Source organism: Indicator indicator, chromosome Z (assembly GCF_027791375.1).
Source record: "Indicator indicator isolate 239-I01 chromosome Z, UM_Iind_1.1, whole genome shotgun sequence".
NCBI lineage: Eukaryota > Metazoa > Chordata > Aves > Piciformes > Indicatoridae > Indicator > Indicator indicator.
This window is the reverse complement of record NC_072053.1, coordinates 69,027,776-69,099,864: the sequence shown is the minus strand read 5'-3', so window position 1 is coordinate 69,099,864 and position 72,089 is coordinate 69,027,776.

The following is a 72,089-nucleotide window of genomic DNA, read 5'->3' as shown; positions in this document are numbered from 1 at the left end:
CCCACCCACTATTACCCCAGACCATACAAACCACCCCCAACCCCCATACCCCAAAGAAAAAAAAGAAGATAAATACAAAATAAAAAAAAAAAAAAAAAAAAAACTTAAAAAAAATAAAAAAAAAAAAAAAAAAAGAAAAAAACAACATAAAAAAAAATAAAAAAAAAAAAAAATCAAAAATCAAAAAAGAAAAAAAAAAAATAAAATAAAAAATAGAAATACACAATACACCCATACCAACAAAAAAACACCCCTCCCCGCCCCCCAAATATAAATAATAAAACCTCCCCCCCCCCGCCTCCCTCCACCCACCCCTAACTAAAAAACAAAAAAAAAACTTACCTATTGTTTGTAATTTTCCCCCTTTCTTTGAGAAAATGAAATTAAAACCCAATAAAAAGAATTTATGTAGTAATAATAATATTATTCCTTTCTTAAACCCTGTAGTTATCCCATGTATTATCCCTTTTTTCCCCCTTTTTTCTTTTATTAAAAAAACATAAAGCAAAAAGAAAACCATTCTTTTTTTATTTTTGCCTTTTTTTTCCATTTTTTTTTATTTAGCCACCAACACCTACCATATAAAAAGTACCTATTATATGTTTATCCCCTTCCCTTTACAAAAAAGAACCCCAAAGAAAAAAACAAAAAAAAAAAAAAAACCCTGCCCCTAATTATTTTTTTAATGTATTTTGAAACAAAATTGTTTTTTTTGTTTTTGGTTTTTTTTTTTTTTTTTTTTTTATTTTTCACAAAAAAGAAGGAAAAAAAAGGACACCCCCCTTTTCTTTTTGTTTTCTCATTTTTTGTTGCCTTTTTTCCCAAAAAACCAAAACGACAGATAACCCCTATGTTCGTTTTTTTTTTTCTTATTTTTTTTCGGGGGGGGGGGCGTAAAAAAAAAAAAACCCCTTTTTTTTTGTTTGTTTTTTTCCCCCAAAAAAAACACCTTCCCTTAGTTTTTTTTTATTTATTCCATTTTTTTTTTATATTTGCCCCCCCCCCTTTATTCCCCCCTTCTTTTCTACAATAAACCCTTTTTTTTTTTTTCTTTCCCCTTTTATATTTTGGTTTTGGTTGAGTAGAAACCAACCCTACCCAAGCCCATCCCAACCCAACAACCCTACGTCCCACCAAACCTTCCCTGTCCCAAAACCTATCCCTTCCCTACCCTTCCCTACCCGCTACCCTTCCCTTCCCTTACCCTTCCCTTCCCTATCATCCTTGCCCCATCCTTCCCTTTCCCCAACCCTTCCCTTCCCATTACCCTTCCCTTCCCTCCCTTCCCTTCCCTTCCTTTTCCCTTCCCTTCCCATCCCTTCCCTCCCTTCCCTTCCCTTCCCCCAAACCTTCCCTTCCCAAACTTCCCTTGCCCCTTCCCAAACCAACCCCTTCCCTTTCCCTTCCCAAACCTTCCCTTATCCCTTCCCAAACCTTCCCTTTCCCTTCCCAAACCTTCCTTCCCTTCCCAAACCTTCCCTTCCCAAACCTTATCCCGCCCTTCCCTTCCCAAAAAAAACCCAAAGAAAACCCCAAAAAACAAAAAAAAACAAAAAAAAAAAAAACAATAAAAACAAAACACCAAAAATACACCCCCCGCCAAACCATACCCAAAAAAAAAAATAAACCTCGACCCATACCCCAACCAACCCTACCCTTAAAACAACATAAAATACATCTTTACCCAACCCTACATAAGTCGCCCTTTATTCCCTCTCTAGAAAAATAAATTTCGTATCCCTACCCATACTCCTATCTTTGCCCAATCCCCCCTCCCCTGCCCCCTTCCCACAACCTACATCCCCCAAAAAAAAAACCTTTCTTCAATTTATTTATAACCTAACAAGAAACCCAAAATAACCCCCCCCCCCCCCCCCTTATATATTTCCCTTCCCACAACCTTCCCAAACCTTTTCCCTTCCCCTTACCCCTATACCCATAATTTCAAATCCTTATAACCCATTTCCCCTTTTTCTCACCCAAAACCCCCCAATACGCACCCACCCTAGACCCCCCCAACCTTACCCTATCCCACACACCACACCTTCCCTATACCCATCCCTACCCACAAAAATAAAAACCCCCTAACAAACCTTCCCACACCCCATCCCCTCCCCTCTCCCCCAATTCCCAACCTTCCCACACCAACACCAACCCCCCCCCCACAAACAAAAACCCAATTAAAAAACAACCAAAAAAGCACCTTCCCTTCCCAAACCTCACAACAAAAACGCAAAACCCAAACACCACCTACCCTCGAATTCGATCTCATCCCCTTCCCGAAACACCCACATCCCAACCAAACTGCCCGCATAAAAAAACAAAAAAAAAAACAAAACCACCCCCAACAAAAACAACAAAGACCCTACCCAACACCTTATACCCTATTCTCCCAACTCCCCAAACAACACCTTCCCTTCCATCCGTTTCTTTTTTCAACCCCTTATCCTCTCCACTTTTTCCCTTCCCTTCCCTTCCCCTTCCCAAAACCTACCCTTCCCTAAATTCCCATTTCCCTTCCCTTTTCATTCCCCTTTCCCATTTTGCCCTTCCCATCCCTTCCCTTCCACCCTTCCCATCGTCCTCCATCTACTTTACCCATCCCAACCAAAAGACACCAAAAAAAACTCACAACAAAACCACCCCCACCTACCCCAAGCCTTAACCTCAAAACACCTCCCCGCCGCCTCCCAAAAACCCCCACTCGAACCCGTACCCTACCTCTCTAACCTGTACTTACCATTACCACTACCCCCCCCAGCGCACCCCAACCACCAAACCTTCTTCCTTATCCACGTCTAGCCCTAACCATTCCTATTTGTTGATGTTACATACCTCCAGCTTCTTACCTACCTCTCAACCTACCATTATTTCACCTTCTCCTCCCTCCTTTAATATTATCTTTGCTCTACCTCTTCCTACTACCTTATCCTTAAAACCAACCCTACCATGTAATCTTCTCTACCAAAACCTGATTTGCCCTCAACCTACCTTAGTGCCATCTTTCTTTCCACTTCCAATTTATAACCTACCTATATACCGTGCATACCACCCACCAATTCACCCTTTTTACCTTCTTACTTCTCATCCTTGAGTTTCTCCCTTCACTGGACTACTCCCCATCTTTTCCTTTTCCCTGATTTTATACCCCTTTTTATTTATATTCCTTATTGATAATCTCAAAACCCAATTCCCCCTCCATACACCTTTCAACCCCCTATCCCCTTTTACACTTATTTTATTTCCTTTTCCCTTCTGCTTTACTTTTTTTTATCTCCCTCCCTAATACTTTTTCCCTTATTTTCTTTTCCCCTTTTTTCCCTTCCCTCTGCCTCCCCCCAACCGCGCTTCTCCCCCCATTAGTCCTCCCTTCCTCCCTATCCCTACCGGCCCCTCCCTGAAACACACCCACCCCCCCACCCAATGTAGCTTCCCATCCCAGTTTCCTCCCTCTCCCTATTTATTTCCCCTTCCCTCCCTCGTCCCGGTAATCGGACAGTCGAAGAAGATTGTTACCCTTCCCGCCCTCCCATTCTACGATCCCCCCCTTCTCTCTTCCTCCGCCCTCCTCCCCCCATCCCATCCCTTTGCCCTTTACTTTCCCTGTTTCCCTTCCCCTATTCCCTTCCTTCCCTTCCTCTTTCTTCCCCCCTACCCCTTCCTTTTTTTTCTTTCCCTTCCCTTCCTGCGTTCCCTCTCCTTATTTCCTTCTCTTTTCTCTTTCCCCCCTTCCTTCTCCTACCTCCCCCTTTCCCTTCCTTCCTAGCCCCCCCTTGTCTTCCCTTTCCTTATCCTCCTCTTCCTTCTCCTTCCTTTTTCCCCCCCTTTCCTTCCTTTCCCCCTTTTCTTTCCCCCCTCCTTTCCTTCCCTACTTTCTGGTCCCTTCCCCCTTCCCTTCCCTCCCCCTTTCTCCTATTTCTTATTTCTTTCCCCTTTTCTTTTTCTTTCCCCTTTTCCTTTCCTTTCTTTTCCTTTCCTTTTCTTCCCTCTTTTCCTCTTTCTTTCTTTTTTTTCTTTCCTTTTTTTTCCCTTTCTTTTTCTTTCCTTTTCTTTCCTTTCCTTTTTTCTTTCCTTTCCTTTTTTTCTTTTTCTTTTCCTTTCCTTTCTCCTTTTTTCTTTTTCCTTTTCTTTTCCTTTTCCCTTTTTTTTTTTTCTTCTTCCTTTTTCCTTTCCTTTTCCTTTCTTTTCTTTCCCTTTCTTTCTTTCTTTTTTTTCTTTTTCTTTTCCTTTTTTCCTCTTTCTTTCTTTTCCCTTTTCCTTTTTTTCTTTCCCTTTTTTTTCTTCTTCTTTCCTTTCTTCCTTTTTTTTCTTTTCCTCCCTTCTTTCTTTTTCTTTTCTCTTTCCTTTTCCCTTTCTTTTCTTCTTTTTTTCTTTTCCTTTCTTCCTTTTTTTTCCCTTTTTTTCCCTTTCTTTCCCTTTCTTTTTCCCTTTTTCTTTTTTTTCTTCCTTTTTCTTCTCCCTTTCCCTCTTTCCCTTCCCCTTTTTCCTTTCTCCTTTCTTCTTCCCTCTTCCTTTCTCTTTCTCCTCTCCTTCTTTCCCCCTTTCTTTTCCTTTCCCCCTTCTTCTCTTATTTCCTCTTTTTCCTTTTCTTTTTCCCTTTCTCCTCTTTCCCTTCTTTCCCCCCTCCCCTTTCCTCTCCCTTCCCCTTCTTCCTATTCTTTTCCACCTTCTTCCCTTTTCCTTTCTCCTTCCTTTTTTTCCCTTTCCCTTTCTTCCTTTCTTTCTCTCCCCCTCTTCTTCCCCTTTCTTTTCCTCTTCCTCCCCCCTTCTTTCCTTTCTTTCTTCTTTTTCTTTTTTGCTTTCTCTTTCTTTTCCTTTCCTTCCCTCTTTTCCCTCTTTCCCCTTTTCCTTTCTTCCCTTTTCCTCTTCTTTCCCTTTTCCTTTCTTTTCCCCCTTCCTTTCCCTTCTCCTTTCCTTTTTCCTTTTCTTTCTTTTTCTTTTTCTTTTCCTCCCTTTCCCTCTCCCTTTTCTTTTTCCCTTTCCCTTTCTTTTTCTCTTCTCCTTCCCTTTCCTTTCCCTCTTTCTTTCTTCTTTTCCTTTCTCCTCCTTTCTCTTTTCCGCCCTCCCCCCTTCTCTTTTTCCTTCTTCCTCCCTTTCTTTCCTCTTTTTTCCTTCTTCCTTTCTTCCCCTTTCTTTTCTTTTTTTCTCTTTCTTTTCCCCCTTCTTTTCTTTTTCTTCCCCCTTCCTCTTTTCCCTTTTTCTTTTTTTTTCTCCTCTTTCCCTTTTCCTTCCTTTTCTCTTCTCCTTTTCCTTTTTCTTTCTTTCTTTCCTCTTCCTTCTTTTCTTTCTCTCCTTCCTTTCCTTTCTTCCCCTTTCCTCCCTTTTCCTTTCTTTTCCTTCCCTTCTTTCCTCTTCTTTTTCTCCCTTTTCCTTTCCCTTCTTCTTTCCTTTCCTTTTCCTTTCCTTTCCTTTTCTTTTCCTTTCCTTTCCTTTCCTTTCTTTCTTTCCCCTTTCCTTCTTTCCTTTTCCTTCTCCTTTTCCTTCCTTCCTTCCTTTCTTCTTCCCCTTCCTCTTTCCCTTTCCCTTCCTTTTCCTCCTTCCTTTCCTTTCCTCTTTCCTTTCCCTTTCCTTTCCTTCCCTTTCTTTTCTTCCTCTCCTTTCCCCTTTCCCCTTTCCTCTTCCTTTCTTCCTTCTTCTTTCCCTTGTCTCTTTCCTTTTCCTTCCCTTTTCCTTTCCTTTTTCTCCTTCCCTTTCCCTTTCCCTTCCTTCCTTTCCCTTCCTTTTCCTTCCCTTCCCTTTCCTTTCCTCTCTCCTTTCCCTCTTTCCCTTTCCTTCCCTTCCCTTCCCTTCCTTTCTTCCCTTTCCTTTTCCCTTTCCTTTCCCTTCCCTTTCCTTTCCTTTCCCCCTTTTCCTTCCCTTTCCCCTTCCCTTCCCCTTCCTTTTCCTCCTTTCCTTTCCCCTTCCCTTTCCTTTCCCCTTTCCCTCCCTTCCCTTCCCTTCCCTTCCCTTCCCTTCCCTTCCCTTCCCTTCCCTTCCCTTCCCTTCCCTTCCCTTCCCTTCCCTTCCCTTCCCTTCCCTTCCCTTCCCTTCCCTTCCCTTCCCTTCCCTTCCCTTCCCTTCCCTTCCCTTCCCCCTTCCCTTCCCTTCCCTTCCCACCTTCCCTTCCCTTCCCTTCCCTTCCCAACCTTCCCTTCCCTTCCCTTCCCTTCCCTTCCCTTCCCTTCCCTTCCCTTCCCTTCCCTTCCCTTCCCTTCCCTTCCCTTCCCTTCCCTTCCCTTCCCTTCCCTTCCCTTCCCTTCCCTTCCCTTCCCTTCCCTTCCCTTCCCTTCCCACCTTCCCTTCCCTTCCCTTCCCTTCCCTTCCCTTCCCTTCCCTTCCCTTCCCTTCCCTTCCCTTCCCTTCCCTTCCCTTCCCTTCCCAAACCTTCCCTTCCCTTCCCTTCCCAACCTTCCCTTCCCAAACCTTCCCTTCCTTCCCTTCCCATACCTTCCCTTCCCTTCCCTTCCCTTCCCTTCCCTTCCCTTCCCTTCCCTTCCCTTCCCTTCCCTTCCCTTCCCTTCCCTTCCCTTCCCCTTCCCTTCCCTTCCCTTCCCTTCCCTTCCCAACCTTCCCTTCCCTTCCCTTCCCTTCCCTTCCCTTCCCTTCCCTTCCCTTCCCTTCCCTTCCCTTCCCTTCCCTTCCCTTCCCTTCCCTTCCCTTCCCTTCCCTTCCCTTCCCTTCCCTTCCCTTCCCTTCCCTTCCCTTCCCTTCCCTTCCCTTCCCTTCCCTTCCCAACCTTCCCTTCCCTTCCCTTCCCTTCCCTTCCCTTCCCTTCCCTTCCCTTCCCTTCCCTTCCCTTCCCTTCCCTTCCCTTCCCAAACCTTCCCTTCCCTTCCCTTCCCAACCTTCCCTTCCCAACCTTCCCTTCCCTTCCCTTCCCTTCCCAACCTTCCCTTCCCTTCCCTTCCCAACCTTCCCTTCCCTTCCCTTCCCTTCCCTTCCCTTCCCTTCCCTTCCCTTCCCTTCCCTTCCCTTCCCTTCCCTTCCCTTCCCTTCCCTTCCCTTCCCTTCCCCCTTCCCTTCCCTTCCCTTCCCTTCCCTTCCCTTCCCTTCCCTTCCCTTCCCTTCCCTTCCCTTCCCTTCCCTTCCCTTCCCTCCCCTTCCCTTCCCTTCCCTTCCCTTCCCTTCCCTTCCCTTCCCTTCCCTTCCCCTTCCCTTCCCTTCCCTTCCCTTCCCTTCCCCTTCCCTTCCCTTCCCTTCCCTTCCCTTCCCTTCCCTTCCCTTCCCTTCCCTTCCCTTCCCCTTCCCTTCCCTTCCCTTCCCTTCCCTTCCCTTCCCTTCCCAACCTTCCCTTCCCTTCCCAACCTTCCCTTCCCTTCCCTTCCCTTCCCTTCCCTTCCCTTCCCTTCCCTTCCCTTCCCTTCCCTTCCCTTCCCAACCTTCCCTTCCCTTCCCTTCCCTTCCCCCTTCCCTTCCCTTCCCTTCCCTTCCCTTCCCTTCCCTTCCCTTCCCTTCCCTTCCCTTCCCTTCCCTTCCCTTCCCTTCCCTTCCCTTCCCTTCCCTTCCCTTCCCTTCCCTTCCCAACCTTCCCTTCCCTTCCCTTCCCTTCCCTTCCCTTCCCTTCCCTTCCCTTCCCTTCCCTTCCCTTCCCTTCCCCTTCCCTCCCTTCCCTTCCCTTCCCTTCCCTTCCCTTCCCTTCCCTTCCCTTCCCTTCCCTTCCCTTCCCTTCCCTTCCCTTCCCTTCCCTTCCCTTCCCTTCCCTTCCCTTCCCTTCCCTTCCCTTCCCTTCCCTTCCCTTCCCTTCCCTTCCCTTCCCTTCCCTTCCCTTCCCTTCCCCTTCCCTTCCCTTCCCAACCTTCCCTTCCCTTCCCTTCCCTTCCCTTCCCTTCCCTTCCCTTCCCTTCCCTTCCCTTCCCTTCCCTTCCCTTCCCTTCCCTTCCCTTCCCTTCCCTTCCCTTCCCTTCCACCTTCCCTTCCTTCCCTTCCCTTCCCTTCCCTTCCCTTCCCTTCCCTTCCCTTCCCTTCCCTTCCCTTCCCTTCCCTTCCCTTCCCTTCCCTTCCCTTCCCTTCCCTTCCCTTCCCTTCCCTTCCCTTCCCTTCCCTTCCCAACCTTCCCTTCCCCCTTCCCTTCCCTTCCCCCTTCCCTTCCCTTCCCTTCCCAACCTTCCCTTCCCTTCCCAACCTTCCCTTCCCTTCCCATCCTTCCCTTCCCTTCCCTTCCCATACCTTCCCTTCCCTTCCCTTCCCTTCCCACCTTCCCTTCCCTTCCCAACCTTCCCTTCCCTTCCCCTTCCCTTCCCAACCTTCCCCTTCCCAACCTTCCCTTCCCAAACCTTCCCCCTTCCCAACCTTCCCTTCCCAACCTTCCCTTCCCTTCCCAACCTTCCCTTCCCTTCCCAACCTTCCCTTCCCTTCCCTTCCCTTCCCAAACTTCCCTTCCCTTCCCAAACTTCCCTTCCCTTCCCTTCCCAACCTTCCCTTCCCTTCCCTTCCCTTCCCTTCCCTTCCCTTCCCTTCCCTTCCCTTCCCTTCCCTTCCCTTCCCTTCCCTTCCCTTCCCTTCCCTTCCCTTCCCTTCCCTTCCCTTCCCTTCCCTTCCCAACCTTCCCTTCCCTTCCCAACCTTCCCTTCCCTTCCCTTCCCTTCCCTTCCCTTCCCAACCTTCCCTTCCCTTCCCTTCCCTTCCCTTCCCTTCCCTTCCCTTCCCTTCCCTTCCCTTCCCTTCCCTTCCCTTCCCTTCCCCCTTCCCTTCCCTTCCCCCTTCCCTTCCCTTCCCTTCCCTTCCCTTCCCTTCCCTTCCCTTCCCTTCCCAACCTTCCCTTCCCTTCCCAACCTTCCCTTCCCAAACCTTCCCTTCCCTTCCCTTCCCTTCCCTTCCCTTCCCTTCCCCTTCCCTTCCCTTCCCTTCCCTTCCCTTCCCTTCCCTTCCCTTCCCTTCCCTTCCCTTCCCTTCCCTTCCCTTCCCTTCCCTTCCCTTCCCTTCCCTTCCCTTCCCTTCCCCTTCCCTTCCCTTCCCTTCCCTTCCCTTCCCTTCCCTTCCTTCCCTTCCCTTCCCTTCCCTTCCCTTCCCTTCCCTTCCCTTCCCTTCCCTTCCCTTCCCTTCCCTTCCCTTCCCTTCCCTTCCCTTCCCTCCCAAACCTTCCCTTCCCTTCCCTTCCCTTCCCTTCCCAAACCTTCCCTTCCCAACCTTCCCTTCCCAACCTTCCCTTCCCTTCCCAACCTTCCCTTCCCTTCCCTTCCCTTCCCTTCCCTTCCCTTCCCTTCCCTTCCCTTCCCTTCCCTTCCCTTCCCTTCCCTTCCCTTCCCTTCCCTTCCCTTCCCTTCCCTTCCCTTCCCTTCCCTTCCCTTCCCTTCCCTTCCCTTCCCAACCTTCCCAACCTTCCCTTCCCAACCTTCCCAACCTTCCCTTCCCAAACCTTCCCTTCCCAAACCTTCCCTTCCCTTCCCTTCCCTTCCCTTCCCTTCCCTTCCCTTCCCTTCCCTTCCCTTCCCTTCCCTTCCCTTCCCTTCCCTTCCCTTCCCTTCCCTTCCCTTCCCTTCCCTTCCCTTCCCTTCCCTTCCCTTCCCTTCCCTTCCCTTCCCTTCCCTTCCCTTCCCTTCCCTTCCCTTCCCTTCCCTTCCCTTCCCTTCCAAACCTTCCCTTCCTTCCCTTCCCTTCCCTTCCCTTCCCTTCCTTCCCTTCCCTTCCCTTCCCTTCCCTTCCCTTCCCTTCCCTTCCCTTCCCAAACCTTCCCTTCCCAAACCTTCCCTTCCCAACCTTCCCTTCCCTTCCCAACCTTCCCTTCCCTTCCCTTCCCAACCTTCCCTTCCCTTCCCAACCTTCCCTTCCCTTCCCAACCTTCCTTCCCTTCCCTTCCCTACCTTCCCTTCCCAACCTTCCCTTCCCAAACCTTCCCTTCCCTTCCCAAACCTTCCCTTCCCTTCCCAACCTTCCCTTCCCAACCTTCCCCCTTCCCAAGCCTTCCCTTCCCAACCTTCCCCCTTCCCAACCTTCCCTTCCCAAACCTTCCCTTCCCTTCCCTTCCCTTCCCTTCCCTTCCCTTCCCAAACCTTCCCTTCCCTTCCCTTCCCTTCCCTTCCCTTCCCTTCCCTTCCCTTCCCTTCCCTTCCCTTCCCTTCCCTTCCCTTCCCTTCCCTTCCCTTCCCTTCCCTTCCCAAACCTTCCCTTCCCAAACCTTCCCAACCTTCCCAACCCAACCTTCCCAACCTTCCCAAACCTTCCCTTCCCTTCCCAAACCTTACCTTCCCTTCCCTTCCCTTCCCTTCCCTTCCCTTCCCTTCCCTTCCCTTCCCTTCCCTTCCCTTCCCTTCCCTTCCCTTCCCTTCCCTTCCCTTCCCTTCCCTTCCCTTCCCTTCCCTTCCCTTCCCTTCCCTTCCCTTCCCTTCCCTTCCCTTCCCTTCCCTTCCCTTCCCTTCCCTACCTTCCCTTCCCTTCCCTTCCCTTCCCAAACCTTCCCTTCCCTTCCCTTCCCTTCCCTTCCCAAACCTTCCCTTCCCTTCCCAAACCTTCCCTTCCCTTCCCTTCCCTTCCCAACCTTCCCTTCCCTTCCCTTCCCAAACCTTCCCTTCCCTTCCCTTCCCTTCCCTTCCCTTCCCTTCCCTTCCCTTCCCTTCCCTTCCCTTCCCTTCCCTTCCCTTCCCTTCCCTTCCCTTCCCTTCCCCTTCCCTTCCCTTCCCTTCCCTTCCCTTCCCTTCCCTTCCCAAACCTTCCCTTCCCTTCCCTTCCCAAACCTTCCCTTCCCTTCCCTTCCCTTCCCTTCCCTTCCCTTCCCTTCCCTTCCCTTCCCTTCCCTTCCCTTCCCTTCCCCTTCCCTTCCCTTCCCTTCCCTTCCCTTCCCTTCCCTTCCCTTCCCTTCCCTTCCCTTCCCTTCCCTTCCCTTCCCTTCCCTTCCCTTCCCTTCCCTTCCCTTCCCTTCCCTTCCCTTCCCTTCCCAAACCTTCCCTTCCCAACCTTCCCAAACCTTCCCTTCCCAAACCTTCCCAAACCTTCCCAAACCTTCCCTTCCCAAACCTTCCCTTCCCAAACCTTCCCTCCCTTCCCTTCCAAACCTTCCCTTCCCAACCTTCCCTTCCCAAACCTTCCCAACCTTCCCAAACCTTCCCAACCTTCCCTTCCCAAACCTTCCCTTCCCAAACCTTCCCAAACCTTCCCTTCCTAAACCTTCCCTTCCCAAGCCTTCCCTTCCCAAACCTTCCCAAACCTTCCCAAACCTTCCCTTCCCAAACCTTCCCAAACCTTCCCTTCCTTTCCCTTCTCTTCCCAAACCTTCCCTTCCTTTCCCTTCCCTTCCCTTCCCAAACCTTCCCAAACGTTCCCAAACCTTCCCTTCCCAACCCTTCCCTTTGCAAACCTTTCCTTTGCAAACCTTCCCTTTCCAAACCTTCCCAAGCCTTCCCTTCCCAAACCTTCCCTTCCCAAACCTTCCGTTTCCAAACCTCCCTTGCCTTTCCTTCCCATTTTTTTAAATGAGGTTGGATTTTTTTTCTCATGAGATCACTTGTCATTTTTAATTTTTATTTCCTCCAAAAAAATTTCAAGCTTAACACGATGAGGCTGTTCTGTACTATGAACTAAAGCACAGTAAGTTAGCAACATCTTGGAGATGCACTTCAAAAGCTCACTCCAAATCAAAACTAAAAGCTTGTGTAGACACCTCTAATGTTTCCCCAGTGGAATATTGAAACAATCTTCTCTGATATGCAAGGTCATGTTCGAGAACATTGCTGAATTGATATTAGTCTTCTATCTTTACAGTCTTCCTTCATAGTTCATATTACCTTTTAAAAAATGGTATTTACCTTTTCGGACTTTATCCATAGTATAAAAGCTATCACTACTTTTTTCTTCCACTCTGAGTTCTTACATCATCTTAAAATTTTCTTAAACAATGGATCTGTCGAGCTACTCTTTCAGCTTCTGCCTCTGGGCAAAACCCAGTTATTATGGGAAATGTGTTTGGAGATAGTTGTGCTCTTTCAGGTCTTTTCTGCTTTATCCCAAGAAATTTCCCTGAAACAAGTAATACATACTGAGAAAAAGTCTTGAGGAGCAGCTGAGGATAACAGGGCTGTTAAGTCCAAAGAAAAGGAGACTGAGGGTGAACCTTATCACTCTACAACTACCCGAAGGGAGGTTGTTGTGAAGTGGGTGTTGGTCTCTTCTCCCATGTAGCTAGAGATAGAACAAGGGAGAAACCTCAAACACCCAATATGCAGACCAAACCCATTTCATAGAGAGGTCTGCTGCCTCCCTGGTGCTCAGGTAAGGGACATTGTAGGTAAAATTCCTTATCTTGTGAGTCCTTCAGACTATGACCCACTTCTGGTCTTTCAGGTGGGTAGTGGCAGTGCAACAATGAGAGGCTCACAATCAATTAAAAGAGACTTCAGAACCTTAGGGCAACTGCTAAAGGGATCAGGAGCTCAAGCTGTGTCCTCCTCTATCCCTCTAACATCAGTGATGGGCAAGGGAACATTTAGGAAGAGCCAAGAGGTCAATTCATGGCTCTGGGGTTGGTGTCATTGACAGGGGTTTGGATTCTACAATCACAGCTTGGTTTACAAGGCACCAGAGCTGCAAACAACTAATGGGATGCACTTGTCCCAGAGGGGGAAAAGGATCCTGGGGCAGGAATTGGCAGGGCTCACTGACAGGGCTTTAAACTAGATTTGAAGGGGGAAGGGGTTAGTAGTCTCCTGCTGGCTGGTGACAAACAGTGGGACAGCTCACCAGAGGCAGAGGGATGGAGAGCTAGTGAGGGCTCTCAACTTGCTGCCCTGAGGCAAGCCACGAATGATGCACCAGGACACTCTGTGGAAATCAAGGGGAGCTGGCACAAGAGGAGGACAGGGCCAGCCCAGCTGAAGTGCCTCCATGCAAATGCATGCAGCTTGGGCAACAAACAGGATGAATTAAGGGCCACTGTGCTGCTGGGATGTCAAGACCTAGTGGCTGTTACTGAAACTTGGTGGGATGATTCCCATGACTGGAATGTAGGGATAGATGGGTACAAGCTCTTTAGGAAGGATAGGCAGGGAAGGAGAGGAGGAGGTGTTGCCCTCTATGTCAGTGACCAGCTGGAATCAGTGGAGCTCCACCTGGGGAAGGATGAAGAGCTGGTTGAGAGTGTATGGGTTAAAATTAAAGGCAAGACAGGGGAAGGAGATGTTACAGGTCTGCTACAGGCCACCTGACCAGCAGAGCCAAGCAGATGAGGCTCTCCACAGGCAAATAGAAGTGACTTCCAGGTCACAAGCCCTGATCCTTGTGAAGGATTTCAACCACCCTGACATCTGCTGGAGGGACAACACAGCAAGGTACCAGTAATCCAGGATGTTCCTGGATTGCATAGATGACAAGTTCCTCCTCCAAATTGGTAGAGGAACCAACAAGAAAAGGTGCTATGCTGGACCTTGTTCTCACTGACAGGGAAGGGCTGGTAACCAATGTGAGGCTCAGAGACAGCCTTGGCTGCAGTGACCATGAAGCAGTTCAATTCAAGATCCTCAGGGCAACCAGGAGGACATACTCTAAGCTTACAACCCTGGACTTTAAGCAGGCAGAATTTGATCACTTCAGGGATCTGCTAGCCAAAGTGTCATGGGACAAAGCCCTAGAGGGAAGAGGGGTCCAGGACAGCTGGTCAGTATTCAAGGACCACCTCCTCTGTGTCCAGGAGCAATGTATAGCAACAAAGAGAAAAGCAGGGAAGAATGCTAGGAGGCCTGCCTGGATGAGCAAGGAGCTGCTGGACATGCTATCACTTGAAAGAAAGCACTACAAGGAGTGGAGGAAAGGACAGCTAGAATGGGGGGTATATAAGGAAGCTGCCCGAGCAGCAAGAGACCTGGTTAGGAAAGCCAAAGCACAGTTTGAATTGAATCTAGCCAGGGAGGTCAAAGGGAACACTAAGAATTTCTACAGGTATATTAATGGTTAAAAGAAGACTAGGGAAGGTGTGGGTCCCCTCAGAAAGGAAACAGGTGAAATGGTCACAAGTGACCTGGAAAGGCTGAGGTTCTCAATGACTTCTTTACCTCAGTCTTCACTGCAAGAGCCTCCAGCCACACTCCTGGAATAGTCATGGAAGCTACGGCAGACCGAAGAGAACTGCCCATCATAAGTGAAGATCAGGTTCGTGATCACCTGAAGAACCTGAAAGTGTTCAAGTCCATGGACCTGACGGATACACCCATGGGTACTGAGAGAACTGGCAGATGAGGTTGCTATACCCCTCTCTATTATATTCCAAAAGTCCTGGCAGTCTAGTGAGGTCCCTACTGACTGGAAAAGGGGAAACATTACTCCCATTTTCAAAAACAGTAAGAAGGAAGAACCAGGGAATTACAGGCCAGTCAGTCTCACCTCTGTGCCTGGTAAGATCACGGAGCAGATCCTCCTGGAGGCACTACTGTGACGGAAGAATAGTGAAGAGGTGATTGGGTACAGTCAGCATGGCTTCACCAAGGGCAAATCCTGACTGACAAACCTGGTGGCCTTCTATGAACAGGTCACAACATTTTTCAATGAGGGGCAAGAAACTGATGTCATTTACCTGGACCTGAGCAAGGCCTTCAACATTGTTCTGCACCACATCCTGGCCTCCAAACTGGTGACACATGGGTTTGATGGATGGACCACTAGATGGATAAAGAACTGGCTTTATGGTCACACCCAAAGAGTGGCTGTCAATGGCTCCATGTCCCAGTGGAGGCCAGTGACAAGCAGAGTCCCTCAGGGATCAGTCCTGGGACCAGTCTTGTTCAACATCTTTGTCGGTGACATGGACAGTGGCATTGAGTGCACCCTCAGCAAGTTTGCTGATGACACCAAGCTGTGTGGTGCAGCAGACAAACTGGAGGAAAGGGATGGCATCCAGAGGGACCTTGACAGGCTGGAGAGGTGGGCACAAGCCAGCCTCATGAGGTTCAACAAGACCAAGTGCAAGGTCCTGCATCTGGGTTGAGGCAATCCCAAGCACAAATCCAGGCTGGGCAGCGACTGGCTTGAGAGCAGCCCTGAGGAGAGGGACTTGGGGGTGCTGGTGGATGAGAAGCTCAACATGAACTGTCAATGTGCACTTGTAGCCCAGAAAGTCAACCAGATCCTGGACTGCATGAGGAGAAGTGTGGCCAGCAGGTCAAGGGAGGTGATTCTCCCCCTCTACTCAGCTCTGGTGAGACCCCACTTGGAGTATTGCATCCAGTTCTGGAGCCCCTATTACAAGAGGGATATGGACATGCTGGAAGGTGTCCAGAGAAGGGCCATGAGGAGGATCAGAAGTTGGAGCACCTCTGCTATGAGGACAGACTGAAAGAGTTGGGGCTGTTCAGTCTGGAGAAGAGAAGGCTCCGAGGTGACCTCATTGTGGCCTTCCAGCATCTGAAGGGGACCTGCAAGAAAGCTGGGGAGGGACTTTTTAGGCTATCAGGTAGTGATAGAACTAGGGGGAATGGAATAAAATTGGAAGAGGGTAGATTCAAACTGGATGTGAGGAAGAAGTTCTTCACCATGAGAGTGGTGAGAGCCTGGAATGGGTTGTCCAGGGAGTTGGTTGAGGCCTCATCCCTGGAGGTGTTTAAGGCCAGGCCGGATGTGGTTCTGGCCAATCTGATCTGGTGTGAGGTGTCCCTGCCCATGGCAGGGGTGTTGGATCTAGATGACCCTTGTAGTCCCTTCCAACCCTGACTGATTCTATGATTCTATAGTCCCTGGATATGTTTGATAGCCCTATAGATGTGGTGCTTGGGAATATGGCTTAGTCGTGGACTCGGTAGAGTAAGGTTAATGGTTGGACTCAATGATCTTGAAGGTCTTCTCCAACACAAATGATTTTGTGATAAATCATGCAGTGAGTAGCATTTGGTCATATACATTAAAATTACATTGTAATATACAGGGAAAAGTAAACCTTATTTATAACAATTTTTATTTAACTTTTCAGTAGCTTACTTGAAGTCAGTATTCTTGTAATAGTATATAATCGAGTCTATATTATAAAGGCTATATATGTCCGTATTGCATTTTCTTCCATTCTTTCATGCAGACATGCACCAAAAATACTTCCCTGACACAATTACTTTATTCAGTACACCTATATGAAGTGTAGACCTTTATTATTCTTTCATGGCTAAAAGTAAAATTGTTTGGAGTCCACGAATGCAAAAACTCTCTGTTGATACCTGTATTTATAGAGGTTGAATGTAATTTGAATCAATAAAAATGCCCAGGCTAAACCTTGTTTCAGGTAGAAATGTGACAAGGCTGCAGCTTGCACAGGACCATGGGGGATCTGAGAGATCAGCCCACAGTATCCAGTCTAGGCTGCAAAGTACCTCAGTCTGCACAAACTGCAAGGGACATGGACTCACAGAATCACAGAATCACAGAATCAACCAGGTTGGAAGAGACCTCCAAGATAATTCAACCTATCACCCAACCCTAACTAATCAACAAGGCCATGGCACTAAGTGCCTCATCCAGTCTTTTCGTAAACACCTCCAGAGACATTGACCCCACCACCTCCCTGGGCAGCACATTCCCTTGGGCAATCTCTCGTTCTGCGAAGAACTTCTTTCTACGATCAAGCCTAAACTTCCCTGTGCACAGCTTGAGACTGTGTCCCCCTCATTCTGCCACTGATTGCCTGGGAGAAGAGACCAACACCCACCTGGCTGCAACCACCCTTCAGGTAGTTGCAGAAAACAATAAGGTCTTCCCTGAGCCTCCTCTTCACCAGGCTAAACAACCCCAGGTCCCTCAGCCTCTCCTCACAGGGTTTGTGTTCCAGGCCCCTCACCAGCTTTATTGCCCTTCTCTGGACACATTCGAGCAACTCAATATCTTTCTTGATTTGAGCGGCCCAGAACTGGACACAGTAATCAAGGTGTGGCCTAACCAGTGATGAGTACAGGGACAGAATGACTTCCCTGCTCCTGCTGGCCACACTATTCCTGATACAGGTCAGGATGCCATTGGCCTTCTTGGCCACCTGGGCACACTGCTGGCTCATGTTCAGCCTGCTGTCAACCAGCACCCCCAGGTTCCTTTCTGCCTGGCTGCTCTCCAGCCATTCTGTCCCCAGCCTGTAGCGCTTCATGAGGTGATTGTGTCCAATGTGTACAACCTGGCACTCAGATGTGTTAAATATCATTCCCTTAAACTCTGCCCACTTATCCAGCCTGTCAAGGTCCCTCTGCAGAGCCCTCCTACTCTCTAACAGATGGACACCTGCTCCCAACTTGGTGTCATCTGCAAACTTACTGATCATGGACTCAATTCCCTCCTCCATGGTCTTTGCATTTGAACCTGCACAACCAGTGGATCATTTCTGAGTGTTTTGAGCTGCTTTGGCTGATGTGCACAGATAAAGAGGCAAGGGAAGTTGAAAGAAATGAACCTTCACTGTTCTTCCTATGGCTGTAAATAGAATACAAATGTTGCTTGTCTTCAAAACCTGGTAGACTGATTCTCCACATTGCCTTCAATCAACCTTGTGAACCTCATCCACTCCAGCCTTGTGATTAACGTTCGATTAAGACTCCAAGGAGACTCATAAAAATGTAAGACTGTATCTGACGTATTAACGCTTTCAATTTTTTTTAAAAACAAGCATGACAAGTAAAGTAGTTGGACATATTGTGAAACTATGGAGGCGAAAATAAAGTATAATTCTTCTCAATTTTTTATTTTAGTTATGTATATTAGAAGTTTAGGTAATGTGATAAAACAAAATTTATGTAATGTAATAAAATGAAGTAGTAGATAAAACATTTAGTAATGCTATGGGAAAATATAATCTAATAGAAAAAATACCCAGTATCTTCTTAATATTTGTTTTAAAATATTTTAAAATATCACAAATTAATACATTTTAAAAATAGAACTTATTCTTTGGGATGATTTTTTTTATAATCAATTTCAGAATCACACTGTAGTATTACAGGGTACAAAATATTCTATTTCTAGTGAATGCAATGAAGTACTTTTGCAGGAAGAAGACTGGAATAATTTTTCTCCTCTCTAAGAATCTGTTAAGTAACAGCAGTTGAGGCACCTACTAAAATCATGCTATAAATCTCTATGTCCTAGAAAATATTTCTTGTATCTCAAATCTTGTCAATTTTCCTAAGTACTTCTGTGGACTTAACCAAAAGAGACTTCCCTAAAACTTGTTTCATTATAAAGTACATTTTTCACAAACTTAGCAAACTAGTCTTAGTTTCTTGCCAAAAGTTTTTATTTCCCAACCGTAAGCAAGATAGTTTTAAATCTTGAGTACATGAATATACCCAAAGTAGTTTTTCCATTTCAAATCAGAAAATGAAAATATTTGTAAATATCCCATTTGAATTGCTTTGTCAGCTGCTAAAACTTTGCCATTAGAGCAGAACAGACTCTAGCCTTTTCCTGGGAAATGTGAGAGCATGCACTTATATAGCTCAGAAGACCACATCAGGATCTAAGGTTAGCCACCTAGGCATTACACACAGGATAAATGTGAATATGGAAGTAGCTTCTCCCAGTCAAGAATCTGCGTGAAATTCAGTGAATGAACTTTCTTTGCTGTCAAAAATATTTAAACAACAATGAAGGGAAAAGCTTATTTGCAAATAATTTTTAATAAAATCCAAGTCTGTACACATCAAATAAACTGTTGTGAAAAGTATTTGTTTAGGAGTGCATGTACTGCTTTAATAGTATTCAACCTATGGCAACTTTAAACACAAAACATTTCTGCTTACATGCTCACTATAATAGAATAAGTTGCTGGCAACTTCCCTTCACATATTCTTCTTTTTCCACTCTACAAGTCAATTCAGAGATGGCTGAGATAGGATGTTGCCACCTCATGCACACACTTTGCTATCCTGGTTTCTGAGTCCAATTCACAAATATTTTTCTTTCCAGTTGATGTAAAGAATTCTGACTAATCTACCTAACTGCTTAGGAAATCTTCAAGAAAAGATAAAGCCTCAAGGTTGTGTTCAAAAGAGCTGCAGATATGCTTAAAGAAGACATTTGCAATGTTTAAAAATCACCTCAGGCTCAGTATTTTTGTTTTAAAAATTATTATTAAAGTATTTTAGCTGTAGTTAACATGCAGTTATCATTTATTTTTATTTTTGTTAGGAATATTAGGTTCCATATTTTTTGCAAAAAAATGTGCCCACATACATCCTCATCACATGCTTACAGAGAGATTTTATGCCAATAGCTACTTTTTGAATTTATTAAATATAAATTTGAAAAAATAATGGCTAGAGCTTTCCATTTTATAATTTGAATAAAGATTACTTCATCTCATCTGTTGCTCATATTTTACTGGAGACATTTCTATCTGAAGGTTATCAGCCCTAGCCATTACTCCCAGATTAGAAATATGCTTCCAGAGTTATAGCTCTGTAAAATAACACAGCTGGCAAAGTGATCTTTGTTCTGCTATTTCTATCACTATTTTAACCAGAAGAGTTTAGATTTCTTACTAAATACTTGGCCAAGTCCTTTTGTAATGAATACTTTGTATATGGTAAAAGTGATAGAATTTTGGTATAAACAAGTCCGGAAGTGTTGAACTGTCAACACAGCTTGAAGCCTGAGAAAATCTATGATCTAGCCATGGCCAATACTTGTAGGCCTGTGTAGTAAAGGCACCATACACCCAGAATTATGCCCCCAAATACCAGCAAACTTGTCCCAACATGTTTTGGTAAGTCCCCCCTTCCACCCTCCTTTCAGGAGAGGAGGACAAAGGCCCAGGCACCAACCTGTCTCCTAAGGGGTAAACAACTGCATGCACCCATTGCATGGCATACTCATGCTCTGTCCATCTAAGGGCATAATTCTAGCTTCACCGTTTCTATAGGTCAAAGCAGGCTGTTGACAAGTGTGCCCATTGGCCAGATCCAGCCTCAAGAAATCTATAAGCATTACTCCATTTGTTTACTTCCTTGCTCTCTCCTTTTGCTGTCTCTTGCTTTGGCCAACTTACGGAAGCTCGTAACGCCTAAGTCTTCTCACTCCCACATGCAAGCGCACTAGAAGCCTCTGCATACGGACAGAAGCCAGCTCACCGAGCTGCTCGACAAACCAGCAAACAGGATGATCCCTTCGCTGATGCAGATACCAGCGTTGCAAGCCCAGTCGAAAGAACTGAGGAAGCCCTGAGAGAGGGTAAGCTCTAGCCCAGAAGGGGAAGGACTAAGCCTAAGCCTGGCAGTCCAGATCTGCTGCAACCTAATTAAGCAGCCATAAGCATAAACGTATCTTGCATGCCCCCGCCTTTTGCAGGAGAGAAAAGGAGCCACCTACTGTTGCCGCTCCACAGCTCGGTGCCAGGGCAAAGCATCCGGGATTTCCCCAAGGGAAAGAGAGAGAGAAAGATATCCTCTCCATTGAGATCAAGGCAAAGACTGCAGCATTGTAACCTTAATTGAAAGCAGTCGCCGATATTCAGCAGACTCAGCTCACTTTGAGCCGAGCTGAGGGGGAAGCGTTGCTTCACTGCAACCCCCACTGAAACCCGCCTACCGGGAACCGTCACCTCCCTGCGACCACAGGAGGAGAAAGCAAGCCTTGCCCCACCCACGGAGGTGGGAGGAGAAAGAAAGTCGCTGTCTGAATGGGAGAAGCCCCCGGGCAGAAAGCTGGCAGCAGCGAGCAACCAGCCGGTGTAACCTAGCAACTTGCCTCGCTACAAAGAAAGAAAGAATGTATCTTTCCACGTGTGCAACATTCAGTAACATTCTATTCAAAGCGCCCGCGTGTAGCCCTGTGATATTTCTAGCTTAACTTCCCTCTTGATAACATTGTAAATATCTCTGTACATAGTTAACAGCCGCCAAGCGTCTTGTCGAGTCTCCATCTAGTGGACAAGCGTCAGAACTGCACCTTTCGTTCCCTTATTTAGAAACTGATTCTGTAAATATTCTAATTGGGTATAATTGTATATACTGAACCAGTTATGGACTATATTTTTACAACCATGCACTCGAATCAGTATATATACGGTGATTAATTGGTTACTCACAATTTTAATAATTAAAAATTAATATTTTTCATAACTCATGTTTCATAATTCATAATTAATAACTGTTATCCTCCATCCTTAATCCCCTCCCATGACAGCCTGACACAGGTAATTGGTGGTTAATAGAGAAGTTTGTGTGTACTTAAAAAATTAAAAGGGGCTCAGTAGAAAAAGTAGAAGGTACCTTTAGATTGAAAATATTCAGGGGATTTTTTTGTACATGATAACCATTTTTGTACATTTTTGTTACTTTATATAAATTATCAAAATCAGTAATACCTTCAGCTCCTCTAGAAATACATCCACACATCCTTTCAATACATATATAAAATTTGGCTACTCAGTTAGAAAAGTTATTATAGTACATGAGTTCTTTACCATGAGGGTGGAGGAACAGATTGCCCAGAAAGGTAGTTGAGGCCTTCTCCCTGGAGATATTAAAGATCAGTCTCTGTGCAACCTGATCTGGTGGAGGATAGTCCTGCTTATTGCAAAGGGGTTGAACTAGATGGCTTTTGGAGGTCTCTTCCAACACAAACCATCCCATGATTCTATGAAGACCAGTTCAAAAGCTACCTGGATTACAATAAACTGATGAAACTGCTGCCTGAACTGAAAAGAGAAGAAAATTGCCACCCTTGCCCCAGAATGAGCTTCCCAGATGGCGTCCCCATCACCATTGTGCATGCCTCTATGGTAGCCTAGGGGTAGAGGAAGCCAGTAGCTCTGCTATGCCTTTTCCCTCGGGAACTTTTTGTCTGCATCTGGTTATCAACACAACCCTGAGGTTGCATTTTATCCCTGGCCCTTTTTTTATTTTTGTAATGGAAAGTATTTTTCATGCTTCAATAGGATAAGGTTTGGTGGAAAGCAGCCTCTGGTGGACTGGGGAGTCACTGGCCCAGGGGATTCCCACTACAGAGGAGCTAGGTGTTTCTTTACAACTGCCCCTTTCACATATCTCCCCAGCCACCTCTCCACACGTCCATACCTCAGTCCTACAGGTGCTGCCAGACCCTCTTCCACATCTCTGTTTAGCCCCACACATTAGTTTTTCAAGCATAACCTACATGGCTCTGTCACACTAGAAGGCCTATATCTGTATTCAGTTCATCAAAAATTTCTTTCCTGCAGCAAAAATATTTCAAACAAACCAGAAAAAGACACACACACACAAAAATCAAACCAAACCAACCAAATAAAACCCACCAAAACCAACCAACCAACCAAACCACAAAACTGAAACAAATTTTTAAAAAAATCACAAAAATAATCGAAAAAAAGCCAAACAAAAAACCTCATACAAAACATTACCTTGAAGCATCAAGGTAACCAGCCAGTGTCATAGCAGCACTTTACCATGAATATGGAAGATGGGAGAATCTAGCATTTAAGGTGAAATCAAGCAGCCACAGCAAAGGTGTCTATACTTAACAGGTAATTTCATGCAGATGTTGCAAATTTTAGATCTCATATACATTTTAAGTATCCCTTCATAGTCCAGTTCTGGGCTCCTCAATTTAAGAAAGATATTGAGATACTTGAACATGTCCAGAGGGCAACAAGGCTGGTGAGAGGTTTCGAGCCCTCTGAGGAGAGGTTGAGGGAGCTGGGGTTGTTTAGCCTGAGCAGGAGGCTCAGGGAAGACCTTATTGGTCTCTACAACTACCTGAAATGAGGTTGTAGACAGGTGGGGGTTGGTCTCTTCTCTGAGGCAACCAATGGCAGAACAAGAGGACACAGTCTCAAGCTGCACCAGGGGTAGTTTAGGCTCGAGGTGAGGAGAAAGTTCTTCACAGAAAGAGTGATTGCCCATTGGAATGGGCTGCCCAGGAAAGTGGTGGAGTCACCATTCCTGGGGGTGTTCAAAAAAGAATCAGATGTGGCACTTGGAGCCATGGTTTAGTTGTCATGGAGTGTTAGGTACTAGGTGATAGGTTAGACTTGATGATCTCTGAGGTCTTTTCCAACCTGGTTGATTCTGTGATTCAAGTCACACTAGAGTAAAGGGCTTTGACAGCAGCATCATGTATGGCATTCATCTGATCATTGCTTGCTCATAAAACACGCATCTTCTAATTCAGTACATCCTTACACTTCCAACAATGCTGTTTCTTCTACCCAGTTTTGTTTTGTTACTTTCTCTGCTCCTGCCCTTGTTTCACTTTCTTCCTGAGCAAGCTTGGAATACTTCTCACATGCTGTTTTTTACTGTTTTGTTTCCAAGCCTGGCTGTGTGCAAATTGTAATAGATCACTCTTGCCAATTTGTGATTAGAGTCAAGACCTGTTACTGGAATCAGGGACTCCAGGTTTTCTGGAAACTCTGAATCATTATTGGAAACATAACCCAAAAAATTGTTTAAGCCTTCAGCCTTGTAATGGGTTAAAAAAATCAGAAACTGGTTTTGAGACAGGGCAATAATCCTGGCCATGAAGACCAAGAAGGACTAAGCATATCTCATGTTTCAGCTGAGTAATTTATTGCTGTTAAGATGGACTTTCTGTATTCGACAAAAGGAAAAAAATCAATATTAATCCACTCATACATGTAATGGAAGGATGCGGTCACATAAAGTATTGCTGGGTAGTGAAGGGCTGTAGCTTGTGTTTGAAGACAGATGCTGTAGTTTTGCTATGGAAACAATAGACCTTAACAACCTATCTGGTACAGAAAAATCAATTGCACTGCTACTAGCTGGAAACTGCTGCACTTTGAAGAAAGAATATAAAATACTTCAAGCAGCTGTTAAAAAGAAGAGGTTTCATAATTACTTAATCACTTTAAAGGTCAAACCAATTAAAATATCACTTGTCAGTATTTTGTCACATTTGTTTTCAGGAGGGAGGAAGAGGAGGATACCATTTTCTCAGTGTTCATTATCTTAAATGGTGACATGCAGCGATAATAACAAGCAACACTGGCAGCTCAGATACATGTTTTTTCAGCTAGAAAAGTCTTTTTTTAAAAAAGAAAAAGAATAAACCAACAAACAGTAGCTATGAATTCTAATGAGTTCCATTGTACAACAGATGTCTGCAATTTCTTCTGCTGTACTAGGCTTTTTTGTTATCAAAGGTCTTTATTGATTAACGTCAATTGCCATTTCTTCTGAAATTAAAAAAATAAATAAACAGTCTTTGTTACATAATTGTGTAACCTAGATGTTTAACTCGCATCAAGCCAAGTGTCAACAACAACATTCACCTTGGATGACCTCGTCTGAGGGGTAATTCTGTGAAAATTCCTTCAAAAAGAGCAATCAAAACACACTTGATAATCAACTGTGTGAGATAAACAAACAGCGCTTATTCCTTTTCCTAGCTATGCTTTCCAAACTATGGTATAAATAATAATAATACTAATAGTGTTGGCATTAGTAATTAACTTGATGAAAGTTGGCAATGTGTGACACTGTTTAAGTATGATGATTTTTAAAGAATAGTACTGAGGATGAATTACAAATCATGAAAAGTTAACAATAGCTATCTTATACCACTTAAGGGAATGAGCCGTTAATGTCTGAGAATGCCTCAGCTCCTGTTTTCACTAACAAAAAAGACTTTAATTCTTGAAATCCACAGCGGTTTATGGATATATTTTGACAGGAAATAGTGGGTTTGCACAACATAAATACTTTTCCTGTGAAAACACTTGCATATGCAAGCCTTGTAAACAGCAAAGCATGACTGTATGAAGTTGCCTTTCTTTCTGATTCCTGAAAATCATGCTATTAACAATTATACACCCAAGAGCAATCAGAAAAAATGAACTATCCATGGTCTATCACCATCTATGAGCTGTGTTCTTTCCACCTTTTTTCAGACAAAAAAACAGAGAGGAGAACATTGCCAGCTAGCATAATGTGAGCAACCAAACAAAAACTATGAGTAGCAAGCGAACAGATCACAGATCTTCCCCACTATCCACTGCATGTCTGTGATTTGCCAAGCAAATTTAGGGATTGAACTATTTGTGAGTGGCATGATGGTTTAAGAAGTTGCTTGAAAGACCAAATCTTTAATGTCTTCATTATATTTCTCGATTAAAAAAACCCTCAAAAATTGTAATTGCTGCATATTTAGATTAAAAATTCAAATATCTTGCATATATGTGTATGTATCTTATTGTACAGATGTATGTATATGATCCCCAGAAAACTCACTGAGTTTTTTCCCATTCTTACTTTTTCTCAAGTTGTTTCACTGTCTCTGTGAGTGTTTGAGCACAGACTGGAAATTGGTTTTGGCACTGATGTTCACTCCTGGTGAAGTGCACTGTGAAAATACTGGAAGCAATGGGTACAAATAAACAACAATCAATCTCTAATCTTCAGAAGCGTGTATTGCATTATTTTTGTGAAGAGGACTGAAAGCAAAATAGGATGCACTATAGAGGCCAAGTCTGTTCTCTAAAAAGATGTTATTGCCACTGAAGTCAATGGGAGTTTGCCAAAGACAGTCTGTATACTCAAGTATCTAACACATCTGAAGGACTGAGGTTGTCAGTCTTTCAAGCAGAATGGGATAATGACATTTTCTTTGAAAAAAAAATCAGTTAACCAAAGGAGCATTATCATTTAGACCCTGAGTTTGAAGAGTAGAATAGAAATAGTACTTCCCTTTGAAATAATGTCAATCTTTTTCCATGGCTTTAAGAAGTAAGACGACAAATGTTGAGTACTTCTCTATAAAGCTGTTCAAATATTACTGAATCATGCTCTTTATTATTTGTCAACAGTGCAGCAGAAATATTTAAAAATATTTCCTGAGCTGTTTTAAAGAATTGTCCTCCACCTCTTGGCATTAGTTGAATTTGGATCAGGCGTGTACAAAGGTGCCAGCTTTTTATTTATTTATTAGATTTCTTTTTTTACTTATTTATATTTGCTTGCTAGGCAGGTTTTTTTTCTTCAAGCTCTTACAAGCTTTATTTATTATTCATTTTCATCCCAGGAAGAGAAACTTGAAATATTTATTCACAGGATATTATTTTTAAAAAATACTCTCCAGAAGTGCCAGATATGCTAAATGGTTAAATCCTTTCTGAAACAGCCAACATGATTATCTCCTCTGAAATCTCACTTTAAAAAAAGCTTAACAATGAGATAGGCAAAAAGTTAATAGAATGAAATAGTTATTTGGAGAAAAGCTGTGGAATGAACTTATTTAAGCAGGCTTTTACTTTAATTTCATTAAGTTTTATTCTAGGTCTAAGAAAATTAATAATTTCTGGGAAATGCTAACCACAATGACAGACCTCGCTATGCTGAATGTTTCACAGGGAAGCTATTTCAAGCCATAAGCTGACACCATGAGCAAACACTGATGGCCAGCAGTGTTTTTGTTAGACTTTGACAAGGGAATCAATAAAAAGACATAGAAAAGGTTCAATCAGAACAGACACCACTAATAAGAATGGTCTTTTGGGACCCACAGAAGCGTGGAACTGCTTTTCCATGTTAATTTATCCTCTCTGCCCTTGGGGTTATCACCTTCTTTGGCCCCTGTTAATTAAAAACTGCCTCCTGTTAAAGTTCTTTGGCAGGCATTCTCCTAGTGTCAACCCATTTTGTTGGCTGCTGAAAGAGGAAATTAAGGGAAGGAGAATTCAGGAACTGCTGTGTGAAATGCTGCCAAAACCCTTCCTCACAACTGCCACTGGAAACAAACATACAGATTTCTCTCTCCATCTTTTAAAATACTGAGACAAACTTACACATGACATGCAAAAGGCAAATTTCAAATATTCTTTAAGTAATTCTCTCTTTTTGTCAGAATATGGATAAAGTAGCCCTGTTTATAGCTGTGAAAATAAGAGATTTTTAAGATGGGCAGACAAACACAGGAACAAAAATAAAATACTAATTCAAAGTCTTCAAATAAAGCTTATGTACTATTTTTCGTCTTCTATCTTACAAAAATGAAATCTACTCCTCTGTTCCAACTCCTCCCAGACTACTTCATGCTCGTATTTCATTTTACCTACAAGAAGACTATTTTTCTGCTGTTCATAAGAAAAGCAAGAGCAATGAAATGACAGTTTCCAAGAATAGAAGGAAGCAGTAGTACCTCAGTTTTGCTTAATAGTTCAGTAATTAGAGTATTTGTCCTGGATGGATTCAGTCCCACCTCTGACTAAAGGCATTTAGATCTTTCTGTCCCAAGAGACTGCAAAGTTATTGAAAGGGAAGGCTTTCAGGCCGTGGTGTAGCTGTTCTCTCCTTGTGTATAAACAATTAAATACTCATTAGACAGAGGACCAAGCCACCACTGCTGAGATTCATTTCCTCTTTCCAGCTCAGAGACTATTTATTTATTTTATACAAAGGTGGAAGGTCTCCACCTGAGGGAAAGCTGAGAAGCCCTACCTAGAATGCTCTATAACACCACAGTTGAGGCAGACATACAGTGAGCTGTAAACTTAGCCTGATCTTGAAGGCAGAGAGAAGGTGAAAACTTCACTCTTAAGGTTTCCAACACAAGACCACAACTGACATATCCTGGACTATGGATGAGCTCAGAGCAGCAGTCTGGGAAAGAGGACCTCCAGAGCTCCCTAGAATCCCTAGACCCTTAAGCGTCTTCTGTGCTCCTAAACCTCCTTAAAAAAGCCAGGCTGACCAAAAGCTTTGAAAGCACTTTCATTTGAAAACAAGTATATTAGCTTTCCATTTTCTTTTTTGTGTACATATTTTATGCTAATATGTGAAATGTTGTATTAGGGAAGATTGAGTTTCTCTAGTATTATTTATCTCCAAATTTAATCTTAAACATTTTCCTAAAACTTGCCTGGGCTATTTAATCACTTTTCTGGGTTAAAAATTCAGTAAGTCTAACTTCTTCTTTTACAGGACATGCTGAATTAACATTTAGCATATAACTATCCTTTAATGGTTTAACATGTTGTATTATCAGTGTTCTTAAGACAACATCTGAAATTCCATCAGTGTCAGATTTACACTGATTTACCCAGAGTATTGTATTAAAATTATGTGACATCAATCATTCATACAATCCATATCATGTTGCTGAAATTGTCAAGAAGATAACACTGGTAAACAGCTATTCTCTTAAAACATACTCTTGCATTACCAAAAAAACCCACAAACAACCCCCCCAGCTTTTTAGGTGTGATTTATGATTTTATTTCAAAGGCACACATGGGACAATTTATTGTTAGAAGATGGAGTTACAATATCAGAGGCTAGTCAGTTGACTACAGCTCAATAGTGATTATGCTTGATTTGTTATTACAATGGCAATTACACTTTTTACTCATTATGTATTAATTAGATCAGACAAAACAGAACTTTCCTGAATGACTGTTAATTTTAAAAATCAAGGTGTTTGGATTTTGTTTTGTGTTTTTGTTTTGTTTTGTTTTTTGTTTTAGTTTTCAGTAATTATCCAGTAAACTCACAACCATGCCTCCCACCCACTAGATTTTTGATTAGCCTAGAATGTATAGTCCTGTATAAAGCTAAAATCTAAAGCTCCTCCTATCCAATATTTAACACAGGCTATTAAATTGGCATTTTCAGAGATGACTGCACACACTCATTCTGTAAAACTGCATATGAAGCAAGATCACCTGACTCTCCAAGTTGACTAGGCACTTTCACTTGAAAACAAGTATTTTATCTTCTCATTTCTTTTTCTGTGTACATAATTTATGCTAATGTTTGAAATGTTGAACTAACGAAGATCGAGTAGAGTGAAGAAAAAGAGAAAACTGGTTTGTAAATTAATGTATAAAAGCCTGTCTGAGGTTTGCATTTCCTCTGTTATAGATTCATTTCACCACAGGGAAGAATGAGGGATTCCACATGATATTTTTGATTATTTTCATTTTTTTCAATGAAAATAAAAGAAGTTCAGAAATGAGAGACTGTTGTCCAGAATGAAGATAATTTCCTTTTTCAGTACCATTGTACATTATACATTCATTGACTCTTACTTCTTGATTAAGAACATATCCAACCACACAGTAAAAATTTCATCTGGCTGAATGAATTATTGAAGTAGAACTATCTGGATTTGGACAACAGTCTTATGAGCTTTTAAAAAGAGTGGTTATAGCTCCAATGCTTTCCCTGAGCAACTTACTATCTGTTTGTGGTGGAAAAGGATAAGACTTCAAGCCACTTCTCAGGCAAATAAAGAAACCATTGTGGGAGTCACAGGCAAAAGGAAACATCTGTGAGGAAAGGATAGAATCACATAATCATTAAGACTGGAAAAGACAGATGATGGCCTCTATAAAGTTCTTGATCTATCAAAACAGCTGAAGCAGGTGTTAAATTTCTGTCATGGTATGTTTACAAAAATTTCAGGAGAATGATAGGGAAAAAAATGTGCATTTTTCTTAAACCTCCAGCCCCCCCAAAGATTTTCACCTTGTCCAAAACCAATTGTAACACAAATTGCAGAACAAAGTGCAATGCCAACACTTAAAGTGTGATCTTCTTATTCATCTTGTTTTATCCTGAGATTGGAGAGAAAGGTTGATATGTTAGAAAACTGTCTTGAAACAACAGAAATCTGACTTTCTAAAACTCTCTAAAGCCTCACTATGGGAGCTGGAATGAAATGGTAGTAACATAAGAGAAGCATGTATTTTTTGATATATCAGTAAGATTTTGGTTAAGTTTGATCAATAGGTAGAAGATGATGCAGTCTACTTTTTGAACTGAAAACTCTCAGACACTTCATTTACCCTTGTCATGAGATATATCTGGAGCAGATCTCAGAGGGCAGACACACACATGCACACTCGTATGTGCGCGCGTACACACACACCCACACACAATCTATATGCTTCTTTGTGAACAAGTATATGCAAAATGTTCAGCCCATGTATTTGTATAACAGACCACCACGTTTTTCTTTCCTAGCACAACTATGTATTATTAAACTGCATTACAAAAGCATACACTTTGAAGAGTACGTAGGTCTAAAAATTACCTCTACCAATCGAGGGAAATGCCTGAAAAATAGCTACTATAATTTAACCACTGTAATATTTTACATTTTATAAATGCTAACATTGCAATATCTGCAGCATGAAACCCACAACACTGTATCAAGATTTTTTCCTATTATTTCAATATGTATTTGCAGACTCCCATACATTTAAAATGAATATTCCCAATCACAGTTCACACAAAAAAAGAAATATATATAATAAGCAATCACAGATCAAATCAATTAAATATTGTGAAATACAATTAAATATATCAATTAAAAAAATATCAATTAAATATAGTGAAATACATTCACTATAAGGTAAGTAAGTAATTTTGATGTTAACAGACAAAACCCTCCCACACTCAGAAAGGTAAATGAGGTTATATTATCTTTAAATATATGACACTAATTTGTAGGGTGAATGATGTTTTATCCTATGTGCTTTCATTATAGTGGAAGGGGACAAGGAAGTTAACTCATCTCTTTCTGACAACCAGTTTCTTTGCCTAATTTCCATTCATTTCTTTGGCAGCTAAAACACCTTGAAATTACCTTCTCCAGCATGGAAGAATGATTTTTTTCCCCTAGCTCTGGCTGTCAGAGTGATTAGAATTTTAATTAGCGAAACAATGAGGACAGAAGAATATCATGCAGAAAAACCCATGAAAGATTCACCAGAGCAGGGAAGACAAAGAAGGTTGGATGCAGCCTTGAATCTTGCTTGTTACAGCAGCACTTGGAGGGCCATGCTTGAGTCTATACCACTAACACAGCACTGTCCTTTAGACCTCTGACAATGTCAGGCTTCTGGGGCACTAGAAAGCACTTTTATCAGTTGTCACTCAGAGCAAAATGAGGTTTTTAAAGCACTTCAACTAGGATCTGCTCCACCGCTGGGATCGTTTTGGCCCTTTCATCTGCTCTGCAGGACTCTTAAACTCAGAATGCAAGCTGCAGAGAAAAGATTGTCAATGATACAGACTGCTACCATCTAACTGTCACGTAAATTAGTATTGTAATTCTGTACCACCATCTGAGTGTTTTATAAAACAAAGGAAGCCTCTAAATGCTAAAGGGCTGAGGAAGGAGAGAAATAGCAGAAAGATTTCTGTGAAAATGCTCTATATTTTAATAATAAAAAGAAAGACATTTTAACAGCAGAAGCACTGCGACTGTGTTCAGCTGTATGTGATCTTTACATTCATTTTTCCTTGACATCGGGACTTTGATGATTTATCTCAACATAGGAGGTAGTAGGGACCAGGAGGGGAAGTCTTTTCAAGGATAAAATGCCAAGTACTCAGTTTGCACATGGCTGAATCAAACACAGGCCATGCTGAGCCACAGATACTGATTACTTGCCTTGGTAGCTTTCCCAGACTATTTCCACCCTCTATTCTCTCACCTCCAATGTTTCTTCCCATCTCTTGCTGGTGTAGAGCAAAGAGGCCAGCTGCCAGTGGCATCCTTTACCTCCCAGAGCATTGCTCCTCACTAGGTCTGTCAGCCTCATTCCCCACTATTAACCATATCAGTGTTGTCACTTGTTTTATATGAACACATTCCATTGACAAGTAAGATCAGCGGCACACTGTTCATGGCAAGATACGTGCATGTATGTTATGTATTCAACAGCAGGAGAGCTCAGGAACTACGGTTTAGAGTGGTAGAATGGGAAATCGAATCCCATTCCAGTGGCTGAACAACAAATTTATTCTTTCTAAACTCATATCCTCTCAGCCCAGTCTTTGCACTCAAAGATATTTTAATCAGCTGAAAGCAAAATAAGTTCCTATCTCTACAGGGTCTGATCCTGAATTCCTCACTCACATGGCTGGTCTTCTTCCAGTGATTCCAGGGCTTCAGTAGATAACAACAGATTAATAACCAGAGCAGATTTAAAACATTTTAAAAGAGGATTATCAGTCTGTGCCACTGGTCACTCAAAACAATTTTATGTAGTCTCCTATTTCATCAGTTACTGCAAAGGTTAGTTATTCACAGCATATTCACAGGAACAGCATGGAATTTTTGAATGGTTTATTCGACATGTGTTTTAATTGTGTTCCTTAATCAGTTATTTTTCTACTTAGAATGAAAGACAAGAATTACAACAGGCAGCCCCTCACAGGGGATCGTTGTCCAATCTCTAACAAATATTCTGCTAGGGGAACAAATTGACTTGCTGACCTTTAGTCTGGTGACACAGCACATGACTTTTTGTAATTTATGGAAATCTATTCATTGAAAATTTTTGGTTTCACGTACATATATCTCAATGCAAGACCTAAATAAAAGTGGTGAAAAGGTAACTAAGAAAGTAATAGAACAATACAGATAAATTCTGGAAAGAAAAAAAATAGTTTAAGGAAGTGATCTTAACTGTACAGCTGGAAATACTGGTAAGAAGCCAATAATTGCAGTAAGTCAGTCAACAGCTGTTTTAAAGCACGTCATTGAAACCAGCATTGCAATTGCTACCTTCTAGTCCTGGCTGCTAAAAGAGAAGAGAAGAAACTGAGAAATAAAATCCATACTTCTAAAATAGTTCACCATATTTTCCTTTAATGGCTTGCCTGCTCTGAAATTATTTACATTTTATGGCATGTTTTGTGACAAAGACTTTGCTCAATGCTTTTACCACTATGATGATCTCATTGCAAAATATCACTATGAAAGCCATATGTGTTTACAAAACCTCTAAGGGGACTTAGATCACCCCAGTCAAGAGGACACAGTGGACAAAAGAAGAAAGAGATAATGTAAAGTGCAGGAAATCATCTTTTTCTCTCACATTTGTAGACAGATCCACAAACATACCAAATGACCAGGGCTTTCTGTGGATTCAACATGTACAAGAGAATCAGATATACATCTACCATTTCTAGTCAAGAATTGAAGTTTTCATCTCTGAAGTGTCCAAATCCCTCTTTAGCAGAGCAGCACTCTTACTAGCAAAACCAAGTGCAGTTTACCCCTGCAGGGGTGGACTTAATTTGAGCTTTTACAATATAATGTTATTTAGAGTTCAAAAAAAATTTGATTTATATATTTTCCTGTGAACCATTGTTACAGCTATTTGAACTATTTATTGTCTTAAAAGATCATTCTGTAGTGCTTTGGGAGAAAGTCTTAAATCTGAAAGTTTGTTAAACAATTCCTGGTTTAGCTCTTAAAAACCTCAGCTGAACTACAACACAAGGCACTCCAGTGACCTAGCAGCTCCTGGTAAGTCATCATAATCATGCCTCTATATACAGTCTGCCTATTCAGGTCACTTAAATTCCAAGTCTTCCCTAATTCCTCAGTCACACAGTTATGTCACAGAAAGGATACCTTTACAAGTTAGACTTTAATTCTAAAAATAATTTTTATATCCTGCAGAGTTAAATCCTTGCTGTGTATGCCTTCTTCAACATTAGCCAGTGTCTTCCCAAGCTTGATATTTTGGCATTTCAGGCATAGGATGAAGATATTCAGAGAATGCTGCAGTTCAGTAAATGGAAACAGAAGATGTTACCCCAAAAGTCAAGTATTGATTCCACCCAGGCTTATCTTCAAAGCCTTGACAAAGCTGGGGTGTACACAAAGATAGGAAATAAAGGTAGGGCTTTTGGATACATTCACAGAAATAAACTCTGTGAAAACAAATAATGTTCTGTCAGATCTGACACTACACAAGAATCTCCCAGAAACATTGAAATCAGAGTGCACAAAAGAAGAAATTCCTGACTAGCACCAGAACTTCTGATATTACTGATAGTCACAGTACTTAATGTACTCCAAACACCTGGAACCAGATGATTTCAGAAGACTTCTTCTAAGAGGCTTATTTTTGTCTTTTTTCCTACTTTTTATTTTCCTGCATCTCACAGCTGTGAAAAATATTCAAAACCAGAAAAATATGATCATTCTGAAAGCTCAGAGCTGTGAAATGAGGAAAGACAGACAGAAAGGGGAAGAAAGCAAGCAAGCAAGGGGGAAAACCAGACACAAGCTAAGCTGAATAGAAATGACATTTCCAGAACTGGATCTTTTTCCCTGTTATGTGATTTGAAATAGGCAGATCTGAACTCATGATTTTAAAACTACAAAGTAACCTAATGACAGAAAAGTGGAAAAATTTGGAAGAAAAGATTAATGACATATTAAAGTCTTGGTATTCCAGACTGAGGATTTCTATTCAAACTGAGGAGCTCTCCTTGTTATGCAGTGAGATGTCCATGGAGGTGTCTTCCTTAATCCCACTTCATAGTGGAGTTTTCAAGCTTGTCTGCTCAATTTGTATTCCTAAGTTTTCTTTTCAATGAAATAATTGATTTTGCCATGTTAGGAAAAAAACAGTGTTGATACATAGGGAAGGTCTCCCAAAAGCTAATTGAAAACAAGATCATTGCAAAGAAAATTAGTCCTCTCTCAGACTTATGGTTCCCTACACAAATATGACCAGAAGAAAATGGCTCAAGTTGAGATCACAAGTTTTGCAATCCGCTTTGCAGAAACACATCTTTACACAGCCTGTCAGAAGACAGAAGACAGATGTTCAGTGTTTTCCGCACTAATCTTCAAATAAACCACATGAGTTTTATGAGCGTTTCTCAGTGGGAAAGAAAATGGCCTAGCCAAGCAGCCTGCAAACTGCAGACCTAGCATCTTTTTGTTGGAAGCTAAAAGTAGACACCCTTTTTCTCCTATCAGTTGAAAAAAATAGTTTAGAGAGTCTCTGTCATAGAAAGCTTTTGCTTCAGTTTTACCCCCCAGTGTTCCTGTTTCACATAGGGTTGCCTGCAAAAACAGTGCCTGAGGGATCTATATTCAGTTTTCTAAAGCAAACACAAGTGCTGTTCCTGGGTTACATATTTGACTCCTGAGATACAAAATGTGAGAGAGCATCCCCTACTGGCATTCAAATAATGTTCTTGCAATTTTCAAGTGTCAAGTGTTTTTCATTTTCTTTCTTGGAAGAGAGATGTTCACACATGCTGACTCTGTCCATTGAACAGCTATGCAAATTCTGCATGCCAGCATACAATGTTTCCTATGTCAGACAAGTACCTCTTCTAGAGGGCAATAAGAATTTGAAGTTCTTACATTATGGTTAGATACTGATGTTCTTACTCAGGAAAAATGGTCACCTAATGAGCACCCAGAGTTTACAGAGGCTGAGGCTAGAAAGGACCATTAGATCTTAAATTTCATGTATTTAGCTCAGTATTGAGCTCATTACTTCAGTTAGAATATAATTTGTGTTTGGCCAAGCTGTATTTTCTAGTAAGTTTTCATTGTGCACACAGCAACACATGGACAATTCACTAACAGCTCCAAGAGTTTAACTGCCTCACTGTTATAAAGCTCTATGTCCTCAATTTTCAAATTTAACTGTTCAGTCTGTAACTTCCAATCACTCTTTTTTCTTGTTCTCTTCTCTACTAGACAAAAAATCTCTTCACTATTCAGTTTTTCCAATCAATGGGAGTGCATAAGCTGTATCATGAAGTCATTTTTTTTTTAATTACACAGCATGAGCTTTAAGCCTGTCGGATGAATTTATATTCCTCCAAAATAATTTTTTCTACACCTTCTCCAATTTAAAAACATTTCTAAAACAGACATAGTCGCATTTGGAACAGTGTTCTATGAGCAGTTTCACCTCTGTCACTTGCAGTTGAAAAGACATTTCCTCTCTTGCTTTCTTATACTCCCAAGGATAATACAAGCCCTTATGGCAGTAGAATAACATCGGGATCCCTGTCAGAGAGCCTTACAAAAAAAAAAGGTAGTTCAGTTTTCTGTAAAAATGTCCTACAGTCTTTTTCTCTACATGTGTAATTTCACAGTTTGCTGTTTTGCTAGTATTGGATGCCATAAGATATCAAACAGAGGCAATTTTACTTTCCTATAGCTGGTAATACTGTTTCAAACCACAGTGACTGCATGGGAGAAGAGTAAAGCAGAGCATGTAGTGGCCACTGCAGGGGACCATTACGGTATGCTAATACTTCTGAGGGTAGTAGAAACAATTAATATCAGATTATTTGCTGAAAACAGTATTTTGAAAGTGTGACATTCTGTGAAGAAATGGAAAGTGAAGGAAAGGGATCAATGTAAATGACTTCAAATCTGTTCTGAAGTCTCCACAGAAATAGACATTGTATGCAGCATAATCAGCTCTTGACATCCTGGTTTATGCCTTGAAGAAAGCTGTATGGAGTCAATCCAGTTGCACACAAATAGGCACTAAGAGCCATTTTGAGGGTCATTTAGATAGCAGTGACATCAACAGGATTTCAACAGATTGGTCCTGGGTCAGATGGGAGATTTATTCCTTTCTGGAGTGGTTATATGAATTACACAATGAATACAGATAACCTTTTAATGTGATATGGACTCACTTTCTTCAAGGCCAGCAGAATTTCTAAAGTACTGGTGTGAATTATGGAACACAGAATCACAATTAGTACTGTGTACCGGTGATGAAAGAGAGACTTGAGGATCATAAAGAATGGCCAGTAGGTGAGTGTAAAGAGATATGAAGAACCATCTAGGGTAGAAGACATGTAAAATGAAAATAGTCACATGCTCTGTCCCCAGTGGCATAGTGGTGTGACATATCAGAGGGTGTGTGAATCTAGGTGTTCTAGTTTTGACAGTTGCTTTTGTGCACACTTTGTATCAGACCATTTCTAACAAAGAGGAGGGATGTGAAGTGCTCATGAAGCATGGAGTTTTTCCTGTCAAATAACAAAAAGTATGTTGAGTTTTGTTATGTCTGAGAAATATCTGCTTATTTTATGCTGCTATAGAATAAAAGAGGACTGCAGATTCATATTTTCCACTTTTTTTTTTTCTTTTTTTACCACTATGAACGACATCTTCCTTAGAGAGAACAGGTTTGCAGAGCATTATGAAGCAGCAGGCAGCAGCACTGCATCAACCCTGAAAGAAACAGTAACCATTCTGGTTCTCCTAACAGTGGAAGGAGCAGACAGTGTAAGTATTCATACCATCTATCTCTTATTTATCATGAAGTTCAGGCAGCAGCTCAATTCCTTCTAAACAGGGACCATATTCAGTAACTGAATTTTAATCTCATACTTTCATCCTAAAAGTACCAAACTCTGGCTGATACAGTATGAAGATAAGTGAACCAAAAAATATGTTCTTTTGAAAAATTTCGGAAGTACTACTCTTAACTATGAGACAAAAGACATCAAACTTTTATTTGATAATATGATAGAAGAGTCTGTTGTGTACAACACACAAACAATAACTAGGTGCTTTAATCTGGTTTTGATGCATCATCTTCTAGCTTTCTGTAATGAAAAACATATGAAAAGAAAATGAAAGCAGGAGAGGAGTTACATCCTTCAAATAATTACTGACTGAAGGCATAGGACACCACTAAAAATTAAATCATCTTTAATGAGAGACATCTACAAGGACAAAATTTGCAGATATTAATCAAGGTGGCAGTAAAACCAAAAAAGGTATGACTTTTCCTGCTATAACTGTTAAAGTCTCAGTCTCTTGGCACAGTTTGGGAAGTGATAAATGTATAGTCATAGAGACAACAAGTGACTCTCTGTTTTTAACAGCTATTTTAAAAATGGGGACAGATGCTGCCAAGGAGAGTTAAGAACATTGCATTTTTAAGTGGATCAAATGTAAGTAACTTGTCATCCTATACTTAAATGTTTTCTATTTGATTATGTCAACATACTGAGAAATGGCCAAAGTAAATTTGGTAGGCACCAACACAGCACATTCTCTACAGAAGGTCAATGGAAGAATCAGATTTTATTCAGAGAGTGCAGCTATGAATGCTATTTCTGATTGATTAAGAAATAGGGCATGACAAAACACAGAAATATTGTGGCACTTGCAGAGTACATTATATTCAACAGGACATATGAAAAGGAAAATGTGAAATAAAGCAATATTTTTAGGTAGGTAGAGCCAAACACAAAACATGTCTGGAGAATACTTGGCTTTTTCTTATATACCAAGACATAAAAAACAGTGAGAAACATTTCCATTAATGTAGCACATTGGAGACTTCTTTTTCCCCTGAAATTCCACACCTGGCTAACTTGTGCTTATTCTAAGAAAAACAAGATGTGTGCAGCTGCCTTCATAATTACAATCATCAGCAAAAGAAAACAGTGAGTTTGCCAGGCAGTACCACTTGGTTGAGTAGGCTGGCCATGAGCAATTCAAATTTATCAATACTATCTCCCTCTTCTCTCCCTTCTCTCCTCTCTTCAAAGCACTCATCCACCTGACCCATGAAATTAGTCTTCCTTCATATCTCATTATTTTCCTTCTTCCCATCTTCTCCAGATCTACAGTTTCACAGTTGCAATCTCCTTTTTGTTTTTCCCCTCTTATCATCCACCTACTTCTATGACCCCAGCTCATCTAATATGCACTACCTCATTTTTCTCTTGGTTTTTCAGGGCTTAAAGAAAAGTCTGTGTCTTGACAATACAGCTAAATCACAGGAACAGGTAAACTTTGGATGCATACTTTGGCTGACCATACACCTCAGTAGCACTGGCAAGTTGAGTTTTGTCTACTGGTGGTCAAAAAGCCTAGCCTTCAGGCAACAGCCTTCTCCCAGGATGTGCAGATCAGGGTTGAAGTCAGAGAGAGGGCTAAACCACAATTGCATAGGTACACAAGGATTTGCCAAGGTTAAGGAATGAGTTGTGCAAAATGTCACTATACCTTCACTCTTTTTTTTTTTTTTTTTTTTTGGTTTTTTTGTTTTTTGTTTGTTTTGGGTCTTTTTTCTGTTTGTTTTTTGTTTTGTTTTAATTTTGTTAGCAAAACTACTTTGGGCCTTCAAGGTGTTTTTTATAGCAAGTAGAAGAAAATAATGCAGGCTACATATTAATCCAAGCATTCATAAAGTGATAAATTTATAGTCTATGAGGATAGATAATGCAGCTTCCCAAAAAACACCAAGTAGCGGGAATAGCTATAAAACAGTCACTGATGTTAGTTATTATTGAACCTATAATCCCAGTCTTTACCCCCCACACACTCAGAGCAGTATTCATAGCACATCATGTTTGAAAACGTAAACTGCGCTTATCTCATACATCTGAATACGGCACAGAATAACCAGCTCTCAATTAGGAATGAAATAATAAAGCCAACAGAAAGCTGCCTAACTGAATTTTTGGGACAATGAAGTGTGAACAGGTGTGATGATGTGTTAAACAGCATGTGGCAAAAAACGCCTATGCTTGCTAATGAGATGACAGTTACTTGTTATGCAAACTGTCCTAGTAAAATCATCTTTGCGTGATACCTATGCCCTTGGGCTCACACACAATCAACCTGAGAACTGCAACATGTCATTCACAATGACATTCATCAGTATAGACAACTATATGAGATCTGTATGCATAGCAATTCCCAATGCTCTCTATCTTTAAGGCAAAGGCAACTTTTTGTTAGAGTAACTTTGGAACATACAAGCTTTCTTAGGTAAAAAAAGAGTGGGGACTGATGAGAATTGCAAGGTCCACTAGTGGGAAATATAGAATAATTAAAATGAAATCTCCTTTCATTGTATTTTTGTAGCTTGAAATAACACTCATCTTTTTCAATGAAGTGATTGCTAATAAATTTGCGTATTTAATTATGATGAGCTAAAAGAGAAGTAGAACAATGGAGCTTGTCTGTGAATTTTCTCACAGAACACATACTTCCTATTAATTTTATTTATTGGAGGGAGAATGAATAGGAGGCAGGGAAGGAAGAGTAATCATCCTATAATCACTTTCCTGATTTTTTTTTCCTGAAGAGTATTTTTTTTTCTGAAGAGCCTTTTGTAACTTAAAGAAATGAGAAAGAAATTAAAATCTACTGCAAATACGTATGTCAATGTATCAATAACTGAAACCATTGAAATCGATAAAGGAAGATGATACATAAACCTTTAGAGAGCTGGAGTTCAAGCTGAAGACTAATGTAATGTAAGTTAATTGGCTGTTTCAAAGCAGAACACCGAGATACTAATGTTTAACAAATACTTATTTTTTATTATGCTAATGCATTCAATTTAAAATTATCTTACTTTGTTTCCATGTCCTCTTACCATGCAACAATAGCATTTTTTAAGGTTGATTTTCAATCTTTTTTTTTTCTTGCCATGATACGTACTTCCTTTGGGAGAGAGGAAAAGAATGAAATCATACACACTAAATAGATAGCAACATACCACCACATAAAATGTAGCACACACAAACTATGGGTATTTCAAGGAAAAAAAATCTGACAAAATGTTTCCTGAAAATTTGTCTTCCACAGCACTGAAGGAAGGTAGTATAGATTCAGTGTTAAAGACAATAATTTACAAAAATATGATATCTGCTGAAAGGTTTCTCTTAGCTTTTAGCCAAAAGAAGTATATTCCTTGCATATTTTGAAAGAAATGGACATATGCAAATTAATTATGAGAAAGACTGAAGAAACCAGTATGCAGAAAAAGGCATGTTTCTTTTTCCTGATAGTTTAAAAAAATATCTCTTTAGAAACAGTTTTGTACCACTTTGGAGAGAAAAATTACTAATAATTCATAAGAGAGGAAATGTATATAAATAGCAAGGTATTATGGCAAACCATATTTTCCATTATTCTTTAAGATTAAATACTGTCACAGAAACAATATTGTATCTTAGTATTATGCTCTTTCCGTGTTTTCTAAGTTATAAGGGTGACATAACTCATAGAATAGCAATTATTTACTGTATGCATGTAACTATGGTTATTTCAAAAGGGAAGGAAGCGTTTAAACAGATGCATGCTCAGAAAATAATGCACAATCCTTTCTGAACTCAGATTGTTCTGTATGGGTGTGATGACACTATAATTATGATGAATATCATCATTTTAGAATAAGGAAAACTTTATGTGGCTGTGTTGTATTAGCAAATATCTATGCAATATCACTTGGGCAAAAGCCCTCTGCAGCAACAGACATTTATATTATAGTAATCTGTCATTATAATCAATAACTGTTTTATTATTCATAATGCATGAAGTGCTAAGATGAACCTGTTGTGCAATAAATTTAGTGGTCTTTCACTTAAAACACTATGATTTTACAATATTACTAACGTTCACAAAACATTCAAATACAGAATATTGTCACATATGAGATTTATGATAAATTTAAAGTGAGGAATCTAGGCTACGTCTTCATGCTGTTCTCCTGTGGTCAGGAAAATCAATATAGTTCATAACGTCTGTGACACAAGCATAAATGAGTAACTTCTGAATTAAAAGCTACACTTATTTACTCTTAGCATTTTTTATTTTCTAAACAGACATATGTGATAAAATTTAAGATACGTCAGAAAAATGACTTTGACTCTTTTAATCTTTCCAGTGCATACAGTATGCATGTGAGTAAAATCCACAAATTGTTCTGCAGTAACTGTTTGAAAAGTATTTCATTTTCAATTTACTTCATATTCCTTGTTTGCCTTTCAGATTTAACCATGAAAAAAAACCACAAAAGAAAAACAAATCTGAAACAAGAACAGATCTGGGAAAAAATACTGATTTATACCTTTAAAATGCAAAAAGTAGAAAGCAAATATATGGACAGCTCTGCTTTTTGTCATACTCTCTTCTGTGGAACAATCCTATCCTACCAGAGGCTTCAGAGAAAAAAATGGAGAGAATGTAGCTACTGAGATTAGCTGCAAGGCTATCTAACACAACCTTTGTCATATATGGCTTTTGTAACACCCTATGGTTTTGTACCTCCATTAAGATGTTTGATATACTGCATTTAATACAACAGACCTTGTATTTTTCTAATCATCTTTCAAAAGACAATGAAAAAAAAACAGAATATTCCATGACAACAAAAGAGAAAAATCTGATTTAATGCATTGCAATGGTCTGCAAAAGAAATACAAGAACAGGATACATTAGGAAAACTAGGAATTCTGGGTCTCATTCAGCTCCATAAACTACATAAAATCTGGAAGTAAAACAATATCAGAAGTATCTTTGGTATACACTGAAACATCAGAATATAGTATGCATTAGTCACACATCTGTAAGTAATATCAAGAAAAGGTACCACTTAATCGGGAATAACCAGTTTAAAGAACCTGTCAGCATTCTCATGGTTTTATAGGTTGCACCTCTGCTTCAAACCACCTATATTTTGAGTCTCCACGAGTTCAAGACTGAGTCTCCAAAATGAACCTGAAATTCATATCTACATAAAATTCTCCAGAATAATTAAAAACAAACAAACAAAACTCCAAAACCAACAAAAACCCAAACCAAACCAAACAAAGCCAAAAGCAAAATGCAAACCACAAAATTACTTCCTTCATTACCATATAATTCTATAACGTCTGTGTTAATTACTCTTGGTTTTCTTTCTTCTAGGTTTTTTTTTTTTTAATGTCTCTGCTTTGCTTCCATTTACAATACAGCATCCTTAGGACAAAGACTGGATTGTTTTATTCATCTGTGATCATATTGATTACCATACCTATTTTTAAAAGTAGCTCATTTTACTTAAATAAAATCATAAAATAGGTAGGAACTTTCCAGGCAAGGGTAACACTATTTCTGCTTCTTGTCCATTCTGGTAAATGCATTGCAATAATATGTCATGATTAAACTCAGAGACAAGGGAAACTTTTAACTCTATGTATTGAAAATCTATTTTTGATGCATGTAGTGTATTCCCCTGACTGGCAATTATAATTTAGGAAGTTCAAGTAGAACCACATATATCATTTCTTCTGCCAAAAGCACTCTGGTAAATCATAGTTCTTTCGACCTGAAACACTTGACTCAGTCCTGGGAAGTCTATAGTATGTTATTAGATTAGGGGCATACTGTAAACTCTGCTCTGTTTTCACAATAGTACTGTATAGCTTGCTTGAGGTTTTTTACAAATGTCCCTAAGTTTACTACTGCATAAATATCTTTAAGTATGTTACACTATATAGTATCAAAGTTGTAATTCAGTGTCATGCAGTAATATCATAATGAAGTGGATTTAAACAGGTTTTGCCTTTTTTTTTTCTATACATAGAAACTTGCAGTCAATATATCTTCTTGTAATTTGTCTTTGGTTACTGCATTTTGAATTTATGCTGACCTGACAATGACACAATTTTTATGACCTCTGTTTTCAAGTAAGATCACAATTTATATCAAGTATGTCCTTTTTCTTAAATCCCTCTTTATATAAATCCTTTTAGGTTTTCCATCCAGTGTTTCGAGGAGCTTAGACATACTAGATGGGTTGGGGTTTGGTGGTGGGTTTTTTTGTTTGTTTGTTCGTTTGTTTGTTTAATTTTCATTTGTGTAAGACTGCATCCATCAGTGAGGAAATTAATATTAAGACAATGCCACCTCTCTGCACTTGCAGAGTGTACTCTTAGCAAGTTTGCTGATGACACAAAACTGGAAGAAGTTGCTGACACACCAGAGCCTGTGCTGTCATTCAGCCAGACCTGGACAGACTGGATTGCTGAGCTGAGAGGAATCTTGTTAACTTCAACAAGGGCAAGCATAGAGTCATACACCTAGGGAGGGATAAACCCATGCATCAATACAGATTCTTAGTTCACCTGCTGGAAAGCAGCTCTGCAGAGAAGGACCTGGGAATGCTGGTGGACAATAAGTTCAGCATGAGCCGGCACTGTGCCTTCTTGGCCAATAAGGCCCATGATATTCTGGGGTACATTAAGAAGAACATGTCCAGTAGGTCACAGGAGATTCTCCCTCTCTGCCCTGCCCTGGTGAGGCCATACCTGGGGTACTGTGTTCAGTTCTGGGCTTCCCAGTTCAAGAGGGATGGAACTACTGGAAAGAGTCCAACAGAGGCGTACCTCTGTTAGCAGAGTGGTTGGACTAGATGACCTCCAGAGGTCCCTTCCAACCCCGACTATTCTATGATTCTATGATAGATACCATGACAAAAAAATGTCTGCATGTCAAGAGTCATTGAGAAGCTTCCATGAAATTCGCTGTCAAATCGACACCCCAAAACATAACTTTTTTTGGCAAGAATGTATCTAATTGGACTTACCTAGTAAACTGACAAGACAGGCAACACCACAAATTTAGTCTTCCAGTATATGATTATGTTTAGAAAAAAAAATGCAAATTTACAGATGAATAAATTCCTGAAAATGCAATGTAGGTCATTTGGAAATATGACCAACATTCATCCCCATCCTCTCTGACTAAAAAAAAAAATTAAAAAATTATGACAGAGTGGATGAAAAGTTTGAACTTTTTCACATTGAAAGAAAAATGTTATTTTCATCCTGAAAGTACAATTAATTTAAAATTTTCTTCATCTCACAAACATTCCATTAATTAAACAAAACATTCAGAGAAAGAATTAATAATACTGCCATACGAAGAAATCACTTTTCATGGCATAGTTTTAATTATTGTTGTGGATTGAACTACAGGTAGTTGAATATAAAAGATTAATGTGAAACTGTAATCTTTATTTTTAGATTCTGCATAAAACTACCACAGAATTTACTGAAATGTAAAAAAATAGCAGTCTCAAATGGTGTTGAGATACCATGCCACAGACTTATCTATTCCCATCCAGAAAGTGACATAGGAAGAAACTGAATTAATGCAAATGACTAAGCAGAATGTAGAAACTATATTTTGAAGATGGTTTGGGAGAGAAAGCAGTCTGGGATGAAATGCTGAGCAAAACACTTTACCTTATTGATTGGTTCTTTTTTCAATAAACAGGATTTACTTTTACCTTGTTGGGATATATTTTGTTTTTTGGTTTGTTTTGGTTTAGTTTTTTTGTGGTTTCCTTTTTTTGTTTGGTTGGGGTTTTTTTGTGTGTGTTTATTTTTTGTTTTTAATTTTGGTTTGGTTTGATGTACTTGTTTGGTTTTGTATAAAATGGCTGCATCTGCAGAACTGCAGACTCTCTCAACTCTTTTTACTCAACAAAAACATCCTGTGTTTAAATTTTGATAATTATTCAAGTCAAACAGTATTTTCAAGGCACACCTGGACATTGCATGTGATCTGAATTATATTGTCAATAATAAAGGCTCAGAGAGCAATGAGCTCAAAAGTCAAGTAACATGAATGCTAATTTACCCTAACAAAGGACACAGTGATTTTTTATACTTCAATGTGATAGAAAAGAGGGTACAGAAGAATAACTCAACACTTCATCATTTTGCACAGCAGTTTGTTCTCTATACCTGTAAAGTTCCTTCTCATAAGATTCCTTTAAAAATTCGTACTAATGCAACCAAAACTAGTTAGTAAACCTGTAGACACATTGTATTTATACACTGAAAAAAAAAATTATAGTTAACATGATAATTAGGGTGGTTCCTTCTAAATCTTTTCTTCACTACATCTGTTGTTATTTATGCTACTGTCATGGTGCTTATTTCATCACGTGTAAACTTTTATTATGCATCTGAAACCACAAAGGCTCTCTACTAGATTAATTAAACATATTGTCTTTGAAAATGTTACTCTTCTCAGGTTCTGTGCGGAAAGAGTTAAAATCAGTGACTCTTAAAGAATATGAACATGATAGTTTAACAATAACCTCTGATTATTTTTCCATGGCAAGTCTCTTGCAAAATGGCACTAATTTGAAACTGTTAAAAATTATGAAGCAATAGAAAAAAAAACCAACAAAACCACAAAAAAAACCCCAACAACCAACCAAACAACCCCCATACCAACCAAATAAAAACCGACAAAACAAATGCTTTTGAACCAGATATGCATTTATTGCAACACTGTTAAATATATATGCATATATTTATTTAAAGCTATATAAAATGCAGTCACTGACTAAATTATTCATTAAAAAAAAAAATAATTCTGTTACCCTAGGATCAGTTTTGGTTCATATTGAGCTCTCATAGTATCTTCTGTGAGAAAGTCAGATGCCTAAATGATAGTAAAGGAAGTTACTCACTGCAGACAGTGTTTTGAGTGGAAAGAGGACCACTTACAAAACCAGAAAGAGTAAGAGTTGGTGGAACGTTCTAGCATTAACTCTCTAAAGAGCAACTCTGCAACTCTTAGTCAAACCAAGCAAACAAAAAGATTATTACAGAATAAAACAAACCCTCTGTTGTTCTCATGGTCTGTTTGCAAAGGAAGCAAAATTGTTCTAATACCAACAGGCTTTGAATAACTAAGTAACCTCTGCATCCTTGCCTCTAGTGTCAAAACATTCCTCTGCATGGACTTGGAAAAACAGTTATGTTTTTTCAAAATGAGAGGAGAAAAATTTCTAAAATAACCTGTCTGGAAGTAGGTTCTCTTCAGGACTCTGTCTCATGTGAGATGTAATTTTAGAAGGAAATGGAAGCTACTGTGCCCACAGAACAGGGAGTTTCAAGTAATTTGTACTCCAATAGCTAGAAGCAAGACCATCTTACTCATGCACATTATCTTATGTCTTGAAAAATACTGTATTTATTAGAATATATCATTATATTATATTATATTACCTATTATAATATATTACATATAAGGTAATATATGATGTTATTATAATTATATATTAGATTATATAGATACAATTTCTTGCAATCATCTGGGACTTGTCACATTTCTGATATCAATGATGCAGCTACACAACTAAAGAAAAGCAAACTCATCTATCATTTCCAGCTGCTAGGACTGAATGGAAACAAATGTACTGAGATCCCTGAGATAGTCATACAGAAGCAATCCCTGAAAACAAGTTAAATAGATACCATAGGGCATTGAAATTACATCAAAAATACAATTACATCAAAAACCTTGTGACTGAAATTCCAGTGAGTAGACTGTGTCTGACTAAGAATTTGTTCAAGCCTAGAAAGCTCCTTGTCCTTTTCTTCAGTCTATAAATAAAAAAGGGCATCTGAATTAGAAAGCTGGGAAGAAGCCCCAGAATTCTCTGCAGTATATTAATTCACTATAGTATCTGACATGTGGGTAGCTAAACATTTCATAACAATTCTTTTGTCAGTTACTGAAAAAGCATGTCTTGCCCTTATAATTCCAATGCATAGGATTTAAATTTTGGCTTATTTTAAAATTAATACTGTTCCTATCATTTAATAGTTGCATGCTTCCTAAACCCATACCATGGAAAAGAATTAGAGGCCATCAGCAAGCAGGTAGTTGGATTTTGGTTTTGACTCAGTGAAGATTTCTCAGCAGAGAACAATTATGTTTTGTTTGTTTTGCAAGACTTTTACTATAGAGGGGCTGCAGGGGTGGCTTCTCTGAGAACATCAGAAGGTTTTTCCGTGTCTGATAAAGCCAATGCCAGCTTGCATTAGCTGTCCAAGGCTGAGCCCATCAGCAGTGGTGGTAGCAACTCCGAGATAGTACATACAAATAAAAAAAAAGCAAATTTAGGTAAGGGAAGCCAGGGAGAGGAGTGAGAATAAGTGAGTGAAACATCTTTAGAGACATCAAGATCAGTGAAAAGGGAGAGGAAGGAGATGCAGAGATTACATTCCCCTGCAACTTGTGGTGAAGGACATGGTGAGGCAAGCTGTCCCCCTGCAGGCCATGAAGTTAATGGTGCAGCAGATAACCCCATGCAGCCTATGGAGGATCTCATGCCAGATGCCCAAAAGTACCCATGGGAAGACTGTGCTGGAGCAGGCTTATGGCACTACCTGTGGCCCTGTGGAGAGAGGAGCCCATACTGGAGCAGGTTTACTGGCAAGACTTGTAACCTTGCCAGGGACTCATACTAAAGTAATTTATTCCTTAAGAACTGTACCTGGTGGAAAAGTCTCTTGCTGGAGTTTTTGAAGAATTGTAGCCTGTGGGAAGGACTTACGTTGAAAAATTCCTGAAGGACTATCTCCCATGGGAGAGACCACATGCTGGAGCATGACAAGGGAGGAGTCTTGATGTATGATCTTGTTTGTGTCTTAATTTCACTCACAAGAATGTTCAAAAAGAACCGTGTCTTCTTCCCAACTTCCCAACTGAGACACTTCTCAAATTTCAGCTTCCTGCTTATAAAATTAAATTCCACTCCTACTTCTCAGGAAAGCTGTTTTATCTATTAATCACATTATTCACAAATTTTCATACCACTAACTCTGCAACATAGTCACAAGAAGGCCAACAAAAGTAGAATGCACCTGTTAGTATCCCTCTAGCGTTGTATTCTCATATAAGCTAAACTGAAATAAGTTACTAATCCTAGACAACATACTTCCTTTTACAAAATCAATTTGATGGTTTCAACTGAATCCATCTCTGGTGCAATTCACTGGTCAAGTTCACAGAATTGTTATAATAACTCAGTTCCATTGTCAACTTTTAACCTAAGAAATAGTTCAAACAGAGATAGTGTGATAACTGAGCTGTGTCTCATCCCATCCTTTACAAAGAACAGTTATTTTAAGTCAACATTGACCAAGGTCAGCAGTAAACCCATAAAGAAAATCCGTATGTACCAAACACCTTTCTAATATCCCTGAAAACAGTGAATAAAACACAAGAGATTGGTTTTCATCTATTTGTTATTGAATTTTGGTAAGCATTAAGACTGATGAGTGCAAGATTCCATCTGAGAAAAGAAAGTGCAAAACATCTGTGAGAGGGGAAGTCTACAGGGACAAATGCTACTAACATGAATGTATTGAACCCAACACACATGCTACTGAGGAACAAAATAAATCACATTTAAAAAAAAAGAATTGTGGGTTCTGAAAAAGAGATTAAGTTCATCTGGAATACCTGGTTTGTATTCGAAATTCCAGTGTAGTGACTAATGAACGCATTTTTATTTTAAATACAGCAGATGCCAAACATCCTCGCTACTTAGAAAATGTGAGGAGAAAAATGTCATTTTATAGAAAGCTTCTTAACAAGCATATTATTTCAATAAAACTGTTGATATAACTACTAGAAATTTATGGCAAAAAAGTAAGACCAATTCTCTAAATTAGTCACTTGTTTTAGCCATAGACAAGTTACTGGTTGACATTGCTGAATAGGAACTCAGCCCATGCTGATGTATATCACACAAAACCTACAAAGTCTTAAAATGTGAAATCTCTCAAATGCATCTCCAAATGTCACAACTTGTCCATCATCAATGCACTATGTTTAAGGATTATATCTCATATACTTCCAAGCTTTCACAGTTTACTGTAGAAGTAGAGAAGATTATATCTGACAAAGATTTGGAAGATTTTTTTTTTCTGTCAGAATTGCTATTTATTTTTGCTAATTTTTATTCCCCCATTAGGCTTAATAGTATAGTATGGAAAAGTGTTCAACCAACTAATAGATGTAGTTTCACTGAACTCAGAGAGAATTCAGTCACTGTAGCTCTTCACAGTTTCACATCTCCCTTCTGTATATTTCCATTTCTGTTCTCCTTGTGTGTGCCAAGCCCACAGCAGAAAATACCAAGTAAAAGTAAGCCTTTGAATATAAGCCTTTGGGTATGTCCCTTAGCATAAAAAAGATTTCTGAGAAATATTGCAGTAGAAGGATGGCTGTTCCATTTTGCCATGAGGTATGGGACACTGCCTTTAACTTCATTTCATATTTCTCAGCCATTCAGCACTGCGACATTCCACTCACATTTTCCATATCATTTATCAGTTGCAGGATGTTTTCTGGCTGTCCAGGAGGAAGTTTTGCAACCATTTTTTTTCCAGTTATTTCCAAAAACATGGCTAAGGGGAAGATAACTCTGATTTTCAATTATGAAGTTCTCATACTGTTTGACAACGCTTTTAGCCACATTTTTCTTAACCGAAATTAGCTACTTTATTTTTTTCAACCCAAGATGTTATCTCAGATATTGTCTTTAAAATCAGACCAATTTGTCCAAATTAGGACTACCTGAAAGACTGAAATAGGATTTTTTTATACTTTAGTAGTGAAATTCGCCACTGAACACCAACTTCCTTATATTTTCCACAATAATGATGCCAAATATAGACCTGTTTTTCTGTGCTGATCTATTCAAAAGAAAATAAACCCTAGCTTAGCTGCCTTCACGTTCTGACTTACTTCCTATCCTCTAATGCTTCTGAACTCCTAGCATTCACTTAATTAATTCAGCAAATAACTCTTTACTATCATAATTATGTATTTCATATATATAATAAAATTAAATTTTTAACAGCATTAGCTAGATTGTACTTCAGTTATTTAATAAATATACAAATGGTTAAAATAATCAGATTAACTATTTAAATGAATGAGGAAGGCACATTTCACACTAAGGCAGTGGATCCATGAACACATTAAACTCTCCATCACGATTTACAGATTTATGCTTCTGTATGAGCACATAAATAATAAGGGAATTTAATGAGGGGGTTAGAATCAATGTAATAATTTTGCACTAATAAGTTATTTGCCAGAGCTATAAAGGAGATTTACATATGCAGGCACCCCCACTCCAACAGAGAACAGTAATCTGATGTAGCTATTGAGAGCTAGAAAAGCAACACACTTCTAGTGCCAGAAGCAAACTGTAACTAGGTAAACACAGTAGTTTCAGAGCTGTATTTGCACTTAGAACTTTCAAACTGCTTGCTATCGTAACAGAATTATGGTACAGGAATACAAGAGAGATTCAGAAAAGAGATTAATTAGTGTAGAGAGGCTGTGGAGGCATAGAAAAAATACAACACATAACCAAAACCAACCTTCTGGCTAAATAGCAACTCTAAATCATGTCAAGTCTCTGTGACTAGCAACGTAAAAATCAATGTCAGAACTCAGCTGCAATTTAGTCAGGGGTAAGGGACCAAAACAGTGTGGAAGAATTTGCTTCCAGGGAGTAAGAAAGCTCTCAAATTGTGTAATGAAAAAATCCTGAAGAACCCTGACAGCATCTGCCCTGGAGAGTGTTCTCTTCGCCTGGAGGCAAAGGATAAGAGAGATCCTGAGATGACCCATGCTCTGGAAATCCTAGAGCAGGCCACATGCTTAGATGTTCACTCAAAATAATTTTGTGAAATATGTAAAATGGCAGCACCTTTTGCTCTTTTGAGGAAATACTGCTGGAACAACACAACTAATATCAATTCTTCCTCTACCCCAGACGCAGGAAGCCCAGTACCTCAGCAAGCAACAAAGTCATGTATGCCGATTCAGTCTCTTCTTCAGCCTTTTCAGATTGTCAGGTTAAGTCTGGCCTTTAAAGTGTTTCAAAAGAATTTATAGTACTTCTAAAAGTTTGCTGATATTAAAGAGGTCCTATGACCTAAAAACTGACCTTATGATTTTGAGAGAGGAAAAAACGGTGTAAGATTGTGATCAGAGGCCCCAAGCAGCATTTGGAAAGAACTGCTGAATAAGCAATAAGAGACAGCAAATCTAGAACAGAAAGTGAAACAAGAAGAGAGTTAGTTAAGAATAAGTATCCATGGTCTCATATCACTGCTGATGAATCTTTAACAACTGATTAGAGAAAAAGAGCTTACAAGAAATAAAATAATATATATGTATGCATATATATATTTATATATATATATATATTAGAAGGCAAATAGAATAAAAAAATTAATACAGACACTAATATACTATGCCAGTTCTTTTTATGGAAAGTTGTACTTATAACAAAAAAATATATACCTTTATGATTTCATAAGAAGAGCTTTGAATTTTAAGACTAGTAGCTTCAAGCAACAGGAAAAAAATACAAAATTACAAGCAGAGGAAATGGTGGTTTCTTTTAATCACAGACAGTCGGCTAAAGGGGCAGAGTGTTGACTTGCACATCAGGACCTAACCATAAGCAAAATATTGTGCTAGTTGAAATAATCACACGATATTAAAACAATCTGAAGGTTACAAGTAGACTGCCTACAAATAAGAAAACAAACTCAGTATTTCCATTTACCACAATTGCAGTAATGATCTTTCTCCTGCTTCATGTTTATGCAAAAGTTCTCCCTTGCAGGTGAAATGAAGCACTCATTTCATTACAGCTTAATGTTTGCAATCTAGGACAATACTCAACTCTAGTTGCCTGAACACCGCCAGTGCTCCTTAACAACTTTAATTTCAATATTAAGACATTTTTTCTTTACTATTAATGTAAATAGTCTTTACTATTAAATGTAAAATATATATTAATTATATATTTATTTCCCGTGGTATGTATTTTTAATTGTTTTTCATTTATTTGCAGGACGCCATGTTTAACAGTTCAGTAAAGCCATTTTAAAATCACCTCTTTGGAGTGTTTTGGGTTTTTTTTCCTGGAACCTGAACCTCAGCTCTTCCTGTCTTACAGCTTCTGCTAAGGGGATTGATGTGACTCAGCCCAAAACGATTAACGTCTAAGTTCACTAGGAACATTTTATTTCTAAATGTGCATTAAGCATACACATGTTCCAGGGTGACTGGAAGAAATCTAGTGGCTTATCTGATCTTTGTCAAGATGTCAGAACAGATGAACCACTGATCTTAAGCTCCAAGCAGCTGGCAGCCCATCTACGTTGTAATATAATGGAGGCTTAAATATTTTTTCTCAAGAGTAAAATCCTCTTTTTCTTATTCAAGCAATAAACACACTGGCTTAGTTAGATGAAATCAGTAGTATTGGCTCTATATTACAACTACTAAAGCCTACATGAAAATGTTAGTAATGTAATTAGAATCTTAATCAGTTTTATATCACTGTGAATCATTAATACGTGTTTTTGTTCTAAATACATTGCTACTTACTCATAACAAATGTCAAGTGAAATCATGACTGTTATCTTACACCAAAACATACTGACACATTGTACATCCCCTGAGGAGCTTGCATGTAAGACAGGAAAATGTGTAGTAAAAGAACAGCAAAGATTGAGAAAATTGTTAGGGTAAAGAACAAAGGGGAAAACCCTTGTCTACCTGAACAAAGTGATGACTGTTAGTCAATATTCTTTGTGGATAATTTGATTCCAAGAAAATTATTTATTACATGAGCAATACATTGCATATTGAGACACACATAATGAGGCACAGCCATATATGTATAAACAAGTATCTTTTTGGCTGTTGTGGTTTTTTACTCACAACTCCCCTATTGTGAGCAGAAAAGCAAATACAACATTCTTGTACCTAAAGTGGTAATAAAACCAAAACCCATAGTCAATAGTCACCAGAATAACAGTTCCTAATTTTTAACCTACTGAACAGAACAATAAAACACTGTACCAAACCTTTAGCCTTCACATACATGATATATATTACAAATTATGCTTTATACTGTATGGTATCTTCCCAGCAGTTCAAGAACAAAAATGGATTTATGATTAGTGTCATAAATCCATTATCAATTGTGATCATATACGTACGGCATCAGAACTTACTTTACACTGTTGCCAAGGGTAAAATAAATTGTCGATAAAATAGTTAATTACTCAATAATGTTCTGGTCATAGCCATAAGGTAATTGATCTGCAGGTTTACCTTCTTTATGCTTACAAGAATAACTGTCCTGAAATGACAAAGGATGATGCAAGCCATTCCTTTCTTGATAGGTAATACAACTCTGGAATAGCCAGTTAAACTTAAGATTTTCCAATCAATATTTTGATATATCTTTAAGATAAAGCTGCGTTTTGATAGTAATACAGATTAAGGACAACATTAGGAGGCATATTTACAGATCATGGGTCTGTGCTGTGCATACTACATAATTAATGAGATACTGCATGATTAATGAGATACAGCATAATTAATGAGATACATTTTACCAGAGTATAAAGTTGATGTTATTTATAAATGTTGCTCTCATTTTTACTTTTTCCTCAATAGTTCACTTCTGTATAAATGAGATTAAAACCAACAAAATCTTGAAATTTAATGATACGCTTACACTTACTATAGCAACTCCCATTTTACTACTATGTAATGACAAAACAAACAAACAAAAATTCCAGAAAGTATATACTTTTCAATTTTTCCATTTCAATGAACTCTTTTATTTGCAATTCAAAAAGTAGTATGTGAAAGCAAAGGACTGTGAAAAATTAACCCCACTTTAAATCCTAAATAACAGTTGGAAAGAACATACAGAATGTGTTTTGCAAAAAAAAAAAAAAAAAAAAAAAAGGGAGGAAAGAGTGGTTTTCTAAAATTTCTATTAAATTCCATATGTTAAACATAAATTGGATTAAAATCACTGTATTAAATATATTATGAAGATGTGAACATTTATTCAGATATAAACTATGAAAAACATAAACAGTATTTAAAAGAAGAGTTTGGGACAGCTCTATAGCATTTACTGTGAAAATCCTCCAAGCACAGAATCAGAATGGTGGTAGCAATCTTCTCATGAAAGCACTGAACAAAGGTGTGTTGAGGCCTACGTTTGCAAAGTCCTCAGTCAGATCTGAGTTCTCTCAAGAGTGAACACTGTATTTTATTGTCTGAAATGAAGGATATTAAAATGGAAGGAAATTAGAACTCTTTTAAAGGAACTGCCAAAAATCAATTGGTTTACTTCACATCCCTCAAACTAGCACAAAATTCACATCCTCCCCACTGTGACTATGCCTTGAGAACAAGAGCTGTAGGAAAATAAAAAAAAGCATGAGCTAGGAATATAAGAACATTGTTAGAAAATGTAGGTATACAAGAAGGCTAAGGTCCCTTTGGAATTAAATATTGCAAGAGATGTCAAGGAGAACAAGGGCTTCTTCAAGTGTAACAACAGCAAAAGGAAGACTAGGGAAAATGTGGGCCTACCGCTGAATGAGGTGAGTGACCAAGTGATGGAAGGTGCAGCGTGTATCAGTGTGAGAGCTGAAATCCCCCCCTACCAACAATAACCAGGCTAGCTCAGTCTGAAAAGCAACTGAAAGCTGTATTTACAAACAAATCTACAATCTATGGTGAAATGCAATGGATATGTACAAATATACAAAATTCACAACATTTACAAATATATACAATCAACAGAAAAACACAACCAAGCTCCCTTTGCTTCCCTCCCAAAGGGGCCTTTCCCAAGGGGCCTCACTCTCAGGGGCCTCCTCCCCCCAGACTCCCCTGGCAGAAAGCAGAGAGCTAAGAAGCAGAGAGGTTGTTAACTTTAGCTTGCCAAGGTCAGTGTGTTATCTTCAGCCAGAAAAGAAGAAGCAGCAGCCAGACAGCCCAGCAAGTTGCGAACTGCAGACTCCAACTGCCCCAACTTTGTTTTGAGTGGTGGTTCTTAAACATTTCTATCTATCCAATGGAAGTGTTTAGAACAATCATTATTTTTCTTTCTTATACCCAGTAGTGACTTATTTACATTCTTTTGCTTTCTCTGCTTGAACTTTGAGAAGAAACATTAAAAAGACAGCTTTTAAACCATCACAGTTCACCCCTTCTAAACCATTCCATTGGCTGCTACTACTATCCATCTAATCTAAAACAATATCTACAACGAGTGAATAAAGATCATAGTCCGTTCCGGCTATCTCAGATCTAGATGATTCAAAAGGTTCGAATCACAGGGAAAACAGCAAACAGCTTGTTTCCTTGCATATGGAGTGAAGAAAGGAACAGGGACTCTCAGGTGACTCAGGGCTCTCAGGGTTCTTAGGGTTCGTGCACCGAGATCTCATGGATTCTCCTCTTGGACGCGATATCATATCTGTACAGCACTCTGAATTTAACCTCTCTCAGCGAAAGTTAGATTTCTTTGTGGAATATGCTGAATTTCACCGTTCTCTTGCATCAATAGGTGTGCCCAGGACCTTCAGCAGAAACCATCCCTCGGACAGGTTTGGCCTCTCCTGAAGGAGAAAACACTGAAACAGTTTTGCCTAACAGATTCTTTTCTCTGATATCAGGAACTCTATCATCTTCTTCCTTTTGCAACAAACCTGATTGGGCAGGTCCAGCTCGATTCACTGAACCTCTATTACTCATCAACCAGGTTGCTTGTGCTAAAAGCTTCTCCCAGTTTTTTAAAGATCCACCCCCCCATGGATTTGAGAGTGGTTTTCTGCAAACTGTTGTAGTGTTCAATCTTCCCTGCAGCCGGTGCGTAGTAGGAAATGTGGAATATCCGCTTGATGCCGTGCTCTTTGGCCCAGTTTTTTTACAAGATTGTTCTTGAAATGAGTTCCATTGTCTGACTCAATCCACTCTGGAGTTCCATGTCTCCACAGGATTTGTCTTTCCAGATGAAGAAAGGTGTTATGTGAAGTTGCATGAGGAACTCGATAAGTTTCCAACCATCCAGTACTCGCCTCTACCACAGTCAGCACATATTGCTTACCCAATCGAGAATGAGGTAGAGTGATGTAGTCAATCTGCCAGGCTTCACCATACTTGTACTTGGACCATCGGTCACCATACCACAAGGGCTTGATACACTTTGCCTGGTTAATAGCAGCACAAGTGTCACAGTCATGGATGACTTCCCATGTACAGAATGTTCTTAATGTCTGGACCAGTTCGGACAGGTCCTAGACCCATCGCTTGGACTACTTGTCGCTTTATCTGGTCAAAGGCTGCTTGTTGCTCAAGACCCCACTGGAAAATGTTTTTCTTTCGAGTCACATCATGGAGAGGTTTCACAATCTGACTGTATCCAGGAATGTGCAGTCTCCAAAATCTCACTATACCTAAGAAACGGAGAGTTTCTTTCTCATTGATGGGATTTGCCATGGTGGAGACTTTGTTTATCACATCCATTGGGATGTGACGGTGACCATCTTGCCACCGCACTCCCAGAAACTGGATTTCTCTGGCAGGTCCTTTCACCTTGTCTCGCTTGATAGTGAAACCAGCTTGCAAGAGAATGTCAATGATTTTGTTACCTTTCTCGAAGACTTCTTCAGCAGTCTCACCTCAGACGATGATGTCATCGATGAACTGAATGTGTTCTGGAGCTCCACCTTTCTCCAAAGCATCATGGATCACTGCATGGCAGATGGTTGAACTGTGAATCCACCCCTGGGGCAAACGATTGAATGTGTACTGAATGCCTCTCCAGGTGAAAGCAAACTGAGGCCTGCATTCCTCTGCTATGGGAATAGAGAAGAAAGCACTAGCAATGTCTATGGTAGCATACCATTTGGCCTGCTTGGATTCCAGCTCATATTGGAGTTCCATCATGTCTGGTACAGCTGCACTCATGGGTGGAGTTACTTCATGCAAGGCATGGAAATCAGCTGTCAGATGCCATTCTCCATTCTGCTTTCGCACAGGCCAGACTGGACTGTTGAAAGGTGAATGAGTTTTGCTGATGACCTTCTGACTCTCCAACTGACAAATCAAGTTTTGAATGGGCACCAAAGAGTCACAATTGGTTCTGTATTTTCTGTGATGTACAGTTTGAGAAGCAACCAGCAGCTTTACATCATCTATCTCATGATGTCCCATAACTGCAGATTCACCTGAAACTCAGGTCTAATGGACAACTTCAATTTTCCTCCATCAATTTCTACAGTTGCCATTCCAAAAGCCCATTTGTAACCCTTCGGGTCTTTGAAATGCTCTTCTCTCAGAAAATCAATTCCCAAAATACAAGGTGCATTAGGTCCTGTTACAATAGTATGTTTCTTCCACTGTTTCCCAGTTAAACTTATGTCAACCTCTACCTTAAACAACTCTTGAGATCCACCAGTGACTCCCTGAATAGTTACACATTCTCCCCTTTGATAATTTGATGGTATTATGGTGCACTGAGCTCCTGTGTCAACCAAGGCCCTGTACTTCTGAAATTTTGAAGTGCCAGGCCACTGGATATACACATCCCAATAGATTCTGTTATCTCCATTATCCCTTACCTCCCCCTGGTGGAAGGCAGGGCACCCCTAATGGTGGGGATTATCTCCACATGTACAGCTGGCACAACGTTCAGCATCAGAATTAGGATCACTGTTGGAGCTATCAGAGTTGTTCTGGGAAACTGAGGAAGTGACAGCTACACTTCTGGTGTTGTTACCTCGGGATCTGCTACTCTGCAGCTCCCGTAACCTCTTGAAAAGATCAGAAGTAGGTTGACCATCCCATCTGTTCATGTTCTCACCAAACTGATCACGCAGAGTTATCCAGATACTGCCACATGATTGCTTCTGCCGTCTGTTTTAGTTTGACCTATGCTGGAATGGCCTCCTTGGAGCACGTCTGTTCCTGACAGCTGAAACTTGTATCCATCTGGAGGAAGAGGAATCAGAATCATCCCCCTTCATCAAGTTGGATATGGAGATTTTAAGTTCCTCTTTCAGCTCTTTCATGCAATTCTTTGTCTCTTCAGACAGAGTTTCAGTGGCTGAAACCAAAGAAGTACGTGCAAGACTATCCTCCAACTGCCTCATTTGGTCAGTGAAATAGCCAACAGTAGGAGGCATTCCACCATAATTTCTTGCCACAATTCTGCTTGCCAGAATAGTAGCATAATTAGGGAGAGCAAGCTTAACGAGCTTTTTGGCAAGGCTTGTTCCCACAGGAATTTCATCAGGATTCAGCATCTTATGATCTCCATACATTACTTCTCTTACAGCAGACTCAGGCACTTGATTCCCTCATCTATTGTGTTCCAAGACTTAGGGTTCCATGGTAAATCATCTCTGCTGGGGTACCTCAGCGAGACTGCCTGTAAGAGGCATGTCCACAGAGAAACTTTATCAAGGCACTTGCTTAGACGCCTGTCTATGCCTGTGTCTTTTGAGAGCGTACCCAACTGGGAGGCCAACTTGTCGCCTACCACCAAAGCTGGAGCTCCCATATCATAACAACGGCCAAGCCAAGACAGGATTGACTCAGTGTTTCCTCTGATGTAATCCTTCCTCACATGTCTAATCTCCTGTCTGGGTGCATTAGCTGACTGTATGTCATCCTCATCATCATTATCCTCATCATCATCTTGAGGTCACTGTCCCCGTACTCCTACTACAATCCTCCATGCAATTTCCTGGAGTTCAGAGGCACTTCCAGCAGCTGCTAATTTACCAGGGTCCACATCCTGACCTATATCTCCATCACCCACGTGTGGTTTCAAGAAGTCTGCCAGAGTTTTAAGGCTATCCTTCTCTTCCCCATCAGAAGGATCTTTTTTAACAGAGGGATCCTGAACAGAAGGACCGTCACCTCCTTCTGCACCTTCTGCACCCTCTCCTGCAGCATCTGCACCTCCTTCTGCCACACCTTTGTGCTTTCTGGTGACAATAGCAACCAAATTTACTGGGTTAACTTTCACATTCGCAGTAGAGTCAGCAGGAGCAGAGAGATTCTGTGCAGAGTCAGCAGGTACAGAGGGAATCTGTACAGAATCAGCAGGAACAGAAGGATTCTGTGCAGAGTCAGCAGGTATGCTTTGAGACCCTGCAGCTGCTGCTGCGTCCATCCTGGCAGCAGAGGGAGGAGGAGACTGTGCCTCGTTAATGGCGCCTGCCTGTGCAGTCATGGCTGTTATCTCAGATTCTGGCAAAGTTCCTGGAGCTTCTGGCAGCGGCCCTGCAGCTGCCGCTACTGGCTCTGAACCAAGGTTATCAGCAGCTTTCTTACAAGCCTTTTCTTCCCCACACTTAACTGTGATCACCTGTACGCTGTAATCAGAATCAGAACCTAATTCCGAACCTCTCTGAGCTTTTCTATGTTTCCTTTTACGTCTACCCAGGCTGCAAGAGCAAGTAGCCTTATGTGTTTCCTTATGTGTTTCTTGATACAGTTGTACCAGCATCCATATGTTTATTCCAAGAAACACCAAATTCACGGTTAGCATAAGATATCTAGGGTACCATTGGTTCCAAAGACCCTCTGTAGATGTAAGAGGAATAACAAACTCAAATGCATCTGCTAGCAGATTTATAGTTGAGATACTATATCTTCTTAGCTCAGTAAAACCATAACAGAAATCAAGAACATTTAGTCACTTGTTCTTAGCTCACAATCTTGTCTATCATGGAGGAAAGGGCCCATCTGTAGATGTGTTATCACACTGATAACAGAGGAAAGAAAATGTCGCAGAATCCAAAACAGCTTCATTTTGCTTCCTAATCTGAGCAGAAATAAATCATACAAGCAATTGCCCCACGTTGGTGTGATGGTTTGAAACTGTCTTTTTAATTTTTCCTTGCAAACTTCAGAACAGAGAAAGTGAAAGAATGTAAATAAGTCACTATTGGGTGTAAGAAAGCAAAATACTGATTGTTCTAAACCCTTCCATTGGATAGATAGAAATGTTTAAGAACTATTACCCAAAACAAAGTAGGCACTCTGCACATTCTGCGTTCGGCAGTGGGGGCAGTTGCTGGGCTGTCTGGCTGCTGTTTCTTCTTCTCTTCTGGCTGAAGATAACACTACTGACCTTGGCAGCTAAGTTAACAACTTTCTGCTTAACAAACTCTGCTTCTCTGTCCAGGGGGGTCTGGGGGGAAGCTCCTGGGAGAGAGGAGGCCCCTTTGGGAGGGTCCCCTTGGGGGAAGCAAAGGGAGATCGATTGTGCTTTTTCTGTTGATTGTATATATTTGTGAATGTTGTGAATTTTGTATATTTGTACATATTCATTGCATTTCATCATAGATTGCAGACTCTGCTTGTAAATACAGCCTTCATTTGCTTCCAGTCTGAGCTAGCCTGGTTATTGTCGGTGGGGGGGGAATTTCAGCTCACACCGACACACTTTTTATTTTGGCGCTCCAACTCGGGGCTCAATTGCTTGTTTGATTTATTTCTGCTCAGATTAGGAAGCAAAATGAAGCTGTTTTGGATTATGAGTCATTCTATTTCATCTATTATCGGTGCAATTGTCTACAGATGGGCCATTTCTTGCATGATAGACAAGATTGTGAGATATGTGGCATATAAGTCATTTCTTTGGGTTAAGAACAAGTTACTGAATGTTGGTGAATTCTGTTGTGGTCTTATTGGGCTAAGAAGCTATGGTAACTCAACTATGGATCTGCTAGCAGACACATATGAGTTTGTTACTCCTCTTACAACTACAGAGGGTCTTTGGAACCAGTGGTACCCTAGATATCTTGTGCTAGCCTTAATTTTGTTGCTTCTTGGAATAATCATATGGCTACTGATAGCACTGTGTCAAGAAAGACATAAGGCTACTTGCTCTTCCAACTCTGCTGTGAATGTGAAAGCCAAGCCAGTAAATTTGGTGGCCACTGTAAGCAGAAAGCGTAAAGGAGCTGCAGGAGAAGATGCAGATGCTGCAGGAGATGGTGCAGATGGAGATGAGGGTCCTTCTACTCAGGGTCCCTCTGTTAAGAAAGATCCTTCTGATGAGGAAGAGAGGGTTAGCCTTAAAACTCTGACAGACCTCTTGAGACCCCACATGGATGATGAAGATGTAAGTCAGGATGTAGACCCTAGTAGATTAGCAACTGCTGGCAGAGCCTCTGAACTCAAGGAAATTCAACGGAGGATTACAACAGGATTATGGGGACAGCGACCTCAGGATGATGATGATGATGATGAGGATGACATACAGTCAGCTAATGCACCCAGACAGGAAATTAGACATGTGAGGAAGGATTACATCAGAGGAGATAATGAGCCAGTCCTGTCTTGGCTAGCCAGGTGTTTTGATATGGGAGCCCCAGCATTGGTGGTAGGTGACAAGTCGGCCTCTCAGTTGGGGATGCTCTCAAAGGATACAGGCATAGACAGGCACCTAGGCAAGTGCATTGGTAAAGTTTCTCTGTGGGCACGCCTCCTACTGGCAGTCTCGCTGAGGTACCCCAGCAGAGATGATTTACCATGGAACCCTAAGCCTTGGACCACAATAGCTGAGGGAATCAAGCGTCTGAGAGAGTTTGCTGTGAGAGAAGTAATGTATGGAGATCATAAGACTCTGAATCCTGATGAAATTCCTGTTGGAACAGGCCTTGCCAAAAAGCTCATTAAGCTTGCTCCTCCTAATTATGCTACTATTCTGGCAAGCAGGATTGTGGCAAGAAATTATGGTGGAGCACCTCCTACTGTTGGCCATTTCACTGACCAAATGAGGCAATTGGAGGATAGTCTTGCACGTACTTCTTTGGTTTCAGCCATTGAAACTCTGTCTGGAGAAATGAAGAATTGCATGAAAGAGCTGAAGGAGGAACTTAAAACCTCCATATCCAACTTGATGAAGGGGGATGATTCTGATTCCTCTTCCTCCAGATGGATACAAGTTTCAGCTGTCAGAAACAGACGTGCTCCAAGGAGGCCATTCCAGAATAGGTCAAACCAAAACAGACAGCAGAGGCAATCACGTGGCAGTATCTGGATAACTCTGCGTGATCAGTTTGGTGAGAACATGAACAGATGGGATGGTCAACCAACTTCTGATCTTTTCAAGAGGTTACGGGAGCTGCAGAGGGGCAGATCCCGAGGTAGCAATACCAGGAGGGTAGCTGTCGCTTCCTCAGTTTCCCAGAACAACTCTGATAGCTCCAACAGTGATCCTAATTCTGATGCTGGACGTTGTGCCAGCTGTACATGTGGAGGTAATCCCCACCATTAGGGGTGCCCTGCCTTCCGCCAGGGGGAGGTAAGGGATAATGGAGATAACAGAATCTATTGGGATGTGTACATCCAGTGGCCTGGCACTTCAAAATTTCAGAAGTACAGGGCCTTGGTTGACACAGGAGCTCAGTGCACCATAATACCATCAAATTATCAAGGGGGAGAATCTATAACTATTCAGGGAGTCACTGGTGGATCTCAAGAGTTGTTTAAGATAGAGGTTGATATAAGTTTAACTGGGAAGCAGTGGAAGAAACATACTATTGTAACAGGTCCTAATGCACCTTGTATTTTGGGAATTGACTTTCTGAGAGAAGGGCGTTTTAAAGACCCTAAGGGTTACAAATGGGCTTTTGGAATAGCAACTGTAGAAATTGATGGAGGAAAATTGAAGTTGTCCATTAGACCTGAGCTTTCAGATGAATCTGCAGTTGTGGGACAACATGAGATAGAGGATGTAAAGCTGCCGGTTGCTTCTCAAACTGTGCATCACAGACAATACAGAACCAACCGTGACTCTTTGGTGCCCATTCAAAACTTGATTCGTCAGTTGGAGAGTCAGAAGGTCATCAGCAAAACTCATTCACCTTTCAACAGTCCAATCTGGCCTGTGAGAAAGCAGAATGGAGAGTGGCGTCTGACAGTTGATTTCCGTGCCTTGAATGAAGTAACTCCACCCATGAGTGCAGCTGTACCAGACATGATGGAACTCCAATATGAGCTGGAATCCAAGCAGGCCAAATGGTATGCTACCATAGACATTGCTAATGCTTTCTTCTCTATTCCCATAGCAGAGGAATGCAGGCCTCAGTTTGCTTTCACCTGGAGAGGCATTCAGTACACATTCAATCGTTTGCCCCAGGGGTGGATTCACAGTTCAACCATCTGCCATGCAGTGATCCATGATGCTTTGGAGAAAGGTGGAGCTCCAGAACACATTCAGTTCATCGATGACATCATCATCTGGGGTGAGACTGCTGAAGAAGTCTTCGAGAAAGGTAACAAAATCATTGACATTCTCTTGCAAGCTGGTTTCGCTATCAAGCGAGACAAGGTGAAAGGACCTGCCAGAGAAATCCAGTTTCTGGGAGTGCGGTGGCAAGATGGTCGCCGTCACATCCCAATGGATGTGATAAACAGAGTCTCCACCATGGCAAATCCCATCAACAAGAAAGAAACTCTGCGTTTCTTAGGCATAGTGGGATTTTGGAGACTGCACATTCCTGGATACAGTCAGATTGTGAAACCTCTCTATGATGTGACTCGAAAGAGAAACAGTTTCCAATGGGGTCCTGAGCAACAAGCAGCCTTTGACCAGATCAAGCGAGAGGTAGTCCAAGCGATGGGTCTGGGACCTGTCCGAACTGGTCCAGACATTAAGAACATTCTGTACACGGCCGCGAGTGACAATGGTCCAACCTGGTGCTTATGGCAAAGAGCTCCAGGGGAGACACGAGGACGTCCTCTTGGTTTCTGGGGTCGTGGCTACAGAGGCTCAGAGGCAAACTACACTCCAACAGAGAAAGAGATTTTAGCTGCTTATGAAGGAGTGAAAGCTGCTTCTGAAGTGATTGGAACTGAGTCACAACTTCTTCTAGCTCCTAGATTGCCAGTTCTGAATTGGATGTTCAAAGGCAAAGGTTCTTCACCACATCATGCAACAGATGCTACCTGGTCTAAGTGGATGGCTCTGATAACACAGAGAGCTCGAATGGGAAATCTCGAAAGGCCTGGTTTGGTGGAGGTGATCACAAACTGGCCAGAAGGCACAAGCTGTGCAAAACCTCCAGAGGAGAGAGTAACTCGTGCTGAGGAAGCTCCTCCTTACAGTGATCTGTCTGATGATGAAAAGAGATATGCTTTGTTCACAGACGGTTCCTGTCGTCTGGTTGGGAACAAGCGGAGATGGAAATCTGCAGTGTGGAGTCCAACGCGCAGAGTTGCAGAAGCGAGAGATGGAGAAGGAGAATCCAGTCAATTGCAGAGGTAAAAGCTGTCCAGCTAGCTCTTAACGTAGCTGAACGTGAGAGATGGCCAAAGCTTTATCTCTACACTGACTCGTGGATGGTAGCCAATGCCTTGTGGGGTTGGCTGAAAGACTGGAAGAAGAATGGCTGGCAGAGGAAAGGAAAGCCTATCTGGGCTGCAGATCTGTGGCAAGACATTGCTGCTCGCATTGAGAGAATCCCAGTGAAAGTGAGACACATCGATGCTCACATTCCTAAGAGCAAAGCTACTGAGGAACAACAACACAACCATCAGGCAGATCTAGCTGCAAGAGTTTCCCAGGTGGACACAAACTCTGATCCTGATCCTGATCTTGACTGGAAACACCGAGGTGAGCTGTTCTTAGCTCGGTGGGCCCATGACTCGTCAGGACATCAAGGCAGAGATGCAACCTACCGATGGGCTCGTGACAGATCCATTGACATTTCCATGGATGCTATCACACAAGTCATCCATGACTGTGACATTTGTGCTGCTATTAAGCAGGCAAAGCGGATCAAGCCCTTGTGGTACGGTGACCGATGGTCCAAGTACAAGTATGGTGAAGCCTGGCAGATTGACTACATCACTCTACCTCGTTCTCCATCTGGTAAGCAGTATGTGCTGACTATGGTAGAGGCAAGCACTGGATGGCTGGAAACTTATCCAGTTCCTCATGCAACTGCACGTAACACCATTCTTGGCCTGGAGAGACAAATCCTGTGGAGACACGGAACTCCAGAGAGGATTGAGTCAGACAACGGAACTCATTTCAAGAACAATCTTGTAAAAAACTGGGCCAAAGAGCACGGCATCGAGTGGATATTCCACATTCCCTACTATGCACCAGCTGCAGGGAAGATCGAACGCTACAACGGTTTGCTGAAAACCACTCTCAAAGCCATGGGGGGTGGATCTTTGAAAAACTGGGAGAAACATTTAGCACAAGCAACCTGGTTGGTGAATAGTAGAGGTTCAGTGAATCGAGCTGGACCTGCCCAATCAGATTTGTTGCGAAAGGAGGAAGGTGATAGAGTTCCTGTTATCAGAGAAAAGAATCTGTTAGGCAAAACTGTTTGGGTATTTTCTCCTTCAGGAGAGGCCAAACCTGTCCGAGGGGTGGTTTCTGCTGAAGGTCCTGGTCACACCTATTGGGTGATGCAAGAAAATGGTGAAATTCAGCATATTCCACAAAGAAATCTAACTTTGGCTGAGAGAGGTTAAATTCAGAGTGTTGCACAGATACAGCATTGCGTCCAAGAGGAGAGTCCATGAGATCTACGGTGCACGAACCCTGAGAGTCCTGAGTCATTTGAGAGTCCCTGTTCCTTTCTTTGCTCCATCTGCGAGGAAACAAATTGTTTGCTGTTTTTCCTGTGATTTGACTCTTTTGAATCATCTACATCTGAGATAGTCGGAATGGACTATGGTCTTTATTCACCTAGTGTTGTAGATATTATTTTAGATTAGATAAATGATAGTAGCAGCCAATGGAATTGTTTAGAAGGGGTGGACTGTGATGGTTTGAAACTGTCTTTTTAATTTTTCCTTGCAAAGTTCAGAACAGAGAAAGTGAAAGAATGTAAATAAGTCACTATTGGGTGTAAGAAAGCAAAATAACGATTGTTCTAAACACTTCCATTGGATAGATAGAAATGTTTAAGAACTATTACCCAAAACAAAGTAGGCACTCTGCACATTCTGCGTTCGGCAGTGGGGGCAGTTGCTGGGCTGTCTGGCTGCTGTTTCTTCTTCTCTTCTGGCTGAAGATAACACGTACTGACCTTGGCAGCTAAGTTAACAACTTTCTGCTTAACAAACTCTGCTTCTCTGTCCAGGGGGGTCTGGGGGGAAGCTCCTGGGAGAGAGGAGGCCCCTTTGGGAGGGTCCCCTTGGGGGGAAGCAAAGGGAGATCGGTTGTGCTTTTCTGTTGATTGTATATATTTGTAAATGTTGTGAATTTTGTATATTTGTACATATTCATTGCATTTCATCGTAGATTTTAGACTCTGCTTGTAAATACAGCCTTCATTTGCTTCCAGTCTGAGTTAGCCTGGTTAATGTCGGTGGGGTGGGGGGATTTCATCTCACACCGACACAGTTGGGCACCAAAAATAAAAATGCATCAGTGTGAGAGCTGAAATCCCCCCCTACCAACAATAACCAGGCTAGCTCAGTCTGAAAAGCAACTGAAAGCTGTATTTACAAGGAAATCTACAATCTATGATGAAATGCAATGGATATGTACAAATATACAAAATTCACAACATTTACTAATATATACAATCAACAGAAAAGCACAACCAAGCTCCCTTTGCTTCCCTCCCAAAGGGGCGTTTCCCAAGGGGCCTCTCCCAAGGGGCCTCTCTCCCAGGGGCCTCCTCCCCCCAGACTCCCCTGGCAGAAAGCAGAGAGTTAAGAAGCAGAGAGGTTGTTAACCTTAGCTTGCCAAGGTCAATGTGTTATCTTCAGCCAGAAAAGAAGAAGCAACCAGACACCCAGCAAGTTGCGAACTGCAGACTCCAACTGCCCCAACTTTGTTTTGAGTAGTGGTTCTTAAACATTTCTATCTCTCCAATGGAAGTGTTTAGAACAATCATTATTTTTCTTTCTTATACCCAGTAGTGACTTATTTACATTCTTTTGCTTTCTCTGCTTGAACTTTGAGAAGAAAAATTAAAATGTTTTTAAACTATCACACAGAGAAAGGGGAGTTACTGAATGTGTTCTTTGCTTCCGTCTTTCTTGATGAGGCTGATCCACAGGAATTCCAGTTCGTGAAAGTAGGAAAGAAAGTCTGGAGAAAGGAAGACTTTCCTTTAATCAGTCGAGATAAACTGGACTCATAAAAATCAATGGGTCCCAATGAGATGCACCCTTGAGTGTGAAGGGATCCACCAGGTGTTATTGTTAAGGCACTCTCCATCATTTTTGAAAGGTCATGAAGAACAGAAGTGTCTGAGGACTATCAAGGAAATAGGCTGCCCAGGGAGATGGTGAAATCACATTCCTGGAGATGTTAAAAAAATGTGTAGACATGGCAGTTTGATACATGGTTTAATGGCCGTGGTGGTATTAGATCTATGGTTTTACTCAATGATCTTATAAATCTTTTCCAACCAAAACAACTCTATGACTGTATGATTCTGTGACAGAAAGGATGCCAGTGTCACTCCAGTCTTCAAAAAGGATGTGAAGAAGGATTCAGGCATCTATAAGCCAGTCAGCTTCACCCCCATCCTTTGGAAAGTAATGTAACAGCTCATTCTGGATGTCATCTCTAGGAATGTGGAGGAAAAGAATGTTACTGGAAGTGGTCAAGACGGATTCCCCAATGGGAGCTTGGCCAGTCTGATAGCTTTCCATGACATGACTAGCTAGGTAGATGATGTTAGAGCAGTGAATGTTGTCGACTTTCACTTCAGCAAGGCTTTTGACACTGTCTCCCATAACATCCTCATAGTGAGGATTAGACACTGTGGGTGAGATGACTGTACAGTGAGGTGGATTGAGAATTGGCTAATAGGCAGAATTCATATGGTTATGATCAGCAGAGCAGAGTCTGTCTGGAGGCCTGTAGTTAGTACTGATCCCCAGGGGTCAATACCAGGTCCAGTCTTGTTCAACACATTCATCAATGACCTGGATGAAGGGACAGTGTGATCTCAGCAAGTTTGCTGATGACACAAAGCTGTGAGGAGCAGCTGACACACCAGAAGACTGTGCTGCCATTTAGCAAGATCTGGACAGGCTGAAGAGGTGAGCTGAGAGGAAAATCAGGAAATTTAAGTGTATTGTCCTGCACCTGGGATGGAATAATCCCATGCATCAGTACAGATTAGGGGTTGACATAGTGGAAACCAGGTCTGTGGAAATCCACCTGGGAGTCCTTATGGATAACAAGTTTACCATGAAGCAGCTGTGTGCTCTTGTGGCCAAGAAGGAAAATGGCATTTCAGGGTGCATTAAGAAGAGTGTAGCCAGCAGGTAGAAGGAGGTTCTCCTCCCCCTCTACTCTGCACAGGTGGGACAGATGGGACAACATCTGAAGTATTGTGTTCAGAGCTCCCCAGTTTAAGAAGGAAAAGGAACTACAGGAGATTCCAGTGGAGGACTACAGAGATGATTAGGGGATTGGAGCTTTTCTTTTACAAGGAGAGACTGAAACCTGGGTCTCTAACTTGCAGGAAAAAAAGACTGAGGAGGGATCTTATCAATGCTTATATTAGGAGACTCTCCCTTAGTTTTAACAGAAAATATCTCCTTTTGCTTTTACAGGTAGAACCATTTCACACTCTTGTATATGTAGCAAATCTCAATCCCTTTTTTTCCTTTAAAAGCACAATATCGATAGTTGCAATGTTTTAGTTACAATTTTTCACTTTCCGGAATTCAGGTATAAATAAACTCTCACAAAGCACACACATTCTTCCACAGAGTAGGATATGTTGTCAAAAATCTTAGCAATTTTCACCATCATGCTGCTTTTCAAATTATAACTACCAGGAAGGCAGCAATGTAATGAAGACCAGCATACTATAACTTGGAAGAGAGACTAAGAAAACAAACATATGGAATAGAAAAAATCTTAATGGTGTGAATGTGATTCAATCAGATAAAGAAAGGGTCATTCTGAAATAAAGCAGTTGTATTGAAGTGTAGAGAACTATTTAACAGGTTCAAAAATCAGAACTGAGAAAAAAATCAGGTCTCAGATACAGAATTTTTTCTGCAAGTGAAAGAACATACAGATACCCTTTCAGTTTAGGAGGAAGGGTCCCTGCTATTCAGTCAAATAATTTTCCCATTTTTTTATGCCTTAAACATTCATTTCGGAATTCATCTGACAGAGTCAATTTCACCTTTGAAATTACAGGCAAAAGTAGTTTCAGTACAACATGCTTATGTGGGAGGGAAGGAAGGAGGGAAGGAGGGAAGGAAGGAGGGAAGGAAGGAAGGAAGGAAGGAAGGAGGGAAGGAAGGAAGGAAGGAAGGAGGGAAGGAAGGAAGGAAGGAAGGGGGGAAGGAAGGAAGGAAGGAAGGAAGGAAGGAAGGAAGGAAGGAAGGAAGGAAGGAAGGAAGGAAGGAAGGAAGGAAGGAAGGAAGGAAGGAAGGAAGGAAGGAAGGAAGGAAGGAAGGAAGGAAGGAAGGAAGGAAGGAAGGAAGGAAGGAAGGAAGGAAGGAAGGAAGGAAGGAAGGAAGGAAGGAAGGAAGGAAGGAAGGAAGGAAGGAAGGAAGGAAGGAAGGAAGGAAGGAAGGAAGGAAGGAAGGAAGGAAGGAAGGAAGGAAGGAAGGAAGGAAGGAAGGAAGGAAGGAAGGAAGGAAGGAAGGAAGGAAGGAAGGAAGGAAGGAAGGAAGGAAGGAAGGAAGGAAGGAAGGAAGGAAGGAAGGAAGGAAGGAAGGAAGGAAGGAAGGAAGGAAGGAAGGAAGGAAGGAAGGAAGGAAGGAAGGAAGGAAGGAAGGAAGGAAGGAAGGAAGGAAGGAAGGAAGGAAGGAAGGAAGGAAGGAAGGAAGGAAGGAAGGAAGGAAGGAAGGAAGGAAGGAAGGAAGGAAGGAAGGAAGGAAGGAAGGAAGGAAGGAAGGAAGGAAGGAAGGAAGGAAGGAAGGAAGGAAGGAAGGAAGGAAGGAAGGAAGGAAGGAAGGAAGGAAGGAAGGAAGGAAGGAAGGAAGGAAGGAAGGAAGGAAGGAAGGAAGGAAGGAAGGAAGGAAGGAAGGAAGGAAGGAAGGAAGGAAAATGAAAAATATTTACAAGTTTCAGTTGTAAATCAGTTGTTATCCATCCTCTGCATATGTGCATGCAGATACCCAAAAATGTATCTGGTTGAAATGAACATAAGACCTGTTTGGCAAATATCAGTATTTGAAAAATCATGGCAGTCAGGTGAGGTTCCTGGGGACTGGAAGAAAGGAAACAAGGAAACATCACACCCATTTTTAAAAAGGGTACAAAGGAGAACTCTGGGAACTACTGACCTGTCAGCCTCATCTCCGTGCCTGGGAAGATCATGGAAGAGATCCTCCTAGATGCCATGCTGAGGCACATGGAGGACAGGGAGATGATTCAGGACAGCAAGCATGGCTTTACTAGGGGCAAGTCCTACCTGACTAACCTTGCTTTTTTAAAACTCCTTTGGCCTATGAAAGATAAACATATACTCAAGATACCAGATGTATTTGATAAATGACCTCAGGTGACAGCATAGGGAACTTCAAATGTTATATTTATAATATATGAGATTCACATTTCTTAAATCCTTTAAAGATTTCTTAACTCTTTTGAAGATGACAGAAGTTGTTCTGTACACTTTAAACAAGTCTTTCTGTGTAGAGTGATTGAAAACCTGGCAGTTTATAAAACATTTTGTTTTCCCAGCTGTAGTTGATCTCTCTGTTTTAATGAGAATTTATGTATGTAAATGTTTAATAAGAAAGGACACTTAATATCATTACTTATCATCATACTGATATTGGAAATATCATGGAGAGTGGTTTGACAACTACATCATTTAGTTCCTTCAGGACTCTGGGATGTATTTCATCAGGTCCTGTAGACTTGTATATCATCATGTTCCTCAGCTGACCACTCACCCTGTTTTCACTTACAGAAGGAAGGGACTTTGTCTCCCTGGTCTCCAACTTGTGGTCCATCAACACAAGAGCAGTAAGGAGAGGAGTTGCCAGTGAAGACTGAGGTAATTTATCAAGCACATCTGGTATTTTGAGCGTATGTTTATCTTTCATAGGCCAAAGGAGTTTAAAAAAAAAAAAAAAACAGGTTAAGGTCAGTACATACATTATAGTTAATTTTATTTTCCGCTAGAAACAATTAGAGAACAGTAGAACAATTCAACTGAGCAGCCAAAGTTAGACTCTGGATACAAGACATCTTCCTTTCACTGCTAGATCACACCTTCCACTGGAATTACGTAGAACTGTCATATTCAAATGCAAATGATCTCAGATGAATTTTGCTCTGATTTTGGAAGTCTGGACAAATGTGTGTAGTCTTTCCTTCAGAACAATTTTCCAGTTTATCTCTTGTCGTCAGACATCCATCTCACAGGGACTCCAGCACTGAATTACATTGCTATGACAAAATCATCCATTTTAACCCTGACTTCATTTTGACTTGAGAATACAGAAAAAATTAATCTCTGAGTAACAGTTACATTCAAAGCACCTGTCCATTAGTAAGTGTAACAAGTTAAATTCTTCAGGAATATTTAGAATTATCTTGTGGCTAAGAAAGTGTTGAAACTTGTTCTAAAACATTCAATGCAACAACCTACACTTTGTATCTGGTTTTGGACTCCTCAGTACAGAAAAAAATTTCAATAAAACAAGGTGAGCTCAATAAAGGACCAAGGCTGAACTAGAATGTAGTAAACCACAACTGAGATCACTAAGAAATTGCTCCATTACAGGCAAGACTGTCGCTCATGTCTCTGGACATGAAAAGGCTGGGTTCACAGGATCACAGGGTCACAGGAGGTTAGGGGTTGGAAGGGACCACTGGAGATCATTGAGTCCAACCCCTCTGCCAAAGAAGGACCACAGAATCTAGCACAGGTTGCATAGGAACGCATCCAGATGGGTCTTGAAAGTCTCCAGAGAAGAAGACTCCACAACCTGTCTGGGGAACCTGTTCCGGTGCTCTGCGACTTCTTTACAGTGAAGAAGTTCCTCCTCATGTTGAGGTGTTTATATCCATTACCTCTCGT